Source organism: Bos mutus, chromosome 16 (assembly GCF_027580195.1).
Source record: "Bos mutus isolate GX-2022 chromosome 16, NWIPB_WYAK_1.1, whole genome shotgun sequence".
Lineage (NCBI taxonomy): Eukaryota > Metazoa > Chordata > Mammalia > Artiodactyla > Bovidae > Bos > Bos mutus.
This window is the reverse complement of record NC_091632.1, coordinates 5,177,446-5,245,476: the sequence shown is the minus strand read 5'-3', so window position 1 is coordinate 5,245,476 and position 68,031 is coordinate 5,177,446. Positions and strand designations below refer to the sequence as shown.

The window sequence follows — 68,031 nt, the reverse complement described above, 5'->3', positions numbered from 1 at the left end:
AGCAGGTCCCTCGTGGTTGGACCTTCAGACAAGAGCCCCTCCTGGCCGACATCCTGACCGCTGTCCTGCGATGCCCTGGGGCAGAGGCCCACCAGGCACGTCCAGGCCTCCAGCCCTTGGGGACTGAGACGACACCTGGCCTTGCTGCTGTGGCCATCCCCACGTGAAGCAGACAGGCCGGCCTCATGCATGCCCACCACGGCATCTCCCTGAGGGATCCCCTTCCCTGGCGCCCCTGTGGGAGGCCCAGGCTGTGTTGGGGGCATCCAGCTGCAGCGCGGGGCTCTCCTTGTCCCCGAGAACAGCATCTCCCCGCAGCACGGGCGTGGCAGTCCCCCAGAGGGAGAGGCTGTCACCCCCACCAGCCCACCCTGCCCATGGGGACCGCTGCGTCACAGGCCTGTCCTGCGGACACAACCCCATCCAGGCTGATGGTCCCTGGCCTGGGCCTGCACTCACAGGTATGATGCAGGCAATCAGCCCCAGCATCGTTTACTGGGGGACTTAAAATGGTCCACCCTGCCTCCAGCCAGGACGGGGCCAGGTGTGCCTGGGGAGGACCCCAGCAGGACCCCCGGGCACGCGGGCCTTCGCTTCAGTTGTTACCAGCACCCAAGAGGCCTTTGTTCAGAGCTGGACTCTGCCGGCGCTGGGAAGGCGCACCCAGCACAGCCTGTTTACCCAGCTCCTCCTCAGCAGACGGTGGGTGTCTGGGGGGGCGGGCCTGTTTATCTTTGGCAGAGACTAAATCCTGGATGAACGGCCGGGTGAGGCCAGAGGCTTCCAGCTGTCCAGTCACCCCTCTCCACCTCTCCCGACGCTGGATCCCCTGAGAAAGTTACAGTGGTTCAAGGGCTGTTAGGATATCGCTCACCTTGGGGACCGTGGTCACTAGTCTTCAAGGAACTGGACTGGGAGGGGAGGCCGCTCACTGGGTGGGGACCAGACTGACGGCTTCCCAGCTGTGTGCAGGTGCACAGCGTCACGGGGTCCCGTCCCTGCCGCCTCGTTTGGTCTCCCACCGCTGGGAGCAGAGAGGATCTGTCTCTGCAGAGAGAGAAATGGAGACTCAGAGACACTGGTCGCTTGCTCAAAGTCACACAGTGCTGACCTGCTGTGGGGTCTGCACCCAGGTCTGTGAGCCTGAAACTGGCCGGGACGAGGCTGGGAGGCCTGGGGGCCCGCAGGAGGGACTGCGATGGGTGTTGTGAGGTGGGCCCAAGCAAAGGTTTGGGCGTTTATGCCCCTGCCTGGGAGACTTGGGGTGGTGGTGGGGCTGTCACTGGGTTTTACTGAAGGCTGATGAGGGCAGGGCTCTGCTGGGTGTGTGGGAAAAACTAAATAATTCAGTAATAAAGCAGGAAGGCTGCATTAACTGCCTGGAGCCTTGTGGGGTGGACACACGTGCTGAGCCCTGGCCCCAGCCTTGTGGGCTGGTCTGGGGTGTGAGGCGGCCGTGGGCCCTGACCTGCCCCGCCAGCGCCCGAGAAAAAGATGAGAGTCCCAGAGAGGCTCCTCATGGAACAGACAGCCGGTGGACCGCAGCTCCTGAGCCCCCTCGCCAGCTCCTTCCCCCTGGGCCCTGGGGGTGGTTGGAAGTTCAGCTCTCTGGTGGACCAGGCTGGCCGCTCACCCTCGGGCCCAGTGCTTGGTGGGTCACCTGGAGGTCTTGGAGGCAGGGTGGCACCGGGCAGCAAGCTGGGGGCCGGGAGCTGGCTCTTGGTGGGGCTTGAGGGGGCCTCCTTTGACCCGAATTGGGGGAGATGCTGAGCATCCAGCCCTCCCCGTTGGCCCTCGCCGTGGCCTTGGGCGCAGAGGGTGCTCTGCAGATGAGGAAGCAGAGCTCAGAGAGGCCACCCTGGGATCCACCCCAGTGCCGGCGTGGGGACAGGACCTGGGCTGCATGTCTGAGTGTGTCCAGAGGCTGCCAGAGGGTGGGGCCGGAGTCCCAGGGCACTCCTGTCCCACCCACGCTCACCTCTGTCCCCTTCCCTGACACCCCCACCCCCCAGGGTCCGCCTCTGGGGCCCAGCTGAGCCTGCAGCACCTCGAGGAGCGGCCAGGGCCCCAGCCAGACGGCTGCGTTTACTCAGCTTTTCCTTGACATTCTACACACGCGAGCACTTGGCCGGTGCCCGGAATGCTGTTTATTGGAACAGTCTGTCTTTCGGGGCGCCTGCATCAATTGCCCCATTGTCCCTTCCTTTCCTGGACGTCTCAGGCGGGGGAGACCAGCGTCAGGGAGGGAGGTGCCCCTGCTGCCCTGGTGTGCAGGCACCACGGAGGTGCCAGGGCTGGGTGGGCGGCAGCGGCCTCGGGTCTTTTCTGGCCTAGTCACTTTTCTCTGTTGTGTTCTCAGGTCCCAGCAGAGCAACCAGGGGAGGGGAGAGCCCACCGTGCAGGCGATCAGGCGCTTCGTGAAGGGAGTGCCATTCCCAGTCCAGGGCCAGGGCTCAGCCCCGCGCTGCCCCCAGTAGCTGCGTGGCCTTGGGCAATTCAGCGTCCGCTCTGGGCCAGCTCCGAATCCAGGCTCTGCCCCTCACTGGTCAGGTGCCAGTTGTTTGCCCTGATGAGCCTCAGTTTCTTGATCCATAAAATGGGCTGAATAACAGTCACTCCTCATTGTCTGTATTTGCAAAGCGGCCCACTTGCTAAAATGTATGTATCACCCCTGATCAGCACTTGTCGGGCTTTTGTGCCAGGTGGGTGAGAACTGTGAGACCCCTTCAGGCCGCGCTGCCAGCAGAGCTTCCGTGAGGTGGCAGCTGCCTCTGGTTTCCATCTCATACTGCAAACAAGTGGTTGGTGCCACGCTTCTTGCGTATTTGTGCTTTTGCGGGTGACTCCAGCATTTGAGATGGCCCCCGAAGTTGGTGCTGCAGGGCTGTCTGCTGTCCTGAGCGTGAAGAAGCTGGGACATGGTTGATGGAGAAAATACATGTTAGATGAGCTTCGTTTGGGTGTGAGTTCTCAGGCTGTTGGCCCCGAGTTCAACGTCAATGAGCCAACGGCATGTATCAGATAAGGTGTCTGTAAACAGACACGCGTGAAGAAGGGCTGTAGCGACAGGCTGGAGCCCTGGGACCCCGGCCCCGTGTCCCGTATGCCGAGGCTCTGGGTTTGCCGGGTCACATTGTCTGATGATGAAACAGAACCTTGAATGATGAGTCAGCGACACTCGTCACACAGGCTCCGGAGGCTCTGAAGTTCAACTGTGTGCAGCTGGCCGGTAGCTCTGGTGGTTGTTACTGGTCCATGATGCCTGGGTCCACAGGTCTGTCTCCTGACCCCTCAGCCTCATGAGGGTCACGTGCCCCCCAAAGTGCACACAGGGCGTCACGGCCAGACTGGCTGGGGCATCTGGCCCACACTCGCTCTGCCTGGTCCTCTGTGAGGCTCTCAGAGCCCTGGACACCCGCGCTCTTCGGATGTCTCCTCAGGAGGCTGGAGAGGCCCAATCCCAGCTCACAGGTGAGCTTTGAGTCCAGGGGCTGCATGAGCCGGCTGGGGCTCGCTCCTTTTGAGAACCGCACCTGCTCACTCTGGGGAGATGAGGGCTTCGGGGTCCCCGGGGAACCCTAAGGACAGCCACTCCCGCATGGGGCAGGCGGTAGGGCTCACGGCTTAGCCGTCCACCCACTGACCCTGCCCTTTGCCGGCCAGCTGTGGGCCGAGTCGCCAGCCCCCTCCCATGGCACAGCTGCCTTCCTCCATCTGCCTCACGTCCTCTCGTGAGTTTAATCTGGTCAAATTAAGAGTCTTTACATAAGTGGACTCTGTAAACACTTTTCAGAACTGAGCCAGAATCATGTGTGGTGAACAGCATTCCCTTTTCCTGGCACTTTGGTTTCCTCCGATGCTAAGGTTTCCTCCGACGCTAAGGTTCTCCCTGTTTGCCTGTGTGTCCACGACGCAGTGAGCCTCCGTTTTTCCCGTTGGCAGAGAGTGCTCAGGACATCGGAACACAGAGTCCCTTCCTCCCCTCCCCCTTCCTTTCCTTCCACCCCCCGCACCCCGACTCTAACCTGCGCAGGTCCTGCTGGACCTGGGAACCTTCTTTCTCACTGTCCGGGAATTCCCTCCACCTCTGCCTGGCACACAGCCCTCCCCTTCTGCAGGATGTTCATTCAGTGAAACCCAGGCTCCAGAAGCTTCTTGAGAAAAGAGACACAAGACTCTGAAGCTTCATGTATTTAAAAATATCTACACATGAAAAGATGCTCAACATCGCTCACAATTAGAGGAATGCAAATGAAAACTACAATGAGATGTCACCTCACAGCAGTCAGAATGGCCATCACCAAAGTCTACAAACAAATGCTGGAGAGGGCATGGAGAAAAGGGAATGCTTTAGCACTGTTGGTGAAAATGTAAACTGATACAGCCACTGCGGAAGACGGTATGGAGCTTCCTTAAAAACTAGGAATAAAACCACCATCAGTTCAGTTTAGTCGCTCAGTCGTGTCTGCCTCTTTGCGACCCCGTGAATCCCACTCCCAGGCCTCCCTGTCCGTCACCAACTCCCACCACATGACCCAGCAATCCCACTCCCAGGCATGTACCCCGAGGAAACCGAGACTGAAAGAGACGCACGTGCCCCATTGTTCACTGCAGCGCTGTTTACAGTAACTAGAACATGAAGCAACCTAGATGTCCATCGGCAGATGGATGGACAAAGAAGTTATGGTATATATACACAATGGAATATTACTCAGCCAGAAAAAGAACATATTGAGTTAGTCCTGATGAGGAGGATGAACCTAGAAGCTATTATACAGAGTGAAGTGAGTCAGAAAGAGAAAGATAAATATTATATTCTAACACATATATATATGGAATCTAGAAAAATGGTACTGAAGAATTTATTTACAGGGCAGCAATGGAGAAACAGACATCTAGAATAGACTTATGGACATGGGGAGGGGGAGGAGAGGGTGAGATGTATGGAGAGAGTAACATGGAAACTTACATTACCGTACGTAAAATAGACAGCCAACAGGAATTTGCTGTGTGGCTCAGGAAACTCAAACAGGGGCTCTGTATCAACCTAGAGGGGTGGGGTGGGAGGGAGATGGGAGGGAGGTTCAAAAGGGAGGGGACATATGTATATTTATGGCTGATTCATGTTGGGGTTTGACAGAAAACAGCCAAATTCTGTAAAGCAATTATCCTTCAAAAAAAAAAAAAAACCTTTCCTCCACCCTCACGGTCAGTTGACAGTTTGGCATCTTGGTCTTTCTAGTTGGAAGTCATTGTCCCATAGGATTCTGAAGACATTTTCTCTTGTATTCTGGTTTCTGGTATTGCTACTGAGAAGCCTGAGGCTACTAAAGTTTTTGTGTGTGACCACACTTCTCCTGGATTCTTTTGGGCCATGGGGTTGCTAAAGAGTCGGAGACGACTCAGGAACTAAACAGCAACGTTTCTCTCTGGAGCTGGGCTCCCGGTCCTCAGGTTTTGGTGCTCGTGAGGCTGGGTGCTTGAGTCCTGGGAGGCCGGCGCAGGCTCTTTGATAGCTGACTCATCGGCTCTCTGAGGCGCCAGGGCCCCCAGGTGTGAAGTGTTGGGTCCCCGATGGCCCTTTAACTTCCTTATCTTCCCTGACCAGTTTCTCTTTGTGCTTTCTGGGAGATTTCTTCAACCTTCCCACCCAGCGCTTCTATGGAATGCTTTGTTGTTGCTATTGTATTGCTAATTTCTGAGAGTTCTTTTTATTTTCAGAATGTTCCTTTTCTTCTCTCTATAGCTTTCTCCCCCGTTTCATGGACACGGTATCTCCTCTTTCTCTCTCAGTTTTGGAAGTTTTGCTCTGTTCCTTGCATTTTGTGTGTTCTCCGGACTATTTTGGGTGTGTAGTTCTCTTTCACAGTAGATGTTGTTGGAAAAAAGTTGCACAACATGAAAGTTTCAAGCTAAGTTTCCTTTGGGGCAAAATCAGGACTGGAGACAGCACTTTAGAGAGTTCTGAGAAACTGCTCCGAGGAGGCGAGGGGAGGAGCCAGGTTATAGGGAGTTTTGCAATAAAGGGCAGGTAGTCTGAACATCAAAAGTTTATTGTTAATTAAAGAAACCGGATATCCCAAGTTAAGGAATGCAGGGCTTTTCTACGTGTGGGAAGATGCAGGAGCCTGGGCTCACTGAAACTCCTTTGATGTGTACCTCACCTATCTGGGTCAGTATCTTGTGGATTTTTTAAATTAAATAATTACTGATTTATTTTTGACTGTGCCAGCTCTTCCTTGCTTTGCTCAGGCTTTCTCCGTTGTGGAGGTCAGGGGCTTCTCTGCTTCTGTGCAGGGCGTCTCACTTCGGGACTTCGCTTGTTGAGAGGAGCTCTGGCTCTGGAGCTTGGGCGCGGGAGCTGTGGTGCACGGGGGCTTCTCTCGGACCAGGGCAGACCGTGTCCCCTGCACTGCCAGGGAAGTTCAGTGCCTGGTGTCCTCGCATCCTGAGATTCCCCCGGGCTCACCGAGGGGTAGCTGCAGTCTGGTGGCTGCTGGTCGGCAGTGCTTCTTCCTCCCTGCGTCCCTCAGGGCTCGCCAGTTCACCATCTGCGGAGGCTGCAATCCCTGGTGATGTGACATCCTGGTTTGTTGATGTGGCAGAGATATTCCATTTCTCAGTTTTCCTCCAACATCTGGTGGTCCTCACTGTACATTTACAGATAGGACCTGGAAGCACGCAAAGGCCGTCGGAAGCTCAGGGTGTGGCTGGGGCTGGAGGCCCTCAGTCTCTCTGCAGGCCCCAGACGTCAGTGCTTCCTGGAGACGGCTGCCTTTCCTAGGTCAGAATTCCTATCTCCTTCTGGGCCCATCTGAGGCTGGCTGCCCGTGTGTCCGGAGTAGAGGTGGGGGGTCACCCTCCGTTTGTAAGCTTCACTCCATCCTGGGTCCCGCTGTGACGCCCGTGCTCTCGGCTGAGCCTGTGTCTGTGACTGCTGTCCTCCCGCCTGCCGTCTAGGCCCCTGCTGACCTCACCCTGCCCACGTCCATCTCTTTCTCCTCCTCTGATTTCTGTCTCCCTTCCCTTTGCACGTCTGACCCTTGGGGTTCCCCCTCTCCCTCTTCTGTCCCCGCACCCCGCCCATCTCCAAGCGGCGTGTCCGCTGAGCTCTGCACAGCTGACAGTGTCCTCCTCTAGCCAGCGCCCGCTGCAGTGGTCACTCCCATGGGGCACCCCCAGGTCCAAGGCGCTGGCCTCAGCTAGCTGAGATGCATGTCTCAGGAGTAACGTCAATGCGCTAAGATGCTCACATCTTTCTGGTGTCTCTGATTAGAGGGAACCTTCTGATGTTCAACTACAGGTTTTTGGGTTTTTTCCCCCGAAGAAGCATCCCTTTGTATCCGGCTGCTCCCCTATGTCTTCAGAGCAATTCTCAGCACGCTCTAAGGGTCTGTCTCCTGGACTGTAACCCTCAGCTGTTTGCTGTCATGTCTGACTCTTTTGCAGCCCCAGGGACTGTAGCCCGCCAGGCACCTCTGTCCATGGGATTCTGCAAGCAAGAATACTGGAGTGGGTTGCCATTTCCTCCTCCAGGGCACCTTCTCGACACAGGGATCGAGCCCACATCTCCTGCATTTGCAAGTGGACTCTTTGCCACTGAGCCACCTGGGAAGCCCAACCTTCATTAAGGTCCCCAAAGAAAACAACTCTCAACGCAGAGGCGGCTGTTTTCCTTCAGCTGGACTCTCCTCTGTTCCTCAGCAGTGCTGCTCCCTCCCCAGGAGCTGCTTTTACTATTCATTTTGTGCCATTGGGCTTCCACAGTGGCTCAGAGGTAAAGGAGTCTGCCTGCAATACAGGAGACACAGGAAACACAGGTTTGACCCCCTGGGTTGGGAAGATCCCCTGGAGAAGGAAATGGCACCCACTCCAGTATTCTTGCCTTGGAAATCCCATGGACAGAGGAGCCTGGCAGGCTACAGTCCGTGGGCTCACCAAGAGTCGGACGTGATTGAGCAACTGAGCACGTTGTACTGAATGTGGTTTATATTATATTCACAGTTTGCTGTATTTCTTTATTGTGATTATTACTGTGATTGCCTCTGAACTGGTCCCTTGGTCTCCAGTTCTCCCACCCTCGGGTCCAGCTTTTATCCTGCAGCCTGAGTGAACTTTCTCAAAGGCACAGCTTCCTGGGTTACAGGAAGGCTCCGTGCTTCCTGTATGGAGTTACAGGGTTACAGCCCTTTGACGGACCTCTGGTGACTGCACAGAGTTCAGGCTGCTCGGCATGTGGGTGCACACCCGGTTTTGTGACTTGTAGTCACCCTACGGCCGCTGCCAGCCCGCCTCCTGCTTGGCCCCAGCCTCATCCTCTACACTCTAGCGAGAGCAAACTGCCCGCAGTTCTAGCTGCCCCACGAGTTTTCCTGCCGCTGTGTCTGCTCAGACTACCCTGGAGTCTGCAATGCCCTTTCTCCTTGGTTGCCTGGCGAATTCCTTTCTATATTTCCTAAGTTTCCTCTCAGGATTCATCACACCACGTCAGTTCTGTCATAAAGCACACATGTTATTTCAATTGTTTGGGGAGTTTTTAATATATTCATGTGAGCAACGAAGCAGGAGGGGAAGCCTTCCCGTCTGTCTAGATTTTAGTCTCAATAGTGACGCGTTCACGTTTATTGAAGTTGGAGAGAGGATGACAGGTGTTTGTAGCAAGTGTGTGTCTCACGTGGACCCCCTGAATTATTGAGGTGATTGTCCATGGGGGAAGGTGTCGGTGAGAATGAGTACCATTTTGTCACAGGCTCTGAAATACCGTGGTTCCCTGGCCTCCATGAGGGCTCCTGGAACCTCAGTATCCTCCATGTAGAAGCAGCAGGAATTCTCTTCCCCTTCTTTCTCCTTGGGCGTCAGGAACCGACCGGCCCACCGCCCTGCTCAGCACCGCCCTCTGCTGCTGGCTTCCCCAGCGTCACCCCTGACCCCAGAGAGGAGCCGGGTGCAGGGCTCCCGCACCCCGCGAAGCAGTAGGAGTTCCTGGGGACACGCCACTGGTTCAGAGCCCCTGTGTGTCCTGGAGTCGGTTTCAGAGGGTCACGGAGCCTCCTGCCTCGGTGTGCATGTGAAAGGGATGACTTCCAAATGACGTGTGTGCAAGTTACAGATTTCAAAAGTTTTCAGTGAAAGTTCTAAGCCCCCCAAAGTGAAGAACCCCTTAACCACTTAGATCCTTAGGAGGACTTTCAGACGCAGGGACCCGACTTGAAGGAAGATAAAGCAGTGACATGGGGGTCACGGTGACTGCGTTGCAAGCACTTCTGCCAGATGGGCTGTGTTTGTCCTCTCTGGGTCTAGTGCTGAGACGGGCCCAAACCACCTGGGTGGACGGGTGTGCACAGCAGGGAAGGTTCACGGGTGATAGGTTCGGGCCGGACTGAGGACGGCTGACTGCATAGCAGCAAGGCGGCTGGGTGGATGGGGAGAAGGCACTCAGGTACTGGTCTGTGGGCCACGAATGAGGCACACACACTCTCTCCAAGACTTAGAATCTGGGCAGAGTTTTCTCACCCAAAAATCTGAAATAAGATCCCAGTTTCATGGGATTCCTTCTCGAAGTCTCCCTAACTTGTCATTTCAGGGACATTTTATGAAACCACAAAGCCACAAAATTCCCAGATTACCAATGGCCAGTCCACACTCAATAGCTTGGATATTAAAGAATTTCCTGGGCCTTTCCTGGTGATCCAGTGGTTAAGACTTTGCCTTCCAGTGCAGGGGATGTAGTTCGATCCCTAGTTGGAGAGCTGGGATCCCAAATGCCTTGTGGCCCAAAAACCAAAACATAAAACAGAAGTAATGTTGCATAAAATACAATAAAGACTTTAAAAATGGTCCACATCAAAAAATATTTTTTAAAAATAATTTCTTGATTATTCCTGCTTCTGGCTGCCACTTGACAGGATTAAAAACATACTTCACTTTTTTATTGATCATTTTGTTTTTTTAATCTTTATTTTATAGATAAAATAAATGAGCCGAGAAAATAGCATTAATAATCTACTAAAGACAGAACAGTGCTTCTGAGGGGAGGGATCAGTGAGAGTCTGGGGCTAAAATATGCAGACACCGTACGTAAGACGGATAACCAGCCGGGACCTGCTGTCACAGGGAGCCATACTCAGCGTTTTGTAATGGCCAATAATGGCAGACCGCGTGAAGAAGGGGCATACAGGCGTGTGTGCACATATGAACCTCCTTCCTGCACACCAACAGGTGTGTGTGCACATATGAACCTCCCTCCTGTACACCAACAGGCGTGTGTGTGCACATATGAACCTCCCTCCTGTACACCAACAGGCGTGTGTGCACATATGAACCTCCCTCCTGCACACCAACAGGTGTGTGTGCACATATGAACCTCCCTCCTGTACACCAACAGGCGTGTGTGCACATATGAACCTCCCTCCTGCACACCAACAGGTGTGTGTGTACATATGAACCTCCCTCCTGTACACCAACAGGCGTGTGTGTGCACATATGAACCTCCCTCCTGTACACCAACAGGTGTGTGTGCACATATGAACCTCCCTCCTGTACACCAACAGGCGTGTGTGTGCACATATGAACCTCCCTCCTGTACACCAACAGGCGTGTGTGTGCACATATGAACCTCCCTCCTGTACACCAACAGGTGTGTGTGTGCACACATGAACCTCCCTCCTGTACACCAACAGGTGTGTGTGTGCACATATGAACCTCCCTCCTGTACACCAACAGGCGTGTGTGTGCACATATGAACCTCCCTCCTGTACACCAACAGGCGTGTGTGTGCACATATGAACCTCCCTCCTGTACACCAACAGGTGTGTGTGCACATATGAACCTCCCTCCTGTACACCAACAGGTGTGTGTGCACATATGAACCTCCCTCCTGTACACCAACAGGTGTGTGTGTGCACATATGAACCTCCCTCCTGTACACCAACAGGTGTGTGTGCACATATGAACCTCCCTCCTGTACACCAACAGGCGTGTGTGTGCACATATGAACCTCCCTCCTGTACACCAACAGGTGTGTGTGCACATATGAACCCTCCCTCCTGCACACCAACAGGTGTGTGTGTGTCCTTCCTGCACACCAACAGAACCTCCTTCCTGTACACCAACAGGTGTGTGTGTGCACATATGAACCTCCTTCCTGTACACCAACAGGTGTGTGTGTGCACATATGAACCTCCTTCCTGTACACCAACAGGTGTGTGTGTGCACATATGAACCTCCTTCCTGTACACCAACAGGTGTGTGTGTGCACATATGAACCTCCTTCCTGTACACCAGAAACTAATACAACACTGCACATTGTCTAGATTTCAATAAAATATTTTAAAAAAGAGTAGTGGTTCTCACACTTTCGGGTCTCAAGAACCCTTTATGAGATTTACTGAGGACTCTAAAAACCTTTTGTTTGTTGGTCATGATTACCAATATTTACCATATTAGAAATGGAAATGGGGCAGGGAGGAGGTGCGCACCGGTCACTGGCAGGCCCTCTGTGTGCCTTGGCACCACGTCCCGCTGGCGCTCCTGGCCCCGGTGTGGGTGTGGGTGCAGGGCGGCACAGCTCAGTGTCACATCAACGAAGGCACAGGGGCCCCGCGCTACCTCCCTGCCTGCTTGAGCTCATCGTTGGAGGGACAGCAGTTCACCCCTGTGTCAAGGTTAGTGAGAGGCTGGACTGCCCGCCCCGGGAGAGGGGGCGGCTGCAGCCTGGATGCTCGGGAGCCAGAGCTTGAGTGAGCAGCTCCCAGCCGACCCTGCCCAGGGCCGCGGGCTCCCCAGGGACCAGCGGGATCTCCTGAGCCCAGAGCTGATCTCCCGCACTGTCTTTGGTCAGAAAGCTCCTCTCCATGTTCGCGTCTGTCCACTCATTGACCCCACGAGCACTGATTAAGCCCCTGCTCTGTGTCAGGCACTGTGCCGGGCACTGAGCGTACGACCAGGAGTAGGACGTGGGGCTGACACTCAGTTTTCTCCGGACAAGTTGGTAGATGACCCTCCATGCTGTGGGTCACGTGCAGGAAAACAAGGAGGCATGGGGCTGTGGAGCCTGGAGGAGGTTCCAAGCGTAGTCAGGGTGGTTAGAGCCGGCTTCCTGGGGGAGGCAACGCTCCTCTGATACTTGGAGGCAAATGGAGTGAGAGAAGGCCTCTGAGAAGCCTCTGTGGCCCCAGGAGCCGAGTGTGTGGAGGCAGGGAGGCTGAGAGGGGGCCACAGGGCGGGCGGCCCACTGGGTCCATGCCAGGGGACGAGGAGTGGGACCACCCCAACTGAGGCTGGGTTCTGGCCAGGGATGCGGGGGATGCCTGCTGCACTCTGGGGCCCCTGGGCCAGCTCTGCTCTCAGAGCGCCCGAACCCACGTGGTCCTGAGGGCCACAAGGGCCGCCTGAACCCCAGCCACGGGCCCGGCCTACCTGCTGCTCCCAAAGCCACACAATCCAGCGTCTTACGTTTCCAGAGCTCCACAGCCCACCTCAGCATCACTGGGTGTCCTGGGCAACTCGCTCTGGAGGCGCATCCTGTCCTCACAGGGGTCTCCCCCGACCTCTGCCTCCTTGTCACCCCACCCCCTGAGCTGCCGCTCACCCTCTGGCTCCCAAGGACCACAAGATTGGGTGGGGACCCCACGGACGATTCAGGAGAATCTCCCGGACTCAGCTCCTTAGTTAATCACATTTTCAAAGCCCCTTTGGCTGAGGAGGTGGCATATTTCCATTTTCGTTGGTACATCCGTTGTTGGTGGAGAGTAGGGGGTTGGGAGGGGCCTTGCGCAGCCAACACGGGTAATCCGTCCACACATCTCCCGGGCTGAGGGCGCCAGTCCTGATTGTCTGCGGAGGGTCCTCCCTAGCCAGGGGCACGTCTGCACCAGAGCCTTACAGGCTCACAGCCCCGGGACAGCTGTGCTGTCGCCGGTGGGGTGAGGGCTTTGCGGGGGGGCGGTTGACTCGGCCTCTGGGCAGATGAGCCCTGAGAAGAGGGGACTTTTTCAGGATAACTCTCAGCAAGGGCAGGAGACAGGCTGCAGAGGTACCAATGGGGAGCAGAGAGGGGGTCTTGGAGCTGCGGCCTCGGGCTGAGCCCCACAGCACTGTGTGGGCAGCAGGCGGCCCGAGACCGTGGGGCTGAGGACGCTGCAGGCTGGTGGGGTGACAGGTGTGGGTGGGCGTGGGACTCTGGAGCCCGGGACCGGGGTCCGCGTGAAGCCTGAGGATGAATCAAGCCCCTCTGAGGCACCGCAGGGGAGGGTCCAAGGAGCGGATCACGGTCAGCACGTTCTCTGAGGTCGCCTGGCTGCTGGCCTTTTAGGTTGCTTTGACTGTTTTCGTTCTATTTGTCAGCCTGCTCTCTTTGTTCTTCCTTTTCAGAAAGCAGGGTAATCCAAGCAGACAATTCATTTTGTCTTTGCCCATGTTAAGGTTTTGTACGAAAGTTATTGCAAAGGTTATAAACATGATAAACCCACGCAATAAGCTCACCCCCAGCTCCCAGATTCCTCCTCGGACCCCAGCCACTCCTTGGCAGGGCCTGCCTTTGTTTTCCACCCAGGCCACTCCACCTGGAACCGTGACCCCACATAACCTCCCAGACCCCGATCTCTCTCCCTGGCAGCCTTCTTGCATGGAGGCTTCCCAAAGGTGACCCGACAAAAGCCAAATCAGAGCCACTTCTGCTGGCCCGAGAGGGCGGGCTCTGTACCCCCTGTGGCCCTTGGGGATGTCCCCAAGAACACTCCGGTCCACCAGTTCTGTTCCTACCCTCCTGCTGCTGGCACGGCCTCGCCTGGTCTCTGCGAGGGTCAGTGTCCTGCTTGTTTTGCCTCGGCCTGGACTCCCGGCCCATGAGATGACCAACAATAATAGCCACTGGATTAACATAGCAGGCATTGTCTTCCTCTGACCAGAGGGTGGGTATTAGGTGTTCAACCATCATTCTAAAAATAGCCAGTAAACAGGTGCACCGCCCCCCATGCTGCTGGCATGGGGCTGGAGCGGGGGCGGGGGGGGGCGGCGGGGGAGGGGGGTTAGTTCCAGGCTCGGATGTGGGGAGCCATCTGGGAAACCTGCCAGGAGAGGGTGCGGAGCGTCTGTGGACCCTCAAAGTCCACCAGCCCGAGGGTCAGCCCGGGCCCAGGCCCAGGCCCCTCAGTGTACCCCCAGCACTGATGACCAGAGCACCAGGGTCAGGCGCCCTCCTGGGGCGCATACCAGAGTCTGAGGTGATGCCCAAACAGCAAGCCTCTGGCCCTCCTGGAGCCCAAGCCGGGGCCTGGTTTCCACATGTCCCTGCAAGGGATGTGGGGTCAGCGAGACAGCTCCTCAGAGCCCCACTCCTGCTTGGAGCCCCTCTGGTCTGTGGGCCCCCCCTTTCTGGGGCTCCTATCTCGTGGGTATGGCGCCATGTGCCCGGGCTTTGTGTGCCCCTGAGCTGGCACACGAGCGTCTTGGAGCTTGCTGGCTGCGGGGACCTGCCATGGCCCGTCCATGAGGCCGTGTGCGGTGGGCAGGGGGAGCAGGCGGGGGAGGGGCGCGGGTCTGTTCTATTTTTACCGGCCAGTGGCTGCGGGCCGCAGCTTTCATAGCCTGCCCTCTGCTCTGCCCCACAGTCTGCAGTCAGCCGCGAGCCGAGGCCAGCCTCACCCCCGGAGACCAAGGAAGGTGAGTGTCCCCTGCCTGGGCCGCAGCGCTGGGGCTTCAGACTTGGAGTAGGCCGGGGCCTGGGACGTCGAGAAGGGCGGCTCCCACCTGTGCAGCTGGACTATGGATGGACGGCCCGAGATGGCTCTGCAGGGACAGCCGCCGGCCCGTCTAGGCTGGGAGCTGTGAGCTGGACTTTCCAGGCCCCCGGGAGCCCCAGGGGAGAGCCTTCAGGTGGTCCCAGGAGGGAGCAGGGTGCTCTGGGGCCAGAGGGGCAGACGGAGAGCTTGGGGCAAGGGGAGCGGCGGCACCGGGGCAGGAGACGGAGGAGAAGCCGGGGTCGGGGGGCAGGACCCCCTCCCCTCCCCCACTGCTGACCGGGGAAACCCACCACCTTTGCTCTTGGTCTTGGGCGACGTGCTCGGCGCCCAGTGCTGTCTGCACGGTGGATGCAGCAGGAGCAGGCAGAGTGCCAGCCCTCCTCGGGGCTCCAGGGCAGAGAGCGAAGGCGACGGGGCCCCTGGGGGGCTGTTGGGGAGCGCATGGGGACTGCAACCTGGGTGGGCTGTCTAATGGGGTGCGGGGCGTGAAGTCCGCTTGGCTGGGAGCCTGCCCCCAGCCCCGAGGGCGGATTTTCCTGCTCTGCGCCGGCTGCACAAGCCTTGCTGGGGGTCTGGAGGCCTGTGGTGCCCTTGAGCTGGGGTCCAAGGCTGGGGAGGCCGGGCGGCGGTGAGGGGGAGGCAGACATGAGCCCAAAGGGAGTGATCAGTCCTTTCCCCACCCTCACAGCCACACACACGCAACTCACAAGCCTCACGCCCACAGACACGTGGCCTCAGCCTCCGCTCCTGCGGTCCTTATCTCCCGCCGCCATGGGGGCCGGGCGTGCGCCCCCCACCGCAGAGTTGCCTCCTCCGCAGTTCTTATCGCTGGTCCCCCTTGTTTTCCAGGGGACCTGTCAATGGGTCCCGTCTGCGGGTGTCGGTTAGAGCAGCACAGAGCTCCCTAGGCCTGGCATTTGTCAGCAGGCAGGCAGGGGGCGGGCTGTGGCTTGGCAGGGGGTCGGCACTGGCTGGGCAGGTAGTGGGTCCCCTGGGAGGCGTGGGCACAGCCTGAGGGCAGTGTGTCCACCTCAGGGGGGCTCTGTGCCCCCTGGGCCGCTCGACAGGGGCTGTGAAGACCGAGCGGGTGCTCTCCCTAGCCGCACTCCTCTCAGGACCTCCTCAGAGGCCCCAGAATAAACAGCTGGCGATAAAATCTAACTTCAGCCAAACATCTCTGGAATGTGCGGATTGTTCCGCTCCCCTCTGTGCCCCAAGGTGACAGCTGAGGCTTCGGGTCACATTCCTGCAACCCAGCGGCAGGGGGGCCCACGGACACTCTGATGGGGGAGTCGGCAGGGGGGCTGCCCCCACTTGGGCGTCACAGGCACAGGGGAGCAGGGAGGACTGAGGCAGAGGTGGGGACGGCTCTGGAGGAGGTGGTGTGGTTGCTGCACTCCCCCACCCACTCCAGGACCTGGACCGAATCCAAACTCCCAACCCTGTGCGCAGCCCCCCTCCCCCCCTCCTCTCCCCTCCAACTCAGCTCAGGACTCCTGACCTGCCCTGTGCACCTGCCCCCACCCGTCATCCCTGAATCTTTTGCCCAGTGTCCACCCCCTGCACTGAATGCTCTCTGTTCAGGCTGGCCCCGAGTGTGGTCAGCCCGGCTGGAACATGCCCCTTCTATGGCTCAAGGACCCCTTCCTTGATCTGGGCCCCAGACTGTCAGGCTAAAAGGGGTCCCAGGATCACTGGTCAGGGGGCTTCAAACTGTGCTCCATAGACAGAGGACCCCACCGAGGAGAATGGTGGTCCTGGGCTAACCGCCGCCCCAACCAGGGCTGGCTGCTCTGGTGATTTGGCTTGAACAATGGGTTCAAGAACTAAACTTTAAGTGGAAAATGACTTCTTTGATCCTTGATTTTGCAGAGGAAAACGGGCCTGCAGAGGCTCAGGGTGAAACCAGAGGGGGACCCAGGGCTTGCCCTTCCTCCTGACCTGAGCCCCTCTCCCTGCAGTGCCCCCCACAGCCCTGCTCTGTGTGTATGGCTGTCCATGTGAATGGCGCCCCCTGGAGGTGTGCCAGGCGGCAGCTTCCGGTTTTCTGTGGTCGCTTTTGCAGACCCTTCCTCTCTGAGCCATCCATGACCACCTGCTGCCCACAGGGCGGTCTGTCTCACCCTGTCATCCAAGGCCCCCGAGTGAGCGCCCTCCAAACACCTCTTCCATGGATACCATTCCGGTCCCCACAGGCATCAGCTAACTTTTTCTGGAAAGAAGCAGATAGGAAATACTTCAGGCTTTGCACGTTACATATGGTTTTGTCACATATTCTTTGTTTTACAACGTTTCAAGCAAAAACAGGCCGTTCCTGACCTGTGGGCTGCAGTTTGCAGATCCTGGCCCTACACACTGGCCCAGCAGAACTGGTTTTGGTTCTTCTGTTACTTATTTGCCTTCGTGAGATTTCTGTCCCCCTTGTATGAAGGAGGAAATGGGTAGAGAGGAAAGGAGTGAAGGGACAAGTGTGTGCCGCCTCCTGACCCACTGGGGGGCGGTATGTCTTTTCCTGCTGTGGACCCTCTCTCCCAGGCTGGGTGGCTGATGCAGCCCCAGGCCCAGCCAGTGTGGGTGGGGCAGGGATGGTGTGTCTCGCTCATCAGTAGTTCCTTCTGCCCCAGGTGCCAACCGCCCGTCACCATGCCGGAAGTGTAAGTAGTCCCCCGCCCCTTCCCAGGGTCCAAGAAGGCGTGTCCCTTTGCCGCAGACTTCAGATCATCTGTTCAGTCCCTGAAGCAGTTCCCTGGGAGGCCAGATCCTAAAACAGGGACAGTGCTGCATGCTGGGGTCCCCAGGGCCCCCACAAGTGCTCCCAGGGTTTGAGCAGAACTCCTCCCCGTTGGCCTGCATCTCAGAGGTTGTCTGTGCTGGTGAAATGGGTGGACCACGAGCCGTGACGGTACCACCGAGTAGATGAACAAAGCTTGGGGAGGTTTCGGGCGAGCTTCCCTCTGAGCACCCAGGACGGAAGCTTTCACAGCCCGGGCCCCCTCAAGAACCCCATCCTCCCCACCAAAAGATGACTGGTGTTTCCCAGCGAGGGGCTCCAGCAGCCCACGGAGCCTGTGGCTTTTCCTCCTTGGAGTGGCCCCTCCGCATGGTGTCTGTGTTCTCTCTGGGCACTGTCCCCATGGCCTGTCCCAGCCTGTCCCCATGGCCCTGCTCCCCGTCCCCGTGGCCTGCCCCCATCCCCATGGCCCTGTCCCAGCCTGCCCCCATCCCCGTGGCCTGCCCCCATCCCCGTGGCCCTGTCCCAGCCTGTCCCCAAGGGCTTCCCCCCTGTCCCCGTGGCCCTGTCCCAGCCTGTCCCCATGGTCTGTCCCCGTGGCCTGCCCCCCATCCCCGTGGTCCCCCCCCCAAGAAGCTGAGCGTTGTCCACACTTACTCTGTTTTCTGCTCCCCTCTGCCCCTGGCCTTCTTGTGACGGACGCCCACAGCGAGGTGAGTGAGACCCTGGGTATCTGTGTCCTGGTTGAGTCTTCAGTTGGGTGATGGGGTGTGGGGTGGACATTTGGGGAGAAGAGAGGGCTTGGGTCAAGGCCTGGGGAAGGGGTGTCCAGAGGCTGAGCAAACTCCCTGGATGTGGGGCTCCTCAAGGTCCAGGGAGGGGGTACCCTGTGTGTGACGCCCTTCCCTGAAGGTGGTCCTGAGGTTGGGACCAGTGTGACTGACCCACGCTGACCACCTAGCAGTTCTGCCTTGCCGGGCCTGAGAGTGCTGCAGCCCTGGGGGGCCATCTCGTTCTTGCAGAGCAGGTCCTGGGCAAAGCCACACTTGCAGGGTGGGAGGAGATCCTCCTCGGATTAGTCCATGCCCCACCGACCTCCCCACCCCTCAGTGGGATGTTGAGGGAGGAGCCAGGGTCCTTGCCCCGCCCCCGCGGCGGTCCTCATCTGTTCAGGCTGGTAAGGACACAGGCTCTGTTCAGCCAAGGTGGGCACTGCAGTGGGCAACTCTGGACCCAGGGCTGGCCGACAGAAATCAGCAACAATGGATGGACGCTGGGCAGAGGTTCTCAGTGAGAATCGGAAAGCCTGGCTTTCAACAGTTGTGGGAATCTCTGAGTGTTGCTGAGGCTTGTATGAATGTGAGTTCGTGGTGACTGACAGAGTGCAAGGTGGCCCCAAGCTCCCCACGTGGTGGGGAGACAGCACTGCTGGGAAGCATTTCCAAGGGTGAGGGACAGTGGACACTGAGGCTGGCGATGACCTTAGCCACAGTCCGCTCCTGGCAACCACACTGACTGCACCCCAGTCAGACCCCAGGCTTTCCTAGAGGAGGAGACAGACCACACTGAACGGCGGATTAGAAGCTTGCTCCAGGCCCCATAGCCCATTCATCTGCTCCCATGGGGACTGCTCATGGCCCATCATTTCCACCTCATGCACAGGAATGGCAGACCGAGCTGTGGTCCGGGGTCAGTCCAGTAGCTGCTGGCTGGAGTGGGGTTCGTGATCGCCTGTGTCCAGGAGGGGACAGGAGCCCTGGGAGTCCGGGGTGGAGAGGTGACCCCTTCGCTTCCCTGGAGAATACACCTACAGGGCTGAGACCTGTTAGACCGTATCTAGTCAGCAAGAGATGTCAAAGATTTTTAATAAGAGGAGAAAATACTGTTTTCTGAGAGTGATTATGTGGATAGTGTCGACATCAGCCAAAAGTTTGACGACTGAAGTGATAAGCTTCTTCACTGAGGAACTCACAGCTTGTTTCTTTGACATGAGGTGGAGTTGCCCCCAGAGATGTGGGCCGTCCTTGCTGCTGGAGGCCTGTGCTTGTCCAAACCTCACTCTGTCTACAGTCCCTCTGCTGGCCTGGGGCGGGGGTGTCTCAGCCCCCTGATTCACAGACGAGGGAGGGGTGCGCAGACCCCAGGGCCCACAGGGTGTTTTGCAGGATCCAGCGCACTGGTCAGGGAGCTGAGTCTCTGAATCTGAGGGGTTAAATCACAGACGGGCACTTAAGGGACCCTGAGGCAGGGGTTCTGGGTGCTGAGGGTGACTGGGCAGTGTTGGTCCAGATTTCTGGTTCTGTGCCCTCTGCCTCAGCTGTCTCTCCTCCTCCTTCTTCTCAGAGAAAACCCAAGATCACTGCCTCCCGCAAACTCCTGCTGAAGGTGAGCGGGTTCCCGGCCCTGGGGGAGACAGCTGGGGAGACAGCTGGGGAGGCAGAAGGGTGCAGGGCTCCTCTGAGACTGGGGTGGCCGGGGAGGGGGAGATGGCTGAGGAACGGAGGCACAACGGAGGGGGCCAGTGGAGCCCAGAGCCTGAGCTCTGGGCCTGGGGGGAGGCCGGACCCCTCGTGGGGACAAGGGCTGGTTTTGTTTTGGTAAGTGTTTCTCTCTCAGGCGCTCTGGGTCCTACAAGGATGGGAAATGATAAGAGGAAGGTGGAAGGGCAGTGAGGCCCAGGGTCCGAGCGCCCACGTGGTCAGATGGGTCCCAGGGTCTGGCCTCGTGAGGTGCACACACTCCGCACGTGTGGCCTCCTTGTGCCCACGTGCCTCCTCAGGGGCAGGGCCAGGGCCGGCCCAGCCTGGGGCCCACCTTCCCGTGTGGTGCTTGGATACTCATCCGGCTTGGCTCCGTCCTGTGCAGAGCCTGATGCTGGCCAAAGCCAAGGAGTGCTGGGAGCAGGAGCACGAGGAGCGCGAGGCTGAGAAGAAGCGCTACCTGGCGGAGCGCATCCCCGCGCTGCAGACCCGCGGGCTGTCGCTCAGCGCCCTGCAGGTGTGGGGGCGGGCAGGTGATGGTGTGTGGGTGGGGGGGTGGCAGGTGGGGTGGGGATGGGGGCTGGGGTCTGGGGGGAGAGGGGCCCCGACAGGTGACCAGGATGGGGGGGCAGGCCAGCCCAGGGAGCCCAGCAGGCAGGTGGGCAGCTCGCTGGGGAGGCCCCTTCTCCAGAAGGGGCCTGGCTTCCCCTGCAGATGGCTTTAAAGTTTTCCTAACATTAATAAGAGGGTAGATACCAGTGACTGCAGAGCAAAGGGGCTGGAAGGAAACAGATCTCCTTTGACGTAGGACGTGGCTATGCACTGATAAACCACTGAATGTGAATGTGTGTGGTCCATGCCTCGTTCACCACACATCACAGCTTGCCGGGCCCAGCCTAATAAGTGCAGGGCACTCACACAGCCGACAGTTGGGTGAAATCAGCTGACAGGAAGCCTATGTTATGATGAAGAGTTGAATATACCCTGTTATTCACTGAAGATGAGAAGTGGTTGTCTGGCACGAATGGCTCCGAGTGTTTTGATGGTTCCCTGCCTGAGCATGGGGCCGCCCTGCTTGGCACTGCATGTCAGCCTGAGGAAGGTACAAATCCAGAATTCCAAGGATGGTTTCTGCTGAACGTGCATCAGTGCCTCACCACCACCGTCATAAGTTGAACCATCCTTAGACCAGGGACCGTCTGTAAACCAAGGCTTCCAGGTGGTGCAGTGGTAGAGAATCCCCTGCCGATGAAGGAGACTCAAGAGATATGAGTTTGATCCTTGGGTCAGGAAGATCCCCTGGAGAAGGAAGTGGCAACCCACTTCAGCATCCTTGCCTGGGAAATCCCATGGACAGAGGAGTCTGGCAGGCTACAGTCCACGGGGTCAGAATCAGACATGAATTAGCAAGTAAACAACAATCTGTAAATCAAGACGTCATCCATGGTTCCCTCCAATTGGTGGCAGTATTCTTATTTTATTTATTCTCATTAATTATTCTTACTTTATCTTTTTGGTTAATCCACAGTTTTCAAAATTTTACAAATAACGTATTCTTTTTATCAAAAGAAAACTTTCTGGCGATAACAAGTACATTCAGAAAGGAAAACAAAGGGCTTCCATTCAGAGTGAGGGCTCCAACAGCCCCTTCAGGTTGAGGGTGGGAGGTGGCCAAGGGCCCCCGGCTGAGGGGCGGAAAAGGGTCTGGGGGCTGAGCGCTCCTAGTCTCCCTTCCCGATTCCCTGCTTCCCCAGGACCTGTGCCGTGACCTGCATGCCAAAGTGGAGGTGGTGGACGAGGAGCGTTACGACATCGAGGCCAAGTGCCTGCACAACACCAGGGAGGTGAGGGGCTGGGAGGGTGGGGGTGGGTGGGGCCGCTGGGGAGGGAGGCGGGCTCTGACTGGCAGGAGTGGACCGGATCCCCCTCCCACTGCGGACTCTGGAGATGCCGCTTGGCCCAGCCCTGGAGATGGCGGGGGAGGGCGGTCTCACTGATGAAAGGCACGACTTCCTCCAGCCCGCCAGGAGGGCTCCGCAGTGGGACAGCAGCCCCCGTTTGCTCACCCACACACATCGTCACAGCCTGGCGATGACAGCTCCCCTTGGGCACGGCCTTCCTGCGCACTATGCCTGTGATCACTCTGCGCGCCTGTGCACCAAGTGGTGCTTTTATCCGCACCCGACAGATGAGGGCCCTGAGGTTCAGCGAGGCTGGGAACCTCGGCCCGGGTCACACAGCAGTGGGCCTGGGACAGTCTGTCCCTGACCCCGACTCTGGCGCTCAGCGCTCCCTCAGCGTGGGGGCGTCAGCTCCAGGGGGGTGGGCGGGATGCAGGGGGCAGGGCTCCTGCGGGGGGGGCGGCTTGCGGGAAACTGTCCACGCAGAGAGGCGTGGGGAGGGACCGGAGGAGGACTGCCACCCTGGAAACACCCTGGGGCGTGGCCCTGCCCTCAATGGGCTGCTCTGAAGGCTCACCGGGAGGGACCTGTTGGAAGCGGGAATAGGAGGACGTGCCCCCCTCCCCGCCCCCGGTTCCAAACGGGGCTTCCAAACGACACATCGGTCTGTGGCCACCACGGCTGACCGCCTTTCCCGTCCGAGCAAGATCCACCCACCCCTGTGCCAACAACATCGGATGGAACATAGGTGTCTGTCCACGAGGTGGCGGTGGTCACGGGCGTCCTTGGGGGCCTGGCCCGGAGCCCTGAGCCACCCGCTCCCTGCAGATCAAAGACCTGAAGCTCAAGGTGCTGGACTTGCGCGGGAAGTTCAAGCGTCCCCCGCTGCGGCGCGTGCGCGTCTCCGCGGATGCCATGCTGCGCGCCCTGCTGGGCTCCAAGCACAAGGTGTCTATGGACCTGCGCGCCAACCTCAAGTCCGTGAAGAAGGAGGACACAGAGAAGGTAAGCCCCACCCGCACCAACGCGGCCGGCCCTGCAGCCCCTGGGGGAACCCCGCCACCTGGCAGAACATTCCAGAACCCCTGGGGGGGGGGGCTCCCCGCCCTCTTCTGGGGGAAGGAGGGCTGGGGCTGCCCTGCCTTCTAGGACAGGCTGACTGCCCATCTCCCAGTCTCAATTGCGCCTGGCGGGCCGGCGCTCAGTCTCCGTGTGTGGCCCTCGCAGGAGCGGCCCGTGGAGGTGGGCGACTGGAGGAAGAACGTGGAGGCCATGTCTGGCATGGAGGGCCGCAAGAAGATGTTTGATGCCGCCAAGTCCCCGACCACCCAGTAGAGGTACCGAGGGCCAGCCCCCTGCTCCCGGCCCCGCCCCCAGAGCCAGCCCCCTTCTTCCGGCCCCGCCCCCAGGGCAGCAGGGACTCCGACCACCCAGTAGAGGTACCAGGGCCAGCCCCCAGCTCCCGTTCCCGCCCCAGGGCCAGTCCCCTGCTCCCGGCCCCCAGCCCCCAGCCCCCAGCCCCCAGCCCCACCCCCAGGGCAGCAGGGGCTCCAGGGCGGCGCCCCCAGGCTGGGCCTTGTGGTCTGAGGAGAGCGCCCTGAGCTGGGCTCAGTTTCGTCCCCAGATGTTCTGGACGCGTCACTCCTGCTTCGGGCCCTTGCCCCCTCACCTGCACGGGGCTGTATCAGCTCCATGGTTGCCCAGGTGTGCACCCAGCACCACCTTGGGTGCAGATGACCTGGCCCCTCTCAGGCCCTCTGGACCCCAGACTCTGGGGCAGGGCAGCCCCTGGGTGACTCTGATGTAAGAGCTTAAGACCTGGGCTTCAGTGGCCTCCAGGACCCTCTGGCTCTGACTTTCCAAAAGTATAAGCACTTTTAACTGCCTGCTGGGGAGTCCTGCAAAGTGCCCAGCAGTGGTCCAAGAGAGACGGGGCCGCCCACTCTCCCAGGAAAATGCTGGAGAAGGCACAGAGTCAGGCCAGGTGTGCCCTGCGTGAACGAGCCGGGGGACACATGACAGGCAGGGTCTGTCCACAGCCCCGTCGTTTGGAGAAGCCCCCTGGAGGGGTGAGGGTGCAGTGGGGTTGCAGACGCTGGGAGAGCAAGTCAGGGGCTGACGGTGCAGTCGAGCTCTGCGCTGGGGATCACTCGCCAGACGTGGAGGGGACGCCCGGCCGGGCGGGGCGGGGACCCCGTGGGGCAGGGGGTGTGGGAGGGCACCGGGCCCGGCTGAGAGCTGAGGCCCAGCCTGGCGCTGAAGGCCCTGCCCCTCTGTCCTTGCAGGCGGGTGGCACCGCTGCGCTCCGGGCTCCCCGCCCGCCCCGCCCTCCAGCCCTGCTCGCCGCCGCCCCGCCCTGCGCCGCGGAGCGCCCACCTGGTCCACGGCTCCCTGCCTGCCTGAGCGCCCCTGGCAGGGTTGGGGTGAAGACCTCGCCTGGGGGGTGGGCGCCTGCGGGTCCCGGGCCCCATGTGCCTGTTGCCCGAGGGCGTCACGCCCCCCCCCCCATTAAAGCCAGTGTCCCGATCTCCCGCGGCTCTGGCTGTGAGTACCCAGGGGAGGGGAGGCGGGGAGGCCATGAGGGCTTCCGGCAGACACGCACAGAGGCACGTTAAGGGGATTTCACACAGCGCAGCCTCACCCCGGGGGCTCAGCTCAGTGCAGCCTGACCCCCGGCCATCAGTACGGAACTCAGGGGCTCCGCACTTCAGCCCCCGGCCCTGCGTTCTCCAGGCCCCCTCTACAGGTGCTCTGGTGTCCCTGACCCTCGGGCTGAGCCGCTGGCCCCTCCAAGGAGACGCCCCGTAGTTGCAGGCCCGGCCACCAGGGGGCCCCTTACACTGCCCTGGACTCTCTGCCCCACCCCCGGCCAGAGTGCCATCTGCCCGCGGAATCCCGGCCAGATTTCCCTTCACACTTCTGACAGGGAGTGTGCCCCGGGACTGCTTCTTCCTAAGGTGGGGCAGTCAGGGGTCTGTCCTCTAGGTGAGGTCCTTTCTCCATCCCTCAGGCAACTGGACCAAGTCCAGTGCGGGCTGGAAGTGTGCTGGGATGGAGTGTGGGTCTGGAGGCACCCCCTGCACACGGGGGACAGCGGCCCATGGAGCAGGGACCAGCGTCTGGGCTCGGAGGATCTGGCTTTTCCGGGTGGTGTCATGTGAGTCCTGAGCTGCATCCTCCGGGGAGTGGCTGCTCCCTGCCCTGGCCCTGGGCTTCTTGGCTGCCCAGCACTGGTTCCAGGAGAGGCTGGGTTGAGTGCAGAGCCCTCCGCCTGCCTGTGAGTCCCTGCTCTGCCCTCTGCTCCCAGTGTGCTACCTGCCATAAATGCCCGAAGCTGGGAGCAAAGTGCAGCGCCCGGGGCCCCGGGGCAGGGCCTGGCTCCTGTCTGCCTGCCAGCGCCCGAGGGACAGCAGCCTGGAGGAGCTGGGGAGCATCCTGCTTCAGTCCTGCCTGCAAAGAGCTGGGTGGGCAGAGAGACAGACGTGTTCAAAGAAACAGCTCCTACAACACGGAAACCCTTAGGCACAGACACGCCCAGACACACACGCACACCCACACACTCCCAGCTGCAGAGCCTGGCAGGCATGGCCGGTTCACGCCAGAGAGCGTGGCTTGCGCTTCACACCCAGGCAGTCCCGGCGCCCCTTCCCTGCCCCAGGGCCCCTGCGTGGCCCCCGCCTCTGCCCTTGGAGGCCCGGGGTTGCAGAGGCAGCTCTCAGTTTGCTGGCTGACTGTTGAGCTGGGTCCCGGGTACTGGGCCCCACCCTGCCCTACAAACCCAGGCCTGATTCAGAGCAAACACCCAGTGCAGACAGCCCACGGGACGGGGCCCTGGGGTGGGCCCCAGGCCTGCTCAGGGGCCTCTGGGGATGTCCAGACCTCTGGTTCACAGCAGGGCCAGACCTCGGCTACCTGCCGCGTCCCCTGTGGGCTGGATGGGGCGGGCTGGGCTGTGGCCACAGCAGGGACTGGGCAGGAGGCACAGTCTCTGGAGAGACGCCCACCCAGTCCCCGCTCATCTTTCAGGGACCCGGGCTGGCCTCGGGCAGAGCAGAGCTGGGGTCAGACCAGCGGCCGCAGCACTCACTCTGTGCCAGGCTCCTCTCTCCGCACCTGATTACTCCTCAGACATTCACATCCCCTGAGAAAGGGACCACCGCCACTCCCGTTCTCCAGAGGCAGAGAAGCCAGAGGCTCCTGAGTGAGGGACCAGGACTGAACCATCTAGTCTGTAAGGGCCCAGACTCTTAGTCACGGCTAATAACACGCTTCGTCAGAATCACTCATTACATTCTCACAGAAACCCAAGGCTCAGATCCTGTTACTTCAGATCCATTCACACACGAGGAGACAGAGGTTTGGAGAGCTGAAGTCATTCACCACAGGTTTTGGGGTTTGACAGCCGCAGGCTGGGGACAGGGACCTGGGGGTCACCCTTTTCTGGGATCAGACTCAATAGGGCCCAACCTGTAACTTTCCAGAAGGGACGTGGCCGGGGACCAGGGGCAACACACACAGCTTGGAGTTTGCCTGTCCCCACAGAGGGGAGCATTCAAATGAGATGCAAACGCCCCCGACGGGCTAAGGGCTTTCCCCCACCAGCAGGGACGTGGACCTGCAGTGGTGCCTCGGGGCGGCGTGTGGGGGGTGCGGATCCGCTCCTCCTGAGGACCCCCAGGCGGAATGCCTCCCACAGGCGCTCCGACCAACCCCGAACTCTGTCTCCTCGTGGCAGGAGGCCGAGCCCACTCTCCGCCTAGAGCCCCCCTCACGGCAGGCTGGCCCTGGCCCAGGGCCACGGGGACTGAAGGGCCCGCCATGGAGGAAGCCAGTTAAACATTAGCCCCAGTGGCCCCCCACGAAGGGAGGCAGGCTTCCCGCAGGGCTCTGGGCTGGCCAGCATCGTTCCAGGTGGGTGACCAGGCTGCTGTCCCAGCCAGGGACAGGCTGCTGGGACTGTGGGGGGGCAGCCTCCTCTCCTGACCCCCAGAGCAGCCTGTGGTTACAGGAGAGGCACCACCTTGCACCCGGGACAATTCCTGGTGGATCTGTGGGTCCTGGAACATGAGCCCCACAGTGTCTGGAGACAGAGAGGGAGTGGCTCCTTGAAGGCCACGGCCCTAATGGGGCTGAGACCCAGGGGCTGGACTCACTGCAGGCGGCAGGGGCAGGGCCCAGGGGCCTGGGCAGGCGGCCCCTCTGGCTCCAGCTCCGCACCACTGGGCTCCACGGTCACACAGGCGGGGTGAGCCCACCCTTGGCTCTGGGCTCAGCATAGAAGTCTGGTCTCAGCTGGGCGCCAGGACAGGCATTCCCATGCCGGAGCCCCATGGAGGAGTGTGTGTGTGTGTGCATGTGAGCACGTGTGTGTGCATGTGTGTGTCCATCGGAAGGGGTGAGCCTGGTGTGTGCGCCCCTGTGCACACGCCTGTGAGGGCGGTGGCTTGCCTGCCTGAGTGTGATGGATGGCGTGTGTTCCTCCTGTTAGAACTTCCCAGATGGCGATTCTGGTCAGATCTCTGCCCCAAATCTTACTGCTCTGCGGCTTGCTGGGAAACCTGGCCTTGAAGTTTCCGTAAAGGTAGTGTATTCAGTGAAAAGGATTCTTCTCTGTTCAAGTATGCATCAGTCAGTCAGTTCAGTCGCTCAGTCATGTCCGACTCTTTGCGACCCCATGAACTGCAGCACGCCAGGCCTCCCTGTCCATCACCAACTCCCGGAGTCTACCCAAACTCATGTCCATCCAGTCGGTGATGCCATCCAACCATCTTATCCTCTGTCGTCCCCTTCTCCTCCTGCCTTCAATCTTTCCCATTAGGGTCTTTTCTAGTGAGTCAACTCTTCGCATCAGGTGGCCAAAGTATTAGAGTTTCAGCTTCAACATTAGTCTTTCCAATGAACACCCAGGACTGATTTCCTTTAGGATGAACTGGTTGGATCTCCTTGGAGTCCAACAGACTCTCAAGAGTCTTCTCCAACACCACAGTTCAAAAGCATCAATTCTTCAGTGCTCAGCTTTCTTTATAGGCCAGCTCTCACATCCATACATGACTACTGGAAAAACCATAGCCTTGACTAGACGGACCTTTGTTGAGAAAGTAATGCATGTCTTAATTTTATTATTTTAGTATCAAATACATTTTACTTATGGGGTGGGAGTACAGGAGGTGGTAATTATTGTCTTTTAATTACTTACTTCAAAAAACAATATGGTAGCATTTGTATATTCATATTTTTAAAAAGTATTAGTTTGGGAAAATACAAAGTCAGGGAACCACTGCCTTGGATTCTTTAGGGTGTGGGTCTTACCTCTCATGTGGGAACTGACAGTCAGGCTGACTCACAACCCTCCTGGCCTGGGTCCCACCAGTCTCCACTCTGGCTTCTGGGGAAAAAGAAGCTTCCTTATGTCCTATGTAGACAGGAGTTGGGGGCTAGGAATTCTAGAGCCTGACATCGTCCTTGGGAGGGGAAGCGAAGGGGCTCTCCCTCCCACTGGCTGTGGAGTCTTGAAAACCCCTGTCCTGGAGCAGGGGTTCCTGGGCTGATAAACCCTGTCTTCTTGGATTCTCCCAGGGGAAGTGGCCACTGCAGGCTCACAGTCAGTACGTTCCCTGCACCAACCTCTAATTTTATGAACTAGGGGATTGCACGGAGAAGGCAATGGCACCCAACTCCAGTACTCCTGTCTGGAAAATCCCATGGATGGAGGAGCCTGGTAGGCTGCAGTCTATGGGGTCGCTGAGAGTCGGACACAACTGAGCAACTTCACTTTCATTTTTCACTTTCATGCATTGGAGAAGGAAATGGCAACCCACCCCAGTGTTCTTGCCTGGAGAATCCCAGGGACAGGGGAGCCTGGTGGGCTTCTGTCTATGGGGTCACACAGAGTCGGACTCGACTAAAGTGACTTAGCAGCAGCAGGGGATTGCAATTCAATATCTTGTAATAATGTATAGTGGAAAATAATCTGAAAATAAACAATTCTATAAGTATATATGTGTAACTGAATCATTTTGCTGTATATCTGAAACTAACACGATACTGCAAATCAACTATACTTCGATTAAAAAAAACTAGGTGATGGCAAATGCTTCTGAAGCCCCTGTGTGTCCCTTTCCAACCAGCCGTTTCTTGCCCCAAAGGCAACACGTCCTCAGTTTGTGTTTTCATTGCCCTGGTCCTTTGTGTTTCTGGTTCCTGAAACAATGCATTGTGTTTTGTTTGTCAGTCTGACATAAACGCGTGCTTTCTGCTTTGAGGTTCATCAGAGGGAGAAGGCAATGGCACCCCACTCCAGTACTCTTGCCTGGAGAATCCCAGGGATGGAGGAGCCTGGTAGGCTGCCGTCTATGGGGTCGCACAGAGTTGGACACGACTGAAGCGACTTAGCAGCAGCAGCAGCAGCAGAGGCAGAGATTGTAGTAAAAGAAGAAAATGACAAAATACCGACATTTACTCACCCATTTTCCTGTGAACAGACCCCTGGGTGGTCTCCAGAATTTTGCAACTGTAACCAGTGCTGCTCCGAGAGTCCTGCTGGCCCCTGCGGTCACAGTGCTGGGCCAGCAGCCCTTGCTGGGTTGTGCCACGGATGCTCTTGCAGCAACTTACCGTCAGGGCGACCCCGATCCTGGAAAAGATGGGTCCTGGGTGCTGAGAGACCTGACGCAGCCACCCGGCTGACCGAGGCGATCTTGGGCCTCTGGGGTTTCCTGGTCTCCTTCCCAAAGCAAGTTAGTGCCATTCTCCAAGCCGAGACACGGGTGAAGGAGGCACCCGCCCTCTCCTCAGGACGCTCGGGTGTCAGGGCACCGCACAGCATGGATGCGCGGAACACTGCCCCTGCCTCATGAGTGTCGCCTCTCCCGCTGCCTGCACGTGCCCCAGGGGCTGTGTGCTGAGCCCGTGCTGGGCAGCTCCCCGCTGTCTCATGGCCTCCCCATCCATCGGGTTGGCCAGGGGCACTGCTGACCTCATGAGCTGTGGACGACCCCACGCTGCGCCCTCTCAGGCCCCGGGTCTCAAGATGCCGAGCCTCAGGGCCCGGGGACACCTGCCCTCATTGCCCCTCCTGCAGCGAGTGGGCACCTGGCCTTGCCCCCCACCTACGGCCAGCCCTGTGACCGCTCGGCCTTCTGGAGCTCCGCCGACGCTGCTGCCCCTCCTCTGGGCTGCCCATGATCAAGCCCTTTTTTTCTTTTATAGACTTAAAAGTAACCCCTCCGCGGTGGCCTGCCCTCTCCAGCCTGACCTCTCAACCCTCAAAGTCTCAGGGGTTTTCCTGCTCAGCTGCTGTTCACCTCATTTCAGGCCTTTCCTGTTCTGCGGGGTCACAGCCAAGCCCCTCTTCCAGGTCCGGGAGCACCACTCCTTGCCTTACCGCCTCCCGCTCACACCTGCGTCTTCACTTGCACCCCGTTTTGTAGCTGGTCTGTTGCCACCTTCTCTGACGAGTGAATTTGTTTCACTTGCCTTCAAGCCCAAGCCAGGTGTCCCTGTCCTTCAAGGTGCCCCAGTCTGTCCGTTAGAATGAATCTCTCCTGATGACACAATTTTAATTTTCATCACAGCCTGTCTTTAAAAAAAATTTATTTCCACTGGAGGATAATTGCTTTACAATATCACGTTGGTTTCTGCCATACATCAACATGAATCAGCCACAGGTATGCGCATGTCCCCCCCGTCTCAACCTGTCGTGAACGCAGCGTGCAGTATGCACCACAGAGGAGTGCATGTGAGTAGGTACGCTTGTGCACGTCTGTGTGAATGCAAGTTTAGGAGCACACGTGTGTGTGCCTCTCCACTGCCCGAGTGGGAGTGTCTTGGAGTTAGGAACCGAGTCCCCAGCATCTTTGAGTCACTGAAAGCCAATGCCGTTTGCTGACTGCAGCAGGAACTGTGTTCTCCCACCAAGATATGGGCAACCCGTAAGCCCTGCCAGCTGTGAATGCAGCCTCTGCCGATATGATCAGGGTGGGCCCTGGGCAGGGACTGGTGTCCTGATAGAAGGGGGACTTTGGACGTGGGTGCAGAGAGGCCAGCACGGCTCCCCGGCTTCCGAAGGCAGATGAGGAGTCACGCAGCCGCAGGCCCAGAGCTGCCGCAACCACCGGCGGCAGCAGGAGGACGCAGGAGGGATCCTGCCCCAGGGTCTCTGGGGGAGCGTGGTCCTCTGAGGGACCCCAGCCCCTGGAACTGTGAGAAAATAAACACCTGAGCTCTGCAGCCACCGAGCCGGTGACACTTGTCACTGCAGCGCTGGCCCTGTACATGCATAGCGAGCGCCCGGGACACAGGAGGGTCTGTCCTCAGCGGACTGTAGGGCCCTAACACGCACAAAGCTCACTGTCTTGCACCTCTGGAGGGTCTGCACACCAGCCTTCCCCGTCTTTCGGTTTTGTGTCCATTGCGCCAGTGTTGGAGTTTGAACTTTTAGAGACACTCCCTACTGCTGGCTTCACGGAGTGTCCCTGGAAGGGCTGGGCTTCCAACGACAAGGGTTACTTTTCTTTCTCAGTTGACAAACCAAGGGAAGGACATTTTCTGGGTCCCTGGGGACAGCAGGCGCCCCAGAAGAGGTGGCCCCGAGTCCCAGCATGCAGGGGCCAGGTTGTTGCCACCCCCTCTTCCTTGCTCCCAAGCAGCAGGCTTGCCCTTCACTGGGGATCTCAGAGCTGGGAGGCACTGTAGAGACCACCAGCTCCGGATCAGCGCCCCAAGGGGACCAGGCTGGCCAGCGAGACCCAGCAGGCCACGTCATTTCCAGTCCTCCTACTCCCCCCCTCCCCCGTCCCGTCTTCTTCTACTGGTGTCGGGGGTTGCACCTCTTTCCCCTGGGAGCCGCAACAGTTCTGATTCACAGGGAAGACAAGATTCCCCTGCTAGGCACTGATCCTCCCTGGTCCCCTGAGGTCCTGTTGGATGGGAGGCGCGCGCACCTAAAGGGAGCCAGGTGGTACTTCACTCGCTCCAGAATTCTCCCACTACTCCCCTGTTCTCTGTTCCCCCGAGGGGAGCGGGGGGAGGGGGAAGCCGGCCGGGTTCAACCCCCTGCCCCGCCAGCCCAAAGTCCGAGGGCACCTCCGAAGCCTTGGCTTCTTCGGAGCCCTGAGCGCTGCGTGTGCAGAAGGGATCCCGGCTCTTCTTTCTGGAGGGGCGGGCTTTGCACGGGGCGTGCCCGCAGTTTTCCGCGTCCCGCGCGCTCCTCGGGAGAGCTCTGGATCCGGACCCAAGACGCGCGCCTGCCCGCCCGCTTCCCAGATGGGTTTCGCGTGGTCGAGCCGGTCGGCGGGCGGAGAGCGGGCTTGACCCGGGGCACCCCACTCCCGGTCGGGCACCCGCGGGAGGGGGCGGCCCGGCGGGCTGGTTCGACAGGTTCCGAGCAGGAAGTCTCGGTCCCCACCCTGGGCGGCCGCCCCGCCCTGCGCGGCCTGTGCGCCTGTACGCCCGTCCATCCGTCCGTCTGTCCCTCGGTGTGGCGACCGGTCTAGGGCGCTGGGCTGGGAGGCCGGGGTGGGGACCGGGGAGGCTCTGTCCGCGACGTCCCCACCCGCAGGCCAATCCGAGGCGGCAGGCGGTGCGGCTGCGCGGCTGCGCGGGCGCGGCCCGGGATAAGAGGCCAGGTGAGCCAACCTGCGCCGCGGGCGGGGCGCGGGGCGGCGCGGAGCGGACGGGACGCTCGGCGGTCTGGCGGCATGTCGGTCAGCAGGAAAAGCTGGGCGGCTCTGTCCAGGTGAGTCGGGGTCCTGACTGCTCCGGGGGCCACAGAGTCGGGGCCATGCCGCGCAGCCCCCGGGGTTCCGGCCCTCTTCCTCCTTGGGGACGCAGGCCGGAGCATGCTGCCTGCGGAGGGCTGTCCAGCCCGGAGAGGCCGCTCTGAGGGCTGGGGAGGCGTTCAGGAGGTAAACGGCCGAGTCTCAGCTTCTGAGCCGCCCCTGACTGCCTGTCTTTCTCTGGAGAGTCTGAGAGGCCCCTCCCGGGAGGAGGCGGCCGCACTGCCTCACAGGGTCAGTGAGTAGGCCGAGCAGGCAGGTGACCTCCCAGGGATGAGGCTCAGGCTCTGGGCACAGCGTTTCGGGGTGCTGTTGGGGCTGGGAAACCTCACGCCTGGCGCTCTCCCTCTCTGCGCTTCAGTCTTCACTCATGAGCAGGGCCTTCAAAGGGTCTGGGGACAGGGTCAGAGAAGCCTGGGGGGGTGGGTGTCCAGAAGGCAGCACCCTCATGCGATTGGTGACCCCTGAACTTCTCTTGGGGTCCCCCAAGAGCATCTCCTGACCCCCACCCCCCACACCATCCCCAGAAGACTGAGGCCCATGTAGTGGATGGGCAGGAGCTGAGTCCCTACTCCTTGACCCAAAGGCTGTTGCTGGTAGAAATTGGCCCCAGGCGGACTTTTGGGTGATGAGGCCAGGCTGCCTTTGCAGGTGTGGGCAGCCCCTCCCATCAGGACCTTGACTCTCCCCTCCCCCCACCCCCAAGGGCCCCAAGCTCCAGGGACGCCCCCATGGCCGCACCCCCCCAGGGCTGGGGTCCCCCTGGACTCTCTGTCCTCACTACTCTGCAGCAGAGGCCTGTGGGGTCTGGAGAGAGGAGGATACGCCCCAAGAAAGGAGGCACTCGGTGCTCTGGATGGGGGCCCAGCGTCTCAGAGGCCAGTCACACCCAGGGAGGGTCTGTGCAGAGGGTGGGGCTGGCAGTCAAGGTCTTGGACTCTGCCTGTGGGTCTGATGCGGGAGTGTCTGTGTTTCCAGGCGGGGCCTGTCTGTGTTCGTGTGTGTGTGTGTGTGTGTGTGCACAGGCACGTGTGGGCCTTGTGTAGTGCGGAGAAGTCTGGGTGGGTGGGAGGTTCTGACGTTGCCATTTGGGCGTTTGCGTCCACTCAGATGTCCATTGAGGATGACGGTGCAGGGTCTCGTCTTCGCTGGCTCTCTGCTCAGAGGCCCCAGGCTCCTGTGGCTGTAGGGGTGGGGTCGAGTGCCCTGGGGAAGCTGCCCTGCCTCCCCAGTGCCCTGGGCAGCCGCAGCTTGCCCAGGAGGCAGCTGGAGCCGGGACCCTCCGCCCCACTCCTGGGAACAAGCCCCAGCTGGCAGAGGGAAGGGCTGTGAGTCACTGTCAACCGAGCTTCCAAGGCGAGGGTGGGGGGCACTGAGGAAGGGGTGAGGAGGGTGGCTCCAGGCAGGGCCCAAGTGGGCAGCGGAGGGCCAGCGGGCCCCCCATCCTTGGCACTAGGTCGAAATGCAGACGCCCAGCCCTGGATGGGCACCTGGCACCCAGCCCTCTCCTCCCGGTGAGGCGGGGCGGGCCTGTCCGCGGGGGGTGAGGGTGGGTCGAGTGCCCAGGACAGAGCGGCTGGGGGTTAATCATTTCCCCGCCCGGCCTCCCACAGCCCTGCCACCTCCCAAGCTGCTTGGTTCTCCCTGGCACCTCTCCCTAGACCGTCAGGGCTGGAGGGGACCTCACTGACCACCCACAGTGGCCCCTCGCCTGGGGAGGCTGGCTCCCCTTGGGCAGCTCACTGGCCCCGGGTCACAGGGCCTGGTGTCAGGCCTGCACCTGTTCTTCCCCTCCCAAGGTCTGCACATCCTGCCCTTTGAGCCTGGGCCTCCACGGAATGCCCTGGGGCAGCCCTGTGCCCTCCCCTGCGAACCCTCCCCAGGCAGCTGAGCCCTGACCTCTCACACAGCAGATTTCTGTGTGCGATTCCCTTAGGAAGGAAGGGTTCTGCTGGTCAACTTGTCCGCAGGGACACCCCTGCCCTCAGCTGCTGACCATGGGCAGGGCAGACTCAGGAAGAAGGGCCTGGGGCAGGGAGCCGAACTGGCTCTCCCCTGCACAGTGGGCAGGGAGTTGCCCGAACCACAGAAGGGAACAGATCCCTTCCTCTAAGGATGGAGTGTGGGGGCTGGCAGGCCTGGCGAGGGGGAGGTGTGGGGGCAGCTGCTGGGGCTTCAGCTGGTGGCTGTGGCTGGGACCTCCCCGGGTGTCAGTGTGCACTGACCCTGGCACTCTAAAAGACAAGCTGTTGGCCGCTGGGTCTCCCCAGACCTGCTTCCCCAGCCTGCACCAGAGCTCAAGCCGGGCTGGGGAGTCCCACACATTCCGGCCCCTCCCAAGCACCCCACTCCCTCTGACTGCTCAGCTCCTGGGCTCCTGAGAAGGTGGAGCCTCCCTGGGCGTCCTTCCTGGCACTAGGCCTTGTGGTTAACATGCTGCCCTGGCTGGGAACCTCAGCTCCTTCTTTTACTGGCCACCCTGCCTTGGGTACCTTGTTGATCCTGTGAGCCTTGGAAGCCTCATCCGCAGAATGGAGGTGCCCCACCTCCCCCTGCCCCCCGCATTCCTCAAGGTGGTGGGGCCTCCTGTCAGTGGCACCTCCTGTCAGTGGCACCTCCTGTCAGTGGCACCTGTGAGCACCCGGTGCCATCTAGGCACACGTCAGCGCCCTCACCGCTTCCTTTATTGGTGTACTGGTCACTGTATTCACCAACACGTGTGCTTCTGAGTGCTGAGCGCTGCTCTGGGCCCTTTGCTGTTCAGTCCCTCAGTCATGTCTTTGCGACCCCATGGACTGCAGCAGGCCAGGCCTCCCTGTCCATCACCAACTCCCGGAGCTTACTCAAACTCATGTCCATTGAGTCGGTGATGCCATCCAACCATCTCATCCTCTGTTGTTCCCTTCTCCTCCTGCCTTCAATCTTTCCCAGCATCAGGATATTTTTCAATAAGTTGGCTCTTCCCATCAGGTGGCCAAAGTATTGGAGCTTCAGCTTCAACATTGGTCCTTCCAATGAATATTCAGGGTTGATTCCCTTCAGGACGGACTGGTTTGATTTCCTTGCTGTCCAAGAGACACTCAAGAGTCTTCTCCAGCACCATAATTCAAAGGCATAATTTTTTGGTGCTCAGCCTTCTTTATGGTCCAACTCTCACATCCATTAATGACTACTGGAAAAATCATAACTTTGACTATATGGACCTTCGTTGGCAAAGTGATGTCTTTGTTTTTCAATGCACTATCTAGGTTTGTTACAGCTTTCCTTCTAAGGAGCAAGCATCTTTTAATTTATTGGCTGCAGTCACCGTCCACAGTGATTTTGGAGCCCAAGAAAATAAATTCTGTCGCTCCTTCCACCCTTTATGCTGTGATTTTAGTTTTCTGAATGTTGAGTTTTAAGCCAGTTTTTTCACTCTCCTCTTTCACTTTCATCAAGAGGCTTTTTAGTTCCTCTTCACTTTCTGCCATAAGGGTGGTGTCATCTGCATATCTGAGGTTGTTGATAGTTCTCCCGGCAATCTTGATTCCAGCTTGGGATTCATCTAGCTGCATTTTGCATGATGTAGTCTGCATATAAGTTATAGACATATAAGTTATTATAGTCTGCATATAAGTTATAAGGGTGATAATATACAGCCTTGCTGTACTCCTTTCCCAATTTTGAACCAGTCCATTGTTCCATGTCCAGTTCTAACTGTTGCTTCCTGACCTGCATCCAGATTTCTCAGGAGGCAGGTAACGTGGTCTGGTATTCCCATGTCTTAAAGAATTTTCCACAGTTTGTCGTGATCCACACAGTCAAAGTCTTTAGCGTAGTCAATGAAGCAGAAGTAGATGTTTTTCTGAAATTCCCTTTCTTTCTTTATGATCCAGCGGATGTTGGTAATTTGATCTCTGGTTCCTCTGTCTTTTCTAAACCTAGTTTCGCAATCTGGAAGTTCACAGTTCACGTCCTGTTGAAGCCTAACTTGAAGGATTTTGAGCGTAACCTTAGCAGCATGTGGAATGAATGCAATTGTCCAGAAGTTTGAACGTTCTTTGGCACTGCCCTGGGCCTTTGGGTACCGTATATTCATTCCTGGGCTTTTACTGTTTTACCTGCCCCTCTGGGAGCCTGTCCTTCTCTCTCTTCCTTCTCTTAAGGAGGGTCGCTCTTTGTTGGTGGAGATAACGTTTCTCTTGGGCTGGGGGTGTGGTGGGGGTGGGTGGCCACATCACCAAGGTGAGCAGAGGGGTCTTGATGTGCAGCTGGGGGTCACTTCAGGACTCCTGGGCTGACACCCTCCGGGCAAGGAGCTGCCTGGGGTGAGTCATTTCCCGGAGACTAGGCTCCGACGCTGTCTGACCCAGGTTCCACTGACAAACCAGCAGCTCCCCTGAGGGCTGAGCCGCCTATGTGGGAACAGGCTTGCTCAGGCCCAAGGAATCCTGTGCATTCCATCCCTACCTGGCCACAGGTGTGCGGGGGAGTCCTGTCCCCGTGGGCCAGTCTCCCTGCGGGGGGTGGTCTCTCATCTCTGCAGCGCATGGCTGACCCCAAACTGTGGACTCGAGGGAGGGTCCACAGGGGAAGGGCTGAATGTGTGGACCCAGGGGAAGCCACGTGCAGGGGGCCTTTCTCAACTGGACGAGGGTATCGGGGCCTGGCTGGAGGGGCCGTGGGTTCCCATGGAGTGAGTGATGGCAGAGGCCTGGGGTAGTCCGGTGTCCACCCCGTGATCAAGGCCGTGGGGCCTGGGCTGGAGCCCTTCCCACCCACTCAGGGGGAGTCGAGCCCTGACAGGCAGGGGCGCTGAGGTCTGCACCGCCAGCATGCCTGACAGCCAGGTGTGGGCAGGTGCCAGTGTGGGGCCTAGGGTTTGCTGCCCCTCTGTGCTCCCATGGGTCAGGCAGAGCTCTGGTGACCCCGCGAGGAGGAGCGCCCTGCCCCCTGTACCTGGTGCCACATTTGGTGGCCGGCATGTTCTGGGCACCGTGGTGGATGCACCCTGTCCCATGGCCTTTTCTCTCCCCGTGGGACAAGCTCTCCACACTTTGTTTGCAAATCTCTGACACAGCTTTTTGTTAACCCTTCTCAGATGCTGGGCGTCACCAGCTCCTCCTTCTGGAGCCCCCTGGTTGTCTCTTGTCCAGTCGGGCTCTTTCTAAGGGTCTTGGAGCCTCTTTGCCCAGCACTGCCCTGGTGGGCCCCCTCCTGCAGTGCCAGCACATCCCCTTCCTGCGGTCCACCAGGCTGGCTCCTCCCTCCTCCGTTGAGTGTCTCCTCAGCCTTCACGTCCTCCCGCCCCTCCTCCCCCACCACTGCTGCAGACATCGCACTGAACCCCTCTCTCCCCGAAGGCCCCCAGCCTTCTGAAAGCACCACCAGGAGCTGCTCAAGCCCGCTTTCCTTCATTTTTCTCGTTTCCTTGCTGGCTCCCCATCTCCATCCAGCCCCCCAGCAAACCCAGTGGACTCTGCCTTCAAATTGTGTCCTGAGTCCATCACTTAAGTCTCCTGGTGGCTCCCCACACACAGAGTGAACCCATGTCTCCCTTGGTCCCCAGGGACCCGCCCTGTCGCCCCTTCTGCTGAGTCATGTCCCCCACCACTGCCACACATCCCAGCCAGGCCTGGGCTCCTGCTCTGCCAGCACACCCGGCTCCTCGGGGCTCCATCCCCTCTGGCACTGCCACCCCTTGTCCTTGGTCCCTCCTGTCCTTTTGTTCATGAGCAGGGGAGCCCTGGAACCCGCTTATATGTAGATCCTGCTCAAAAAATGAGTTTACTAAACACCAGGTCAGCGAACATGATGCTGGGCCTGAACAGGTCAGGGTGGTGGTGTGGCTCCTGTCCCTTTTAGGGAGGAGGACTGGGGAGGTGCAGGGAAGTGACTCCCCCTTAGGTGGGGGGATCAAGCAGGCTGTCTGACCTGGCCCTGCAGAAGTTTCCCCAGGGGCTGGGGGCTCTTTCCTTTAGGAAGCTTTTTAGATAGGTTTTATGTCATTCAGTTGATAAAATTTGTGGGTTTCCCCCTAGAAACGTGCCTGCTCCTCCCATGATACTTCTTCCGTGGTTGCATGTGAGGCTCTGTAGAGGCAGGCGAGGCCACGGTAGGAACAGGGCAGCGGAGAGGCTGGGGAACAGGCGCTGACCAGGACGGGGCCTTACTACCCTGCAGTGATGCTGGGAGGCGAGAGGGCAGCCTTCCCCGGACCCTTCTCATCGGGGCCCGGACAGTGCTGGACGGTACCCTCGGCTCACAGGGCCCGGAGCTTCTCCTGTGGCCCCTCGGGAAGCTCTGCCTCCCTCCCCCGCGGGCCCCGCCCCCGGCCTCCCGGCCGTCCGGTCCCTCCTCTGAAGTCCAGACCTTTCCCTCCTGGTGCAGAGCGGGGCTCACTTCCCTGTCTCTGTATTTGGCGGGTGGGTTTCTGTGACCCCACAGTTCCCAGTGGGAGGCTGGCCCAGCTTGGTTCCTCAGAGATTCTTTGCTCTTTGGCTAGAATGGGCTGGGGCGCTGGGGGGAGGTAGGTGCGCGGGCAGGTGGGTGAGGATGACTGGTGGGAGGCTGGGGCAGGGTGCTGTAGGGACATGGGGCTGGAGGCGGGATGGTGGAAGGCGGGGTCCGGGGGGTGGCTATGAGGGGGACCGGTATGAGAGTGACTGTGAGTGACTGTGGCTGGGAGAGTGACCGGGGGCCAGAGGCAGGCTGTGCCCCTCGCTTCTGCCCACGGGAAGGCTGGTTTTCAGAGGTGAAGGAAGCTGACGGAGCGCCTGGGTGGTGAGGGAAGCGATCCTGGGTTCCCCTTTGGGGATGGCTGGTTCATCTGGGATCTCTGTCTGGGGGCTGGGACGTCCTGGGGGAGCTGGGGAGCTGGGATGTTTCTCAGTAACTGTTCATCTAAGAGCCTCAGATCAAAGCTGGGCTCTGCCAGGTTCACCTGCCTCCTTCGGGCTGAGCAGTGACCAGCCTGCCACGTCTCTGGGCGCCCAGGCAGGGTGGACCCCCGTTCCAGTGGGGGTGCGGGGGCGCCCAGGTGGGTGGACCCCCATTCCAGTGGGGGTGTGGGGGCACCCAGGTGGGTGGACCCCATTCCAGTGGGGGTGCGGGGGGTGCCTAGGTGGGTGGGCCCCCATTCCAGTGGGGGTGCTGGGGTGCCCAGGCAGGTGGACCCCCATCACAGTGGGGATGTGGGGCACCCCGGCGAGTAGACCCCCTGTTCCAGTGGGGGTGCAGGGTGAAGTCCGGCCCGCCGCCCCCCTCCCCCCAGTGTCGGCCACCGGGACGCTTTGGGCATCACCCTGAGGCTGCGCTGACCCCCTGTCCCCCCAGCCTGACCCGGCAGTGGACCCTGGAGGATGAGGAGGAACAGGAGCGAGAACGCCGGCGGCGACACCGGAACCTGAGCTCTGCCACGGACGACGAGGACCCACCTGCCCGGGACGAGGACCCGCTGGCCCCCGAGAGGTGCGGGTGGGAGGCGGGACCCCACTGAGGATGGACCAGCCGCCCCTGCCTGGGGAGCGGGCTGACCTTCTGCGGGCCCCACTCTGGTCAGGACAGCAGTCAGGACCAGTGTGGGTGAGCTGGACCGCTCTTGCTGGGCATTTTATAAGCATAGCTCATCCTTCCACGCTCCTGAGAGGGTGCTAACCTGGCTCATGGGTAGGCAGCTGTCAGAGAGTGCACGGCTCGAGCACCGGGGGCAGGGCCTGGGGGTCATCAGGCCCTGGGCCGACCATGCCCCTTCAGCCCAGACCCCTCCTGCTAGCGGACCCCCGTGGTCTCTGACAGGAAGGAGGTGCCGCTGGTCTGACCACCAGCCCCGAGGCTGAGCACCACGACACGCCTGTCCACAGGGACAGGGCCCACTAGGGGGACGCGTCTCATCTCGTCTCCAAACGAGCCCAGATTGCAGATTTGGCAGCGGGCTCAGCCTGCGAGTGAACTCCCCCAAGTTGCAGGTGGGCGGGTGGAGGCGCAGGAGGGGCCCCTCTGCTGCAGGCCGGGTTTGGGGCAGCTTCGTGTGCTGCTCCCTGGCTCCTGGAGAGGGGGCTGCGAGGCGTGCGGCCGGCGCTGCACCCACGTGGCTGCGGAGGCGTGGAGGCCTGGGTACCACTGCTGGCTTCCTGCCCGTCACCGTGTGACTCGGGCCAGCTCCCTGCCCGTCTCTGCTTGACATCTGTAAGTGGCAGGGCCTGACACAGGAGAGGTGTTTGTTGAACATGGAGTGGTTGTACCTTACAGGCGTTTTTTTTTAAAGCCTCTTGTGCTTTGTTCCGGAGAAGGCAATGGCACCCCACTCCAGTACTCTTGCCTGGAAAATCCTATGGACGGAGGAGCCTGGTGGGCTGCAGTCCATGGGGTCGCTAAGAGTCGGACATGACTGAGTGACTTCACTTTCACTTTTCAGTTTCATGCATTGGAGAAGGAAATGGCAACCCACTCCAGTGTTCTTGCCTGGAGAATCCCAGGGACAGGGGACCCTGGTGGGCTGCCGTCTCTGGGGTCGCACAGAGTCGGACACGACTGAAGCGACTTAGCAGCAGCAGCAGTGCTTTGTTCAGATGATACCTTGGAGGCCTGATGGGTAAAGCAGATGAAAGCGATCCTGATTTAAGGGACAGTGGTTCAAGGGGTTGGGAGGGCACGAGGCGCCCTGAGGCCTCCCCCTGGGTCAGGTGCTCCTGAGGTCTCTCCCATTTCTGACTGTCTCCCGCCATCTCCCTTCCGACTCAGACTGCTGAGCGTGGAGGAAGCAGAGGGGCCCCGGCCACCGGCCCCAGACCCCAGAGATGAGGAGGATGTCCGGGCCGTCCTGAGGACGCGGCAGGAACGGAGGCAGAGGCGCCGGGAGGCCCCCGTCCCGGAGCTGCCTGAGGCCAGGCAGCTGCCCCCGGCGCCCGAGGAGCAGGTGCAGTCGACGTCCGGTCGGAGACTGAGCCCGCAGCGCGGCTCCACAGAAGAGGGGGGCCTGGCGGGCAGGGTGCCCGCGGGCTCCGAGAAGCCGTCTGCTGCAGGGAAGACACTTGAGCCGGAAGCGAGCCTGGACCCTGAGACCCCCAGCCCCAGTAAATGCTCCGTGTCCCAGAAGATCACTGTGCTGGAGGAGAGAGCCTTCTCAGGAAAGAGGGTGGTTCTAGACAAAGCCAGCATCTTAGAGAAGAGACTCGTGTCTGAGAAAGCCACTGTCTTCGAGAAGACCCCGGCCCCCGAGACGCAGCCGGCCCCAGGCAGGACCATGGCCCCAACGCGGCCCCTGGCCCGGGAGCACCCAGCCTCAGTGGAGTGCCCATCCAGCCCCAGGGGGCAGCGGGGTGCTGGGGGTGCTGGGCCTGAGAAGGAGCCCGAGTCCTCGGTGGGGCCTCTGTCCCGGGCTGGCAGCCTCCCGCCCGTCACTCTGCAGGTGCGTGGTGCCCCCCGCCTCTCTGTCCTCCCGGTGTCTCTGGCTGCCTCCCTGTCTCCTGTCTTCCTCCCTCCAGGCCAGCCCCAGCTGTGTCTCCTCTCCCCGCCTGCTCTGCTGCCCGCAGGACAGGGGGCTGGGCTGCGGTCTCACTTGGCACCCACACCACACCCTCATCCCAGACCCAGACTCCAGGGAAGCCTCAGATGCTTCTAGAAGCCCCCCGCCCCGGAAGCCCTGTCCGCTGGCTGGGCCCTGGGCCTGTGGCTGCACCCCCACAGCCGAGGCAGTGGGTGGGAGCAGAGGACTGGCCTGCTGCCACCGTGGCTGCTGGGGTGAGCCGGCCTGCGGGGGCTCCAGGCTGCCTGTCTTCCTGCGTGACTCACCCCCTGCTCTGTCCAGGTGAGGACCCCCAGCATGGAGGCTGAGCCCGAGGCCCCCTCGCCGACACGGGCCTCGCCCACCTTCAGCAGCGCCCTGCAGCGCTCCAGCCCCCGCACCATCTCCTTCAGGGTGAGCCTGGCTGCCGTGGGCCCCTCACTGCAGGGCTCGGGGCAGTGGGGAGGTAGGCAGGAGGCACCCTGAGAAGATCTGGGGGCATCAAGGGGGGTGTCTCTTGACCTGGCTTAATGGGAGGGGCTGTGCCCCAGGCCCGAGGTGGGCCTTTTGTGGGGGTGTGGCTGGGGTCTGTGCAGAGGAGGGTGGGGGCGAGACCCCAGGGCGGGCTGCGTTCTGAGAGCTGAGTCCTCCCTTGTGGAGGCCGTGGCTGCCACGGACCCCGCTCACTGGCACCTTCCTTCTCTTTCCAGATGAGCCCCCGGAGAGACAGCTCAGAGGTGGCCTTAACCCGCAGGTCAGGGCCTGGGGGCCCCGGGGCTCGTCTGCCGTGGGGCTGAGGCCTGAAGTGCAGCAAGGGGAGGGTCCGGCTGCCTGGAGGGGGCGGGAGGGAGGGGCCGTCCTGAGCCACTAGGTGCCCGGGTGGTGGGGGGGAGTGGGTGCACCGGGGTCGTTTGAGTCAAGCACTGGGGATTCATGCATGCGGGCTGCACCATCTGCCCCGAGACTGTACTGAGGCCGGTGGTCCTGGGCGAGGCCGGCGGGCGTGGGGGACATAGTAGATGAGGGGGTCACTGCCCTTGCATCAGAGTGAGACGTGCAGGAACCATGGGGCATGGAGGTTCCGAGGGTTCAGGATGGGAACCGAGGGCTGGAGCCCCTTGCAGTCAGGGGAGCTCAGCCTGCGAGAGTGGGGCGAGGGCACAGGGCGGCGGGCGGCAGGGGCGTGAGGTGGGGAGAGCTCTGCAGGCAGCTCTGGATGGAGGGTTGGTGAAAGGAGGGGCTTGGAGCGGAGTCCACATGGAGGTCAGCCGGCCGGCACAGCAGCATGAGGTGCAGGGTGGGGGCGCCAGGGTCAGGAGGGCATCAGACCCAGGTCATGAGCCTTTCACGCTGCCTGTGCCTGAGGGCAGGATGGGGTTGATCTGGGATGGGGGGCCTGGGGGCCAGGGGGTGGAAGGTGGAGAGAGGGGAGCAGTGTCTGAGGCGGGACTGACTCCACGGGGCAGGGACAGCAGCCATTTCTGGCCTGGGGTGTCCTGTTGAATGGACTGTGTCTTGGGAGGACAGGGAGCGCCCACAGTCTGTATACAAAGGCTGCATTCTCTTCGCCAGAGTGAGGTGGGGCACAGGGGCAGGCCTGGTGTCCTGTGGGCGGGCAGGGCCTCACCTGCTTTGTCTTGCCCTGTCTTCCTGCCCTGCAGTGCCAGTGTGAGGCTCCCAGCCAGCTCAGTCAAATTAGGCCCGAAGCTGGAGCGATACCACTCAGCCATCCAGGTGAGTGGGCTGGTCCCTGGAGTGTGCTGGGCGTGCCAGGGCCCTCACCCTCCAGGGTCAGCAGCCTGTGCTCTCTGCTCCCAGAGATCAGAGTCTGTCAAGGGTGCAAGCCCGTCCCGCACTGAGTTCCTCGTGGCTCCTGTGGATGTCGCCAGCAAGCGCCACCTCTTCGAGAAAGAGCTGGTGGGCCAGAGCCGAGAGGGCCCAGCTTCCAGCCGCAAGGTGAGTGGCTCTGGCCTGCCAGGCATCTGCAGGCCGCTGAGCCTGGGATCTGCAGAGCTGGAGCCTGGGGACTGCAGGACAGCTCCATGCTTTCCTGCATCTGTCTGGCGGACTCAAGGGCCCGGCCATGCCTGTTGCTGAGCCCCCAGCCCAGCTGTGCACACAGCTTCAGGGGAGGGTCCCATGGCCTGGCTGTGTGGATGTGGTGAGGGGGGCCCTCTGGAGATGCCAGCCCGGCCCCAAGGTGGGAGCTCTCTTCTCAGGAGAACTTGCAGCTCTCAGGGGTGGTGACGTCGCGGCTCAACCTATGGATCAGCAGGACCCAGGAGTCAGCACAGCAGGGCCCGCAGGTACTGTGTGTGCCCCTCTGCCCCCGGTCTCCCTGCAGGCCTGTGGTAGTGGGATGACCCGTCAGGGGAGGGACAGCCCCGAGCGCAGTGGAGATGCTCTGCACGCGGGACGGCTGTGGGGAAGCCTGTGGGTCAGAGGGTGGAAGGAGGAGGGCCTGGGGTCCTCCCCTGGGAAGGGGCGGGCCAGGGGGCTCTGTGGCTGCCTGAGCCCGGTCTCTGTCCTGATACCCAGAACCAGGAGACGCAGAGACAGTCGGCAGCTGGCAGGAGGCCCCAGTGGAGGAAGAAGCCAGAGCCCCCGCTGGGTGCCGAGGTGTGTGGGGGCCCAGGGGCTGGGGCGGCTGTCCCTGGAGAACACGGGCCGGTAGGCGCCCACTCCTCCACTGCAGGCCTGGGCTCTGCCCAGCATGGGAGGCCTGGGGAAAAGGGAGCGTCCCTGCCCCACCCCAGGAACCCCCTTGTCCTAACGACTCTCGGTCCCACTGCAGGTGTGAGGAGCCAGTCTCAGGCCAGCAGCCATGCCAGTTGCCTCTCCTGCCCGCTTTCCGCCTTGGACCTGGGAGGACCCTGGCCGGCATCCTCTCCGCCCCTCTGGGGCAGGTGTGCCCCGTGGCTTGGCTGGCATCTTCCCCACACCCCTGTGGGGGCAGGTGTGCCCTGTGCCTTGTCCGGCTGCGGGCACTGCGCATCTGCACACAGCCTCGCCACCCTGTCCACACCGACTCCTGCTCTTCCTCCTCCTTGGGGCTGTCGGGTTGCACCGGTGTCTCCGTGCACCTCTCCCAGGCTGGCCCCCACCGTCCCTGCGCCACCTGCCAGGCTGGAGGAGCCGCTCCCAGGACCTGCCTTGCTCCCCTTCATGCCCTACCTGCTGCCCTGGCCAAGCCGTCCTGTGCCCCCTCCCCACTCTCAGGAAAGAGCTGATAAACTCATTCACTCTCATGTGTGACCAATGATACCTTAAAAATCATTCTTTCCAGAAGCTTTGCTTTTCAGTGGAGTCTAAATGGCGTGGGGAGGCTATGGGGGCCCGAGAGGGGCAGGCGGTTGTCTGCCAGCAGCCTCTGTGGCCACAGCCCAGCACGCCTGCCCCCAAACCCGGTTCTCCACTCCCCTGCCCTCCTGAGCCAGGGGGGATGCTGAGCTGTGTGTAGACCAAGCATCCAGAGCCAGCCTGGTGCCATCAGCCCTGCGTGCTGTGTGTGGCTGAGGATGTGTGTGTGTATGGGGCGTACGTGTGTTTGTGCACAAGTCTGTGTGTGGTCCACACGTTTTCCCGTCACTAGACCTACGTTAGAACCCTGCTCTCAGGTGCCTGCTTGGGTTTCTCTGGAGTCAGTGACACCTCACACCCCCTTTGCCCCAGCCCCACTGTGCGTATGGTCCTGAGGGAGGCTCCCGTCCCACATCCTGGGGCCAGGGACGGAAGGGCCTTGGGGCCCCGCCTGTGAGCCGACTGGCCTGCCTCCAGCAGGGGGTCTCGGATGGCCGGCCCTGTGCCCGCCTGGAGCTGGGGGCAGCGGGACCTGGAGGCCCTGGCCAGCCACCCTCACCCACCACCACACGTGCAACCCCAGAGTTCCTGGATGGAGCCAGGAGGGCTGGACTGGGCACCTCCAGAGAGGCAGGCCCCGCTCTGTGCTGTCCCACCAGGAACTCAGTCAGCAAGCGACCAAGAGGTGCTGAGTGCTCGCGTGCTACACTTGGGAGGGTCCCAGCGGGTGGCTTTGCCCAGCATAGCAGCGCCCTCCCTCCAGCATGGGGGTCTGAGAGGGGCCCGAGGGGTCTTGGCCCACCTGGCTCTGGTGTCTGGGCATATGGCACTGCTGTCCCTGGGGGGAGCCCTTGGTGCCCATCGGGGCTGCCTGGGCAGGGTGTGGAGGGCAGCACCACGCTGCCTACCCCCTTGCACTCGCTCATCTATACACAAAGGCCCTGCACTCATCCTTCTGGGGGGGATGCACGCCCAGGGCGACCTCAGGTTGGCGTGTGAGGACAGCACTCAGCCTGGGCGCCCACCTGACCGTGCCCGCCTCCCGTGCCGGGCCTCCTGCGGGTCCTCAGGGCTGTGGGCACCGTCTCTGCGTTCTTGTCCCTCCTCTGCTGTAAGCTCAGAGAGGTGACTTCACTTCGTGTGCAAGGGCAGGGCATCCAGGGCAGGCCAGCTGTGGTGGCTGCAGTGATGGCCGCCCACGTGCCGAGTCAGTCCATCCTGCCTTAGGACGGTCCCTGGAGGCCACACACAGTCAGGCCACAGATGCCTGGAACCTGCCAGTCTTTTCCTGTGGGGCCTCGGGTGCCAGAGCCCTCTCCCAGGCATCCACGCAAGCAAATTCTGTCCCATTCGAAGGACTTTTGAGCTTACAGGGGACCCACTGCAGTAGCTTGAGCTAAGGGAAGCTGTAGGAAAAGCGGTTCCTAAACTGCAGGAGATTTCGGGCCAGGACACAAAGCCCGGCTGGGCCCCCGGGGGCCAGACCAGGAGAGCGGGTGGCAGCCTGGCTGCTCACTGTCCCCCGGTGCCGGCTGCTGGCTCCTGGCTTCAGCAGGTCCCGACCCGGATCTACTGGTGCGGGAAGGGCCACTGAGCCTAGAGGAGGCGACTCAGGCCACTGGGCTCAGAGGCCCCCGGGGACCGTGGAAGGACAGCCTCAGCTGAGACGGGGCCAGGTCGATAGCAGAGCGGGTGAGGAGCGCGTGACGGACGGGGCCTGGGGCTCTCCAGGCAGCGAAGTTGAGGGGTGGGGGCGGGATGTGGGTCAGGAGAGGGGGGAAGTGGGGAGAGGCTGTCCTTGCCTACGGAGAGGAGTGTTTATCGCCCACAGGTGGCTCTTGGCAGGGCTGGGGCTCAGGGCCCAGGAGTCGGGCAGGACGGGGGCCCTGAGAATTCAGAGCAGGCCTCCCCTAGGTCTGCTTCCTCTTTGTTGTGTCCCGAGCCCTTCTGTGACCCAGGCGCTGTGCTGGAGGCCACAGGCACAGGCATGCAAGCAAATGCGAGGCCCCTGGGTGCTGGCCGCGTGGACATTGTAATCTAGTGGGTTTAGCAGATCGTAATTTTAAAGCCATCGTGGCGTGAACTTCAACCATCTTCCCTGCCCCTTCACTCAACCAGCTGCCTCTTTGAAGAGAACCCTTGCTCTTGGCTGGAAGTTCGACCTTGAATCTGACCCCCTGCAGTGGGTCTACTTCCTGCCCAGTGGGGAGGGCTTGCCACATGGCTTGGGGGGCAAGCAGACCCCTCTGTAGGTGTGCTCACTGAGGCTGCCAGAGCCTGCCTCTCCCCCAAGGGTGTTCACCCGCTCGAGGAGCCAGTAGCCTGGAAGCACCCTTGTCCACACATCACCACAGCTGAGCTTCTGCCCCCACCCTCCCCCCAGCCTGCCTTCCCGACTGCTGGCATCCACTTTATCGGGGTTCTCGGGACAGACAGCTGGCTTGTGTTATGTGCCTGCTCCCTCCTGTCCCCTGCCTGTCTGTCCTGGTTTTAAATAGCTTATCTGAGCAGCTGGATGACCACATGGGCTTATATGGCCTGGGGTACATGTTCCCTTAGCCCTGTCCCTGGCACCTGCCAAAATAGCAGCCAACACCCCCTCTCCCCCTGCCCCCGCCACCCCCGGCGTGACTCCTGCGCACATTCCTCCCACCGCCGGGGCGCGGGCCTGCTTAAAGCCTGTCCAGCCCCTGCCCTCGCCCAGAGCCCTCGAGGTGGAGCAGACACCACAAGACCCGTTGGCAGCTCCTGTTCTGGGTAAGACTGGGGCAGGCTCTAAGAGCAGAGGGGTGCCCTGTAGTCTGGGCCCTCTGTCCCAAGTCGCAGTGTCCACTCTGACTGGGTGTCGGAGCTGGGAGAGGCCCCCTTCCCTCGGGAGCTTTAGAGGGTGGCGTCTCTGAGATGAATCCCTGAGCCTAGTTTAACCGACCCTCAGCCTGAGGCTGGAGACTCGGGTCTGAATCACAGACCTCCCACTGAAAGCCTGGGGCGGGTGGAAGGTCTTGGGTGAATAGCTGTCCCTCCCTGGGTCTGTTTCCTCCTTTGTAGGATGGAGAGATAATTGCCAGGCCTCTAAATGAAATGATGCTCCGACCCCCGGGGACCCTCTCCTGGAGCCTCCTCCCTCCAGGCGGGGAGCCCCTGCCCCATCCTGGGCAGGTCCTCCCCACTCCCCGGGGAGCAGAGCCGGGCCGTGGGTGCCCACACAAGTCAGTACAGTCCTCGCGGCCACATCCTCCTCCCTGGGGTTCAGAAGCTGTCAGAACTGATGAGAAAGGCCGCCTGCCAGAGGCAGCCAGGGGACCAGGGACCCCGGAGGCTCTTCCAGGCGGACGCAGGGTTGGGCCCCACCCTGGACAGGGTGCGGGCTGAGCAGCGTGGAGAGACCCACTTCCCGGTGGGGGGGGCCCGGCTCCCTGGGTCAGCGTGTTAACCCTGAGTCCAGTGCCACCAACCCAGGGTCCCTGCCCCCCATGCCCCTGGGGAGAGCGCCTGCTGGAGCTCTTCAGGGAGAACCACTCCCTCCTGAAGGAACACGGGGAGCGGGCGCCTGGAGATGGGCGTTTGAGGCTCATTCTTGTCCTGGTGCAGCTGGGAGGCCTGACCTCTTGAATTCCTCCTCTGACCTGGGTCTTCGGGCAGGAGAGGAATCTGGGAGGATCGCATTGCCCTGGTCCAGCTCTGAGGGTGGGCCAACAGCTGCGGTCAGGTCCAGCTGCCTGCCGGGCACAGGGCTGAGAGTGGGGCCTCCACTCTTCTGTTTCATGGATAGGTTAACGGAGGCACAGAGAGGTTAAGTGACTCTGCTAAGGTCACACAGCAAAGCTGGGTATTAAACTTGGGCCTTTGACAGCATGGCCAGTGTTCTTTCTGCCTTCTATGGTTTCTGCTTTATTCCCCAAGAAAGGTGACCCTGGCCTTTTGGCTGTGATGGCAACCTGCTAGAAAGGGCGGGTGGGGGCCTGCCGGCCTCTCTCCCAACTGGAGGCCCCCCCGGCCCCCCGCCTTCCTGCCACCAGCGCCTGGACGCGATCTCAGATGCCTCCTCTGGGCTGGAAGCCCTCCCCCACCCCAACCTGCCTCTTGAGCGGCTCTATTTTTAGGAGCTGTGTTTGTAGGAGCAGGGGGGCTCACAGGGCTGTGCGGGGGCTCAGAACCGGCAGGGGGGCGGGCCACAGAGGAGAGAGCGTGAGAGCCGCACCCCAGGCCGGCCAACCCCCTCCCTGAAGACCTCCCTGAACCCCAGGGTGACAGACTCCTCCCAGGGCTCAGGCCCCTGGCCTGACTGCTTCCCTGGGGCTCCAAGCAGTGCTGACCTGCCAGTTCTCACCCACCCTGGGCTGGGGGCTATCCCCCTGCTGCTCTCCCCCCAGGCCCCATTTGGAGACTCTCTGGGATGAGTACCCCCACCCAGGGGAGCCAGCTTCAGTCCAAAGCGCCCTGTTGCCAGCCCCGCCCTGCCTGCCCCACTGTAGGTCTGTTTGCTCTGACCCAGCAGGGCTGGACGACTGGGAGCAGGTTCAGAAGAGTTGCCAGCCTGAGGCTGCGGCCCGAGGCAGCTGCAACCCCGGGGGGCTGTGGGCAGGGCACCTTCAGCACCTCTTAGCTTCAAAGGGGCTGCCTTGTGGCAGACACCATGCCACCTGCCAGAGCTGGGGCTCGCGGCACGTCTGCAGACAGGTGTCTGGGTGGGTCTCAGCAGTGAGGGTGGGGTCTGGGGGATAGGTGAGGGGGCATCAGCACCCCATCCAGGGCGCTGTCACTGCGGCCTGAGTCACAGGTTGGCGGCCGCAGCGCTGGGCGCAGCCTCCCTTCACCCCAGCCTTCCTCCCCTTGGAGAAGAGGAAACTGAGGCACAGGGGGCCAATGGCCTTCCCATGGTCACACACACGGGGCGTGGAGCCCGTGTCCCGAGCCATGCCTGCATCCCAGCCACCCCTCTGGCCTCTCCCTGGGCTCACAGCGACGGGGCAGCAAGACGCTTCCGTGTGGGACCCTGGGCTGCCTCCACACAGGCCTTGGGATGGGGGCTCGGGCCCCGGCTTCTGTTCTCAGCGCAGCGTGGGGGACACCCTGGAGAAACTCCACGGAACTGGGCTTTTCGTGGAGACAGCAGCTGTGAGAGATGAACAGACCCCACACCCGCCCAGGGTCCCCAGGGAACCATCACACAGGCGGGCACGTGGGCATTCCCTCATCTGTGATCCTCCTTGGGTTCCCTGCTCAGCTTGCACTCCCCGTGTGTGGTGTGTGTCTGGGGTGTGTGGTGTGTCTGGGGTCTGGTGTGTGTCATCTAGTGTCTGGTGTGTGCTGTGTGTGTGTGTGTGACCGTGTGTGAGGGTGAGCCCCCCAGCCGTTTACCTGTGTGTCTGTGGAGCCACCAGCAGAGTGGCCCTGGGCAGCTCTGCAGCCACGTGTCCCCCACGTGTCCCCCGGGTGTCCCTCTGGCCTCCACAGGCCCCGCGGCCCTGCTCTGTCCTCTGTGTCTGCCCCGCGGCGGTGCTGAGAGCTTTACAGACAGAACTGCAGGCAGCGGCTCCTCCCCGTGACCGTGGGCCCTGATTTTGGCTCTGGGTGTCGGCTGACCCTGCGGGTTCCTCCCTGTCGCTGAGCTGCTTCCGGGGGAGAGGCCTGGCTGTGGAAAGACTCAGAGCCGTGTCCAAGGGGCGTGGAGCCTGCAGCCTGGCCCTGCTGGGACGGTGTCTCTTCCCGACAGGGGCGGGGGCCCGGTGCAGCTGGTCCAGGGCTGGGGGATGGCAGGCCCAGGGCTTCCCGCAGAGCTGGGCGGCTGGCCCTCTGCCCACCCGGACTGTCTGTCTCTCTGCAGAAGGAAGAGGAGGCCATGTCGGACGTGGAAGAGGCCGTGGAGGAGTATGAGTGAGTCCTGGGGTGCTGGGCAGGGGCTGTGCCCGTCGGGGGCGTGGGGAGAGCCGCACCCTTGCTTCCAGCCTGTTGCCTCGGGCTGCCCCAGGCAGGGGGCTGGCCATGAAGACCCAGGGATAGGGGATGGGCTGGGCTAGGGGCTAGGGGCTGGGCCTCCTGAGAAAAGACCAGAGAGTTTCCGTGAGGTCCCAGAGGCCACAGAGCCATTGTGCCCAGAAACCCGCCCCAGACCTGGCATTACGGCCTTGGGGGCTGCTGGCCCTGCCCTCTTCCCTGTCCCAGGGGCCAGGGAGGGGGGGCACACTGCAACCCATCAGTCAGTCGTCCCTGGGGGAGGCAGTGCCCAGGGCAGATAGGACCGCAGACATCGCTTGGACCCTGAAGACCCCGTACTGGGCACCGAGGGTGCAGAACTGGGGGCTGAGTGGAGGGCTTGTGCCCGTGGACTTGGGCCGGGTGGACGGGGATGGGGGCGTGCAGAGCCCAGGGACCAGCACTTGCCAGGTTTCCTGGGGGGGTCGGGGGGAGGCAGCTGAACGGAGCCGGGCTTGGCTGGGCTGTGGGTGGGGTTGGGCAGACTCCAGGACCCAGCACGGGGGTAAAAGTCTCCTGGAAAAGGTCATGGGGTGTGTGCGCGCGTGTGTACACGTGTGTGCTGTGTTCCTGACAGCGTCTCCCCTCACGCTGCAGGGAGCAGGAAGGTAAGCACACCCAGACTCTCACTGGGCGGGAAGACAGCCTGGCTGGAAACTGACTGTCTCTTCTGTCCTCTCTTGTGCTCACGCCTCCTCCCCGAGCAGAAGCAGCCGAGGAAGGTACGGGGGTGGGGGTTGCCCAGGAAGCATCTCGCCTGTCCCCAGCCCCTGCTCCCAGCTGAGCAAAGTCCCCCTACCAGCCCCCGCTTCCTGCGGGCAGAGTCCTAACGGGGCCATGCTGCCTGTCTGCTCCAGCGCCTGACTGGGCTGGGGGCCACACCCTGCCAGCAAGTGATGAAAATAGAACCCCCCCCCCCCGCCCCGAATTCTGCCCAGGCCCTAGCCCTCTCCCATGCTGGGCAGCCTCTCACCCACACGGGTCCTTTCTGGTTCCAGACACTGAGGAAGGGGCTCCAGGGCCTGAGTCTAGGACAGGACCCTGACCCTGTGCTGTGACATCAGAGAACGAGCTGGGGAGGGAGGCTGAGTCAGACACGGGGCCCAGAGGCGGCCCCACTGTGACAGCACCTCTGGGTGCAGAGGGGCCTTCAGCCCCAGAGAGGAAAGTTTCAAACGAGAGGACCTTGCATAGACTTCCCCTGAAGGAGCAGACACGGAGCATTCCAGGCTTTGTGGCCCCTGGTCCTGCTGAAGCTGCCACTCCAGGAACATTCTAGAAACGGTCTGCAGGCCATTGGGCCCTAGTTTGCAGCTTCTGGTTTAAACCAAGAACAGAGCGGCCCCTGTCAGCCACACAGGTCCCCCCACACTCACTGGGCCCCACCCCTCCCTGCGCCGGGCCCGCTCACTGTCTGGTCCGCTTCTCCAGAGCACGAGGAGGCGGTGGAAGAGGAGGCTGGAGGCGAGGCTGAGGCTGGGGAGCCCTGCACCGCAGGTGAGGCCCCTCCTGGAGCGAGGGGGGAAGGGGGCCCTTCTGAGCTTGGGGCAGCAAGGGCCCCAGCACTGCTCCTGAGGCAGCGGGAAGGCCCCCTAGACCGTGCTCTGCAGCCTGGGCAGCCCCCCGTCCAGGCTGGGCTCAGCCTCGTCAGTACACGCTGCACCTGCTTCTTTTGGCCAGGCGGTCCTGGGCCCTGGCAGGTGTGCACAGGCGGATCCTGGACCTGGAGCCCTGCAGGGCCCCCTTGGCTGAGGACATGTTGGGGGGACAGGGGGCTACTGGCAGGGCCTTGAGCTTGGAATCGGGACCGTGACTCCTTTCTCATGTTCTGTTCAGAAGATGGAGAAGAAGAGGAAGGTAGAGAGGCTGAAGGTGAGGCCCACTGGCCATTGGGACATGGTGGGGAAGCCCCTCCTGCAGCTGTGGGGGAGACCCTGGTGGGGAGGGGGAGACCTTGGGGGGAGGGGGAGACCCTTGGGGGGAGGAGGGGGAGACCCTGGGGTGGGGGAGACCCTAGGGGGAGGAATGGGAGACCCTAGGGGGAGGTGGAGACCCTGGGGAGGAGGGGAGACCCTGGGAGTGGGGGAGACCCTGGGGTGAGGGGGAGACCCTGGGGGAGGAGGAGACCCTGAGGGGAGGGGGAGACCCAGGGGGAGGGGAGACCCAGGGGGGAGGAGGGGGAGACCCAGGGGGGAGGAGGAGACCCTGGGGGGGAGGGGGAGACCTTGAGGGGGAGGAAGAGACCCTGGGGGGGAGGAGGAGACCCTGGGGGGAGGAGGGGGAGACCCTGGGGAGTGGGGGAGACCCTGGGGGGAGGGGGAGACCCTGGGGGAGGAGGAGACCCTGGGGGGGAGGGGGAGACCTTGGGGGGCAGGAAGAGACCCTGGGGGGGAGGAGGAGACCCTGGGGGGAGGCGGGGGAGACCTTGGGGGTGTGGGCATAGAACCGTGTGTGTCTGCAGGTTGGGCTCCTCCTTCCAGAAACGGTGCCTTGGAGGTGCCCAGGGGGAGGGGGCCAGGTTGGGTCAGGGCAGTGGTCACATCACATCTATCCATGAGGTTTCTGCAGCCTGGGTGAACCACGGGAGGGTAGGGTGTCTGGGGCTGAGATCCCAGGTGCGGATGGTCCATGGGGTAGGTCACTGCTGTGGGCGCTGTTGACCTACAGCCTTCACAGGGGCCCAGGTGGCCCGAGTCACACACTGGGGCTTGGAGTCACACCCATCAGCTTCCGGTCCTGAGCCGCCTCAGGTCTGGGGGGCGACTGCGGAGGCAGAGACTTAGGCAGGGACTCTGGGGCCAGGACCCCAGGATGTGTCCCCGACCCCTCCTCCCTGTGTGGCAGGCGCTGCTGACTGAGAGCGCTGTGTGCACTCGCGTCCCCGAGACCCCCTGAGCATCAGCCCTGAGTGGAGCCTGGGGCTTGCAGCCCTGCCGCTTAGTGCTCTGGTTGCTCCTGCAGTCCGGGGATGGGAGGGACTCACTGGTGACGGGCAAACGGAGGCTCATGGGTGCCAGCTTATCAGGGGCACAGTGGGGCCAGATCCAGGCCTCCTGACCCCAAGTTCACGTGCTTTCCTCCTCTCCAGATGGCCCGGTGGAGGAGTTCAAGCCCAAGCCCAGGTGAGTGGTGAAGCCCTGGGAGCAGAGGGCCCGTGAGAGAACCCTTGGGACAGGACTGGGTGCACGTGGCACAGTGGGCACAGGCTGGGATGCGGCAGACACAGACCACCCTGTACAGCTGTGTAGGTTGTGTGCGGTAAAAGAGTCTCTGCTGGGTGTGTGGGGGTAGGGGGTGGGGCGGCTGAAAACCACCCACACTCAGTCACCAGCGCCTTAACCCTAACCCTAACCCTAACCCTAACCCTAACCTTAACCCTAACCTTAACCTTAACCCTAACCCTAACCCTAACCTTAACCCTAACCTTAACCCTAACCCTAACCCTAACCCTAACCCTAACCTTGCTACAGTCAGCACTATGCCCATCTAGAGGGAAAGGACAGACCAGCCATGGACCTGGGCAGACACCCTGTCCAACCCCTCAGGAGAGCTGGGACACTGTCCTTGGTGGCTGGAGGAGGACATGAGGGAAAAAAATTTGGAGAAGCCAAGCAGTGAAAGCGTGTCAGTCTAGGCATATGGCTTCAGAGGGTCACAAAGGGCCATACAAGGCAACTTGGGGCTATACAGGACACACATGGGAGCTCTGTGTGCAGAGGAGGGTGGGGCTTTGGAAATGCCAGCCCCGCGATCTGATGGTGCCTCAGCACACAGTCCAGGAGACGCTCCAAAAGCAGCCCAGCCTGGCAATCTCAGCCCCTTCCCATCCCCTCATTGGAGCAAACACTGCGGTGTCTTGGTTCAGATCCCCATACCAGAGGGCAGACAGGAAAGCAGGGCTCAGTGTCCTAGCCTGGAGTCCCACAGTGAGTGGGTGAGGTGTGTGAGGCCGACCGCTGCCTCCTGGGCTCCTGGGGTCGGGGCCAGGAGTGTGGGTCAGCCAGGGTGCAAGCCAAGCCTCTCTACTTCCTGGCTGCATGGTTTTGAGCAAAGCCTTATGTCTCTGAGCCTCTGTCTTCCTGAACGAGATGAGTGGTTTCCACTCCAGGTAACTGTGAGGATACATGAGGCCACTGTAGGCACCCCAGTCCCGAGTGGGCGTGGGGACCCCGGGTGGGCACTGTGCTGGTGTCACCGCGTGGAGGCTGGGTCTCAGCCTTTCTGCAGGGAGGAGAGGGACCTGCCCATCCCCGGTAACACAGCCCCTCTATGCAGGGAGGGCTTGGTACTCACCCCTCCTTCTGCCCACCAGGCCCTTCATGCCCAACTTGGTGCCGCCCAAGATCCCTGATGGAGAGAGGGTGGACTTCGATGTGAGTGCCAGCTCAAGGAGGGCAGCCCCCGCCCCACTAAAGACCTCAGCCCCCCGCCCCCACACCCCGCCACGCTTGGGGGAGGACACGGGGGGAGGGGCACCGTGTCCGACACCACCCTGAGCTCAGCCCCGGTTGGTCCCACGACCCCAAGGCTTCGCTCCTGCCCTGCGGGCGGGGTCGCCTCTGAGTGCCGCCCCCCGCCCCCCACCCCAGGACATACACCGGAAGCGCATGGAGAAGGACCTCAACGAGCTGCAGACACTGATCGAGGCGCATTTCGAGAACCGCAAGAAGGAGGAGGAGGAGCTGGTCTCCCTCAAAGACAGGATCGTGGGTGTCGTGCCCTCTGGGCGTCTGGGAGGAGGTCCAGAAGGAGCCCCCAGGGCCCCGCCCCGTGCTCTCTTCCCTCCCCCACCCCCCAGGGCAGAGCGGAGTTGGCATCTCAGCTCCCACCTCCCGCACCCTGGGCACAACCCCGCCCCAGTGATGAAGGGCAGATGCCGTGACCCTGAGCCTGGATTCTCTCTCCACGCTCTAGCCCCTCCTCCCCGCCCCGCTCCTGCTCCACAGGGCTTGGCCCCCACCTCCCTGCACAGAGTGGTGTCCACACCGGCGGGGGCGGGGCCGGCGGGCACTCAGGGGCCGCGGCGAAGGCCGTCGGGCCCTCTCCGGGGGCTGAGGTCCGTCCCGAGTGACCGCAGCCTTGCGTCCTCCCCGCAGGAGAAGCGGCGGGCAGAACGCGCGGAGCAGCAGCGCATCCGCACGGAGCGCGAGAAGGAGCGGCAGACACGCCTGGCGGTGAGTGGCCGCTGGCCTCCGTCCGCGGGGCCCAGGGTCGCTGTCCCGGCTCTGACAGCAGAGGAGACAGAGATGCCCAGAGTGTCTAAGGAGACGCCCCATCCCTCCGCAGCGCGCCCCCGGGAGCCGAGCCCGCATCCCCCTCCTGCGCAGTTGTGGGTGGGCCCCCACGGCAGGGCCTCCTGTCCTGGAGAGTAGCAGGCCCTCGGGAGCTGGAGCCCATCTGTTCAGCCCCTCTTCTCCCATCGGGCACCGGCAGCGCCAGACATGTGCCGGGTGCGCCCTCAGTGCTGGCCCAGACTCAGGGCGTCTGGCCCCCAGCGTAACCCATTCTCTCCCCGCGGGAACCAGGAGGAGCGAGCCCGCCGAGAGGAGGAGGAGAGCCGCAGGAAGGCGGAGGACGAGGCGCGCAAGAAGAAGGCTCTGTCCAACATGATGCACTTCGGAGGCTACATCCAGAAGGTGGGGCCTCCGGCTCCTCCTGTTGAGGGGGTCTCGGGAGAGAAATGCCCAGCCACTGCTGGGAGACCGCGTTCTCACACCCAGACCCCGAGCTGGCTCTCCCTGGCTGGCTTTCCCTGGGAAGAGCTGCCGGGCTGGGGGCTCCAGAGCACCAGCGCTCTTCCCGGGTGGCTGGTGCAGCCGGCAGGCCCGAAGCGCCATCTCAGGTCTGCCTGGTGTGGCCTCCTGCAGCCTGGAGGCTGTCTCTCCATTTGTAGGATGGCATTAATGGTGCCGTCTGCCTGCTCTGAGATGGTCAGACGAGATACCCTGGAAAGCAGCTGAGTGCTGCCTGGATGCAGGCTGGTTTCCTCCTAGGACCCATCACAGGGCCTAGTGTGGTGCCCCCTGTTCTTGGAGTGGGGGGGAGGGGGAGCAGAAGTCTCTGTGCTGTGGACCCGGCCATCCCCCGGGCCCTGCCTCCTGGTGACCCTCAAGCAGGGCCTGCTGGCAGTCGGCCCTGCCCCCAGCCCGCACACGGGTCCAGCAGCCGGCTCCCCAAGGCAGCTGACGCCTCTCCTTCGTGTCTCCACTCTTCCTGTCTCTCCCTCTGTCTGTTGCCTCTCCTGTCTTTCTCTGGGGCTCTTCTCCCGCTGTCCCGCTGTGCAGGCCCAGGTAGGTTCTGGTCCTCAGGTCCTTCCCCTCTCCTTTGGGGAGCCTGGGGAGGGCAAGGTGCTGGGCGGGAAGGCGGGGAGGCTGGGTGTTGCTGGCCTGGGTGTGCAGCAGGGAGGTGAGCAGCAGCCGTGCTGCAGGCAGGCCTGTCTCCCTGCCAGGCCTGGGGGTGCAGGGAAGGCGGGGGCTTCTCTAGCCCCTCCCCCGCTTCTTACTCTCTCCAGACAGAGCGTAAAAGTGGGAAGAGACAGACCGAGCGGGAGAAGAAGAAGAAGATTCTGGCCGAGCGGAGGAAGGTGCTGGCCATCGACCACCTGAACGAAGACCAGCTGAGGTGGGCTGCCTGCGGGGCTGCACCTCTGGAGGGCGTCCCGCCTCGCATCACTGGGTGCTGCTGCCCCACTTTCCCGCGGGGGCTTCGGGGGGCTGGCCTGGGCCTTCTTGGCAGGCAGCGCTTGGTTCCCTCTCCTTCCCGCTGGGGCTCCCCAGCTCCATGTCCTAAGGCTTTGTCCTGGCAGCGCTGGCATCCGCCTGCAGTGCTGGGCACTGCCCAGGCCAAGCCAGGGTGCAGGGCCTGGGGGCGAAGGAGGCCAGGGCTGGGGGGTCAGGATCTAGATGCAGGCAGGTGGGGACCTTCTTACTGCTCACCTCTCTTGCTGGCCTGTGCAGGGAGAAGGCCAAGGAGCTGTGGCAGAACATCTACGACCTGGAGGCGGAGAAGTTCGACCTGCAGGAGAAGTTCAAGCAGCAGAAATACGAGGTAAGCGGCTGCTGCCCGCACCCCTGCTGGTGGCCTCTGTCCCCCCACAACCCCTGGGGCCTGTCTGGTGGTGCTCCCCACCCTTGTCGGGGCTGGTGCTCCTGGAGCCTGAGGGTCACTGGGGCTGAGCAGACACTTCCTGGGGTCCCGGCCCTGAGGGCCCCCACTTCTGGCCTGAGGAAGCAGCTCAGCGCCCTGAGTCCACCGAGAGGACCATTGCACAGGCCAGGCCTCCTGTGGAGTCGGGGGCTCACCAGCGATTCGGCCCCTTCGCTCCCCCACGCTCACTTGGGGCCCAGTGTGGGTCCTGGGAGAGGCAGTGTGGTCCCCGCCACGCAGATGCCAGGCAGGAGGACGGCTTGCCCCCCAGCCCCGCCCACCTCCCCAGGCCACCTGGGCCCCCTCGCGGGGGGTGCCTGAGCTACTCTTCCCACCGTTTCTTTCAGATCAATGTTCTCCGAAACAGGATCAATGACAACCAGAAAGTGTGAGTGTCTGACTCCAGCTTCCACCCCCACCCATGGTCTCCCGGCCCCTCCCCACCCCTGTGGTCAGGCCCCTGCCCTCCACGAGGCTGCTTCGGGCTGAGCCTCTGCAGGCAGCTCAGTGTGCCCCTGCCCCCATCGGCCCTCAGCACCCCCACAACCCCTGGAAGCTCCCTCCACCACTGTCGCCCCCGTCCACCCCGCCCCCTGACTGGGTCCTGCTTCCTGCAGCTCCAAGACTCGAGGGAAGGCCAAGGTCACCGGGCGCTGGAAGTAGAATGGCGCCTCCTTCTCCAGGACCTACTCCTCACCGGCTGCTCCTGACCTACCTTCTCCTGCTCCGCACTGTCCACACCCTGCACAGCCACCCCCTCCACCCCGTCCCCCGCCGCAGACTGGCTGGAAGCCACACTCGTGCCGCTCCCCACCCCCATCATAATAAAAGCACCGTGCCCCCGCTGCACTCCTGTCTGTTCTCTTCAGGGGGAGGGGGCCCGTAGGGCACCCGGCCCCCAGGGGCTGCGCAGAGCTCCCGTTGAGGCAGCGGTTTCTGAGCTGAGCCCTCGGGGCGGGGCTTCTGCTTCCACTTCTGTGTCAGGGTTGCCACCGCACACCCAGGCACGCTGGCACTGGTCCACAGAGCTGCGTCCGTCAGTGACCAGTTCTGTTTCCGGCTCAGCCAGGGGTTTGTCCCTTAGGTCTGGTCTGCTGGAGTTTGCAGCTCCATGACCTGTGGGTGCAGCATTAAACGGGAGTGCTGTGAGTGACTTGAAGTCTCAGGGGGGATTGTCGGGGAGAACGGCTTGGCACTTTCCTGAAGACAGCCCGCAGCCCCCTTTTTGTTGCAGCAAAGGGAGGACATGATGAGGCGCACACAGTGGGGATTGCCCCACGGTGCACCTCTCAGCGTCCTGAAGTGTGCCACCAGTAGCTGCCACAGCTCACAGACGAGGAGACCGGCCCTTGGCAGGCTGTTCTAGTTGTTCTGAGAAGTAGGCGGCAGGTTGGGGGACATTCCCCAGGGTTTGGATTAGCACCCCAAGGCTTATCTTGTGTATCATGGACATACAGTTTAAAGGGTTTCTTTAGGTCTGGTAGTCCAAAGCTGGAGCTGACCTTTTTATTGTCTCAAAGGCTGTTTGGCCCTCTTTACTCCAAGTAAGAGGCTCAAGGTCATGTCCCTTCAGTGTCTCAGGGGCTTCCCTGTGAGCCCATAATTTGGGATCCAAATCAGATAAAACTCTGCCATTCCCAGAAAACCTTGCAGTTGTCTGCAGATCTTCGGTGCTCCCAAACCTGCAGGCGCTTGCTTTCCATCAGGCAAGAGGTCCAGTTGTCCTTGGGAGAGGACAAAGTCCAGATATGTGACTTGTTTGCATATCTGGGCTTTTTCCTGGGGACCTTATATCCACATTTGGCCAAAGAGTTCAGGGTCCTGATAGTATTCTCTAGACACTTGTGATATGTAGGGCTTGCCATGAGCATGTCATCCAGGCTCCATGTCATCTTGCTCCATCCAAAGAGCAAAAGCCCTTCATCCAACATTAAGTCTCTGAGGTCTCTAGCCAGCGTTTCCCCAAACGAGGTAGGGGGTTTGAACACTTGCGGCAGGACTCTCCAACAGCGGTGTTGGATTCGCTGTGTTTCCAGGTCCTGCCATTCAAAGGCAAAGAGCAGCTGCAATTCCTCTGCAACAGGAGTGCAGAGGAAAGCATCCTTCACATCCAGGACTGAGAACCAACTGTGTTCTCTGGGAACAGTTGTGAGCAGAGCGTGTGGATTAGGCCCCACAGGGTGTAAGTCGTGGACTACTTCATTAATAGCCCTCAAGTCCTGAACAAGACAATACTGTCCTGAGTTTGGTTTTTTACGGGGAGGATAGGGGTATTATATGGAGACCTGCAAGGTCTGATCAGTCCTGATTTTAAAAACTTCTCCAGAATTGACTGGATTCTTTTGGGCATCTTGTCTTAGGGGATATTGTTTTAAATTAGGTGTTCCAGCATCATTTTTAGTGGAATTTATATTGGTCTTTGTTTGTAGTGATGCTTTCTAAGGCCCACTTGACTTCACATTCCAGGATGTCTGGCTCTAGGTCAGTGATCACACCATCGTGATTATCTGGGTCGTGAAGATCTTTTTTGTACATTCTTCTGTGTATTCTTGCCACCTCTTCTTAATATCTTCTGCTTCTGTTAGGTCTATACCATTTCTGTCCTTTATCAAGCCCATCTTTGCATGAAATGTTCCTTTGGTATCTCTGATTTTCTTGAAGAGATCCCTAGTCTTTCCCATTCTGTTGTTTTCCTCTATTTCTTTGCACTGATTGCTGAAGAAGGCTTTTTTATCTCTTCTTGCTATTCTTTGGAACTCTGCATTCAGATGCTTTTATCTTTCCTTTTCTCCTTTGTTTTTCGCTTCTCTTCTTTTCACAGCTATTTGTAAGGCCTCCCCAGACAGCCATTTTGCTTTTTTGCATTTCTTTTCCATGGGGATGGTCTTGATCCCTGTCTCCTGTACAATGTCACGAACCTCATTCCATAGTTCATCAGGCACTCGATCTATCAGATCTAGGCCCTTAAATCTATTTCTCACTTCCACTGTATAATCATAAGGGATTTGATTTAGGTCATACCTGAATGGTCTAGTGGTTTTCCTTACTTTCTTCAATTTCAGTCTGAATTTGGCAATAAGGAGTTCATGATCTGAGCCACAGTCAGCTCCCGGTCTTGTTTTTGCTGACTGTATAGAGCTTCTCCATCTTTGGCTGCAAAGAATATAATCAATCTGATTTCGGTGTTGACCATCTGGTGATGTCCATGTACAGAGTCTTCTCTTGTGTTGTTGGAAGAGGGTGTTTGTTATGACCAGTACATTTTCTTGGCAAAACTCTATTAGTCTTTGCCCTGCTTCATTCCGTATTCCAAGGCCAAATTTGCCTGTTACTCCAGGTGTTTCTTGACTTCCTACTTTTGCATTCCAGTCCCCTATAATGAAAAGGACATCTTTTTTGGGTGTTAGTTCTAAAAGGTCTTGTAGGTCTTCATAGAACCGTTCAACTTCAGCTTCTTCAGCATTACTGGTTGGGGCATAGACTTGGATTACCGTGATATTGAATGGTTTGCCTTGGAAACGAACAGAGATCATTGTGTCGTTTTTGAGATTGCATCCAAGTACTGCATTTTGGACTCTTTTGTTGACCATGATGGCCACTCCATTTCTTCTGAGGGATTCCTGCCCGCAGTAGTAGATATAATGGTCATCTGAGTTAAATTCACCCATTCCAGTCCATTTCAGTTCGCTGTCCACAAACAAAGCTAGTGGAGGTGATGGAATTCCAGTTGAGCTATTCCAAATCCTGAAAGATGATGCTGTGAAAGTGCTGCACTCAATATGCCAGCAAATTTGGAAACTCAGCAGTGGCCACAGAACTGGAAAAGGTCAGTTTTCATTCCAATCCCAAAGAAAGGCAATGCCAAAGAATGCTCAAACTACCACACAATTGCACTCATCTCACACGCTAGTAAAGTAATGCTCAAAATTCTTGGAGAATTCAAAATTCTCCAAGCCAGGCTTCAGCAATATGTGAACCGTGAACTTCCTGATGTTCAAGCTGGTTTTAGAAAAGGCAGAGGAACCAGAGATCAAACTGCCAACATCGCTGGATTATGGAAAAAGCAAGAGAGTTCCAGGAAAACATCTATTTCTGCTTTATTGACTATGCCAAAGCCTTTGACTGTGTGGATCACAATAAACTGTGGAAAATTCTGAAACAGATGGGAATACCAGACCACCTGATCTGCCTCTTGAGAAATTTGTATGCAGGTCAGGAAGCAACAGTTAGAACTGGACATGGAACAACAGACTGCTTCCAAATAGGAAAAGGAGTTTGTCAAGGCTGTATATTGTCACCCTGTTTATTTAACTTATATGCAGAGTACATCATGAGAAACGCTGGACTGGAAGAAACACAAGCTGGAATCAAGATTGCCGGGAGAAATATCAATAACCTCAGATATGCAGATGACACCACCCTTATGGCAGAAAGTGAAGAGGAACTAAAAAGCCTCTTGATGAAAGTGAAAGAGGAGAGTGAAAAAGTGGGCTTAAAGCTCAACATTCAGAAAACGAAGATCATGGCATCCAGTCCCATCACTTCATGGGAAATAGACGGGGAAAATGTGGAAACAGTGTCAGACTTTATTTTTCTGGGCTCCAAAATCACTGCAGATGGTGACTGCAGCCGTGAAATTAAAAGACGCTTACTCCTTGGAAGGAAAGTTATAACCAACCTAGATAGCATATTCAAAAGCAGAGACATTACTTTGCCAACAAAGGTCCGTCTAGTCAAGGCTATGGTTTGTCCTGTGGTCATGTATGGATGTGAGAGTTGGACTGTGAAGTAGGCTGAGCGCCGAAGAATTGATGCTTTTGAACTGTGGTGTTGGAGAAGACTCTTGAGAGTCCCTTGGACTGCAAGGAGATCCAACCAGTCCATTCTGAAGGAGATCAGCCCTGGGATTTCTTTGGAAGGACTGATGCTAAAGCTGAAACTCCAGTACTTTGGCCACCTCATGGGAAGAGTTGACTCATTGGAAAAGACTCTGATGCTGGGAGGGATTGGGGGCAGGAGGAGAAGGGGACGACAGAGGATGAGATGGCTGGGTGGCATCACCGACTCGATGGACATGAGTCTGAGTGAACTCCGGGAGTTGGTGATGGACAGGGAGGCCTGGAGTGCTGCGATTCATGGGGTTGCAAAAAGTCGGACATGACTGAGTGACTGATATGATCTGATCTGATATTGGTCTTGCATTTATGGCCTTCCCCAGTGTGCCATCAGCCCACACTTCTGACCTCACCTTGTGGTAGACTTCAGGGGGAAAGAATTCTGTTTCCTTTTCTGGGGTTTCTATGACTGTCACTTGTAGGCTCAAGGCGTGCTCCAGTGGAACCCTGATGTCAAGCTCTTCTGGTGAGATGGTTACTTGAGCATTTAATTTACAAAGGAGATCTTGTCCTCAAGGGGAATTGGACCCTCTGGCTTATATAAGAAGCTATATGGAAGGGTAAGATACCCTAATTAGCATTCCAGAGGTTGTAAAAATGTTTAATTGTTTTACTTCTCCAGAAATCCCCATGACCCTGATAGACTGGGACGTTTTCTGTGCTGCTTTGGTGTTTACCACAGAGTAGGTGGCACCCATGTCTATTGGAAAGTCAGATTAACTTGTTCCCCACTGTCAGGGTTACCTGGGCCTCCTGAGGGAAATTAAGATCAGACGTTTTAAGTCCAAAGGAGCCCCCAGCTTCTGCGTTCGTCACGGGTGCTTCTTCCTCCCAGGAGAGAGGCTCCCGCCTTCCCTCTGTTATTTTTCAGTATCTTCTCTCAGCGCTTCTCTCCTTACGTAAGTGCATTGTCCCCCACCACCTTCCTTCAGGCTGCTGGTCTTCAGCGCTGCTGCCAGAAAGGCCGCCTTCTGGTTTTCACCTTCTTGTTTCTGCATTGTTCCCTGTTGTCGAATACCTTAAAAGTAATTTCTACTAATAGAGAAAGGTTCATTCCAAACGCACCGTCTAGCTTCTGTAATTTCCTCCTTGTGTCTGGGGCGCTTTGCCCGACAAAGGTAGTATTTATCACCCTTACATTCTCATGGGCCTCAAAGTGTGTAACGCCTATAAGCTTGATAAAGCCTTTCTAGAAACTCTGATGGATCTTCGTTTGGTTTTTGTTTTAGCTCCTGAATTTTGTTTAAGCTCTTTTGTCTGGGCACTCCTTTTCGAAGACTCATTAAAATACATCCATAATGTTGTAGAAGTGGGGTGCCCCGTTATTAGGGTCTCAGTTGGGCTCGCAGTGGAGACTGCGATCAGCTGTGAGTTGCACTCAGATCCACCAGATGGAACTGGTGCACTTCCTCCCTAACTTTGTCAATAACCATTCTTTCTTCTTCAGTTAATGTCAAATCCATAAGCGTGTGACTATCCACCCAAGTGGAGTGGGGAGTGGCAGATATGGAGGTGAAATGCTCAGTCATGTGGAGTGGGTCCTCTTGATGAGCAGAAAGAGCTCAGGGATCTCACAGTCCTTCACAGGTGAGAGGGCAGGTTGTCTCTCTGAGGCAGGCCATTATGTACCCCCACAATACCTACAAGACATGGGTTAAAGTCGCAGAAGCAGACCCAGTGTTAATTCAAAATTAACTGTTCTGGTTACAGACTGACTTTCCTAGCACCCTCTCCAGCACTGATTCTCTGTGGCGTGTTTGACAATGGCCATTCTGACAGGTGTGAGGTGATACCTCATTGCAGTCTGGATTTGCATTTCTCAAATAACTAATAATGTTAACATAATTTCCTGTGATTTTTTTTTTAAAGGGTGTGAGTGAAACTTATCTCTTGCCAGTAACTTCTTGAACATCTGCCTTGTTTAGAATTGGTTCTGGATGAACACTTCTGGAATGTTTCTTGAGGACAGCTGTTGTTTACTCACAACCCGCAGACCTTGTGAAGAGCGAGTGCCCATGAGCACAGCTTTTGACGTTGTTGTGGAAAGCAGTCACAAGCTTTCTTCCTGTCCCTTTTTTCTGTTTCCTTTTCCCCTGTGGTTTCGTTCTGATCTTATGTTGAAGTAGAGCTGGTTTCCAGTGTTGTGTTTGTATCAGGTTTACAGGAACTCAGGTCCCTCACAGCGGCTGTCTGCCGGCTTCAGGCGGAGCTGCTGTTCAGGCACCTTCCAGCTTGCCGGTGCTGACGCTGAGGAAGCACTGAGCAGAACACGTTTTAAGTCCTCCAGTGACCGGCACTGGCATCAATGTCTGTTTTCCAAATAAAAAAAGGCAGTTCCATACTCCTCTCAGCAGTGATTCTTACCATTCACATCTCATCAGCACCACAGAAGTGCTCCCTTTTCTCTATGTCTTCTCCGTATTTATTCTTTGTAGGCTGAGGATGGCCTTTCAAAGGTGCAGAGTGATCCCTTGTTGTGGTTTTGATTTGCACGTCTCTAACAATTCGTGATGTGCAGCAGGTTTTCACAGTTTTTGTTTTAAACAGTGTGTGTGGAAGTCACCGTGGAAATTTTCTTCTTCACTTTCTGCTCAGTTTTTAATTATTTTCGATTAGTTACGCACGGACATTTTTACAGAGCCGGTATCATTCAGAGCCGGCAGCCTTGTGACTGTGAAGCGCCCACGAGGCTGGGTCCCTGGCCTCTCCATCCTCTCTTAGGGCCTGTGGCGTCGTCTCCACGGAAGCAGGGGGTCAGCTTGAGCCCAGCCTTCCTCTCTGCACGCTTCTTCTTTCTCTCCCAGCAACGGTGATGGCCGAGCTGTGCAGGAGCAACCCGGCCGGGAGCGTGCTCCCAGGACGCTGAGAAGCGGGAGCACGCGGGGCTCCTCAGAAGCGTGACCGTGACCGCTGGCAGGGGTCTCCTCTGGGCGCCGTGCCCGCGCCCTGCTCACTCGGTTGTCATCAGACTTGGTGGTGTACGGGGCCCCAGTATCGAGATTTCACGGGTAGAAACCATTCATTTCTTTCCTGCTATAGGAAGGTCCCCTTCTACTTTGTTTGGGAGACCCCCTACGCAGATGACACCACCCTTATGGCAGAAAGTGAAGAAGAACTAAAGAGCCTCTGGATGAAAGTGAAAGGGGAGAGTGAAAAAGTTGGCTTAAAGCTCAACATTCAGAAAACTAAGATCATGGCATCCGGTCCCATCACTTCATGGGAAGTAGATGGGGAAATAGTGGAAATAGTGGCTGACTTTGTTTTTCTGGGCTCCAAAATCACTGCAGATAGTGATTGCAGCCATGAAATTAAAAGACGCTTACTCCTTGGAAGGAAAGTTATGACCAACCTAGATAGCATATTCAAAAGCAGAGACATTGCTTTGCCAACACAGGTCCGTCCAGTCAAGGCTATGGTTTTTCCAGTGGTCATGTATGGATGTGAGAGTTGGACTGTGAACAAAAGCTGAGCACTGAAGAATTGATGCTTTTGAACTGTGGTGTTGGAGAAGACTCTTGAGAGTCCCTTGGACTGTAAGGAGATCCAACCAGTCCATCCTAAAGGAGATCAGTCCTGGGTGTTCATTGGAAGGACTGATGTTGAAGCTGAAACTCCAATACTTTGGCCACCTGATGCAAAGAACTGACTCATTGGAAAAGACCCTGATGCTGGGAAAGATTGAGGGCAGGAGGAGAAGGGGACGACAGAGGATGAGATGGTTGGATGGCATCATTGACTCAATGGACATGGGTTTGGGTGGACTCTGGGAGCTGGTGATGGACAGGGAGGCCTGGCGTGCTGCCGTTCATGGGGTCGCAAAGAGTCGGACATGACTAAGTGGACTGAACTGAACTGAACTTTTTAATAAAGAAAGATGGCTAGCTTTAATTACATAGTAAGGGTTACACTGTGTACATGTATACAGTAATCATAAAATCATGAGACAGAGCAGGACGAGCGGACACCCAGGAGTGCCTTCTCCAGTTGCAGCCTGCTCCCCTACCCCAAGGTTGCTGTCCTCTGCCTCCGAGCCAGTGGTCTTGTCCGCGTGGTCCCCCTGGCATGCGGCCCAGCATTGCCCAGCCCCACTCTGTGCGCATGTGCTGTGTGTGCTGGTTGGCCCCCTGGGTGGCTCAGCAATGTCTCCCTGATTCTTTCATCTGGGGGGTAAAATTTTTTAAAGATAATTTTTATACCTAAACACAAACTGACTTGACGGCTCTGGAGCATTCCCTTATCTGAGCTTGCACGCTTCATCTCTATGTCGCTCATGATGTCCTTTAGGTTGGTTTTGGTCTGGCTCCTGAGGGTGCAGAGTCCACACTTGTGCGTCCTGGCGCGGTGCTCGTGGGTTTGTGTTCAGGTCGGAGCAGCACTGTGGGCCATGTGTGCTTGGACCCTGCGGTCTGAGGCAGGGTAGGTTCAGAAGTGGTTGCACCCCAGCTGCACCAGGCTTCCCATTGCTCCGGGTCCTGCTGGCGTCTGACGCCGTGATTTTCTTGTCAGCCAGGCTGACGTCTGACTGTGATTTTCCTGTCTGCCAGTCTGGCAAGTGTATGCATAGCTTATTCTTATGGTTTCAATCCCTCGATTATTAGGAAA

The 68,031-nt window shown here is 59.6% G+C and overlaps 2 protein-coding genes across 3 annotated transcripts; both read left to right on the top strand.

The window, feature by feature from the left end:
* Positions 1-32,038: 32,038 nt before the first annotated feature.
* LAD1 (ladinin 1) lies at positions 32,039-45,380 on the top strand. Its single transcript, XM_070384427.1, has 10 exons — positions 32,039-32,588; positions 39,943-40,077; positions 41,350-42,016; positions 42,416-42,526; positions 42,823-42,866; positions 43,774-43,846; positions 43,931-44,068; positions 44,332-44,418; positions 44,651-44,731; positions 44,907-45,380. The coding sequence occupies exons 1-10, from the start codon at positions 32,551-32,553 to the stop codon at positions 44,910-44,912; spliced, it is 1,380 nt and encodes a 459-aa protein (XP_070240528.1). The 5' UTR covers positions 32,039-32,550; the 3' UTR covers positions 44,913-45,380.
* Positions 45,381-51,019: 5,639 nt separating this feature from the next.
* TNNT2 (troponin T2, cardiac type) lies at positions 51,020-59,376 on the top strand. 2 transcript variants are annotated; one of them, XM_070384621.1, is made up of 13 exons: positions 51,020-51,289; positions 51,986-52,110; positions 52,820-52,885; positions 53,228-53,260; positions 54,477-54,510; positions 55,701-55,761; positions 55,978-56,094; positions 56,485-56,562; positions 56,914-57,024; positions 57,900-58,009; positions 58,345-58,435; positions 58,882-58,922; positions 59,152-59,376. In XM_070384621.1, the coding sequence occupies exons 6-13, from the start codon at positions 55,708-55,710 to the stop codon at positions 59,195-59,197; spliced, it is 648 nt and encodes a 215-aa protein (XP_070240722.1). In that variant the 5' UTR covers positions 51,020-51,289; positions 51,986-52,110; positions 52,820-52,885; positions 53,228-53,260; positions 54,477-54,510; positions 55,701-55,707; the 3' UTR covers positions 59,198-59,376. The 2 variants fall into 2 exon arrangements, with proteins under 2 accessions (XP_070240722.1, XP_070240721.1); XM_070384620.1 differs by having other exon boundaries at positions 53,225-53,260.
* Positions 59,377-68,031: the final 8,655 nt, after the last annotated feature.

Excerpts from the sequence above, each read along its gene's own strand:
- LAD1 (XM_070384427.1), top strand. The coding sequence starts at position 32,551 with ATGTCGGTCAGCAGGAAAAGCTGGGCGGCTCTGTCCAG. Across the intron at positions 42,017-42,415 it reads TCCCGCCCGTCACTCTGCAG|GTGAGGACCCCCAGCATGGA; the intron begins GTGCGTGGTGCC and ends TGCTCTGTCCAG. Across the intron at positions 42,527-42,822 it reads CCCGCACCATCTCCTTCAGG|ATGAGCCCCCGGAGAGACAG; the intron begins GTGAGCCTGGCT and ends TTCTCTTTCCAG.
- TNNT2 (XM_070384621.1), top strand. The coding sequence starts at position 55,708 with ATGCCCAACTTGGTGCCGCCCAAGATCCCTGATGGAGAGAGGGTGGAC. Across the intron at positions 56,095-56,484 it reads TCTCCCTCAAAGACAGGATC|GAGAAGCGGCGGGCAGAACG; the intron begins GTGGGTGTCGTG and ends TCCTCCCCGCAG. Across the intron at positions 58,436-58,881 it reads TCAAGCAGCAGAAATACGAG|ATCAATGTTCTCCGAAACAG; the intron begins GTAAGCGGCTGC and ends CGTTTCTTTCAG.